The sequence below is a fragment of the Clupea harengus genome, chromosome 16 (genome assembly GCF_900700415.2).
Source record: "Clupea harengus chromosome 16, Ch_v2.0.2, whole genome shotgun sequence".
Classification (NCBI taxonomy): Eukaryota; Metazoa; Chordata; class Actinopteri; order Clupeiformes; family Clupeidae; genus Clupea; species Clupea harengus.
Window position 1 is genome coordinate 9,353,349 of NC_045167.1, and position 71,316 is coordinate 9,424,664.

Consider the following 71,316-nt stretch of genomic DNA (forward strand, 5'->3'; position numbering starts at 1 on the left):
CACACTGAGTATGAGAAAATGAGTACTGCCCCTTTAAGAGACTACCTTCAGCTGTCATCTCCGTTTATTTTTCAGTCTTCGGTTGCTGATCTGCCGTTGACTCTTGCCTTCTCTCCCCTCTTTTCACGCAATTGTTTTGTTGCATTTGATGCACGTCGCGATGTTTTAATCTTTTTGTGCGAAATACAGTGACACTTTTGACCGTTTACCTTTCGGTATTTTCTCTGTTAAAAGGTTGATTGGCTAGTTCTGTTTGTGCTTGCTCTGTGAAATGCTGCCTGCTCTTCACTGTCATAAGACTGTTGCTATGAAAACACCAATGAGCGTGAGCGACACAGGAAAAAGTTTACATTGGGAGCTGGGGCAGTTTTACATGTGCCCCACGGAATCTGCCTAGCGACCGTGTTCAATTGGCTCAGGCACCGAAATCTGCGTTGCACTTCCCCATCTTCTTTGCATTTTGAACCTCACATCGACAACCGCGTAATGGCGACACGCAGCCTGACGTCAGTGTCTGTAGCCGACTTACCGTAAACAGCTATTAAATTGCGGAGACTCAATTCACACAAAACTAAATTAATCAACTATTAGATGTTTTACGATGCGCCACTGTGCTTTCTCATCGTCATTAAGCGCACCGGCAAAAAAAATAATACTTACAGCAACTTTACGTGAAATTTAAGACAATTTAAGACCTTAATTACCCGAATTTTAATTTAAGACTTTTTAAGGACCCGCGGGAACCCTGGCCACCGGAACCAGGGGGAATTTATATACGGTTCCTACCTTAATCAGAGCGGTGATTCCCTGTTGTGGCTGTCGGGACAAGAGAAATGGTTTGGCCAAACCACTTGAGTACAATGGCCCTCATTCTCGAACATTTTCTGAAGTTTCTTCTGAAATGTTTCTTACGGGCTTCGGAAAAACAACGTAAGCAAAAGACATCCGCCAAATTCATGCACGCTTGAAAATGTGGTCCTACGCAGCAGAAGTTTTCTGGGCTGTGCTCCCCCGGAAGAGTTTTCTTAAATTGAAAGCGCGTTCTCGTGCTCCTGAATTTGCATACATACACGCCCTGCCAGCTCCTTATAAGGGCACGCAACCGTAGTGACGTGTGCAGTCGGAATCGACCGAATCTACACGAAAGCAACAGCAGTGTTCGTGTACATTACATTTAGTCATTTAGCAGACACTTTTGTCCAAAGCGACGTACAAGGGATAGAACAGTCAAGCTACGAGCAATAGAGACCTAGTGTAACAATAAATACTACTTTACATAAGAAATAGAAAAACGAAATAGGAAATAAAAATGAAGTGCAGGAATGTAACTGCTATAAGTGCAAGTTAAGCACTAGTCGAAGTGCCAGTTAGGAAGGGAGGTGCTCTGAAGAGTTGGGTCTTCAAAAGCTTCTTAAAGGTAGAGAGGGACGCGCCTGCTCTGGTAGTGCTAGGCAGTTCGTTCCACCAACGTGGAACTACTTGAAAATTCTGGATTGCCGTACTTGCACAGACGGCAGTGCCAAACGACGCTCTCTAGACGAGCGCAGCATTCCGATGTAGTCCTTTTATTTATTTTATGACATCACGGTGCCTCGTAGAATCATGACTATAGGCCTACATGTGAAACGTAATTGTTAATGATACTTTAATCCGAGGATCTGTAGAGTTGATGTGAACGCAATCACCAACGATTTCTCACAAATTCATTAACACGGAGAGTTTTCTTAAATGCGATTCCTCAAAAAAACACAAGATGGCCCATGGGGCCATCTTGTGGTTTTTTAAGGAATCGCATTTGAGAAAACTCTGGCCGAGTTACGACTGCTATTTCGAGTTCGGAAAGTCTTCTGAAGTTCAGAGCAAATCCCAGATGAGAAAACGTTCATGAATGCCAAATGTTGTCCTAAATCCAATTCAGAAGAAATTCCTCTTAAATTCTTCTTAACTGCGTTCGAGAATGAGGCCCAATGTCTTTTTTTACAGGCCAGGTGTGTCCTCACTGCAGCGTAGCAACTGTAGCTATACAACCAGCTAACTCTGATGCAAAATGACAACAAGTCGTAGTGAACGTTTACTTGCTGTTTACTGTGGCTTCCAACATCATCTTACATGACGGTGAAAACGCTGGTTACGTATTTAACCGTGGTTCTATGAATAGTGGAAGACATCATGCACTCGCGCATTGGCTTCGAGAACTTATTGATTGTCATCTCGTGACACGTGACGCCCTAAAGGTAGCCTACACCTGCGTCATGATCTTTCTCCAAGGTCATTCTCGCCATTCCGAGTGACCAAGGACTCTGGCGGTCTTCCACTATTCATAGAACCACGGTTACATACGTAACCAGCGTTCTATTTCATAGTTCCAGACCGCCAGAGGCGATTAAACATAGTGGAAGATTTATACCACCAAATCACAAGGAATAAAAAACACTTCAGTCATTTTGATTAATTTCAAAACCTTTATTAATGAACACAGTATCTTGTGGCTGCATCTCAGGGAAATGATCAGGCAAGAGGAGAGTGTGAGCATGAAATTGTGCTACCCCTCCTGCCCGGTCGGTGTGGTCCTCAACAGCTGTTATGGCAGGATCTGCCAGAAGCGCTTGCAGCTTTTGAACAGTTGAAGTAAGTTCATCCATACGATTTGCCAGCTTAGTGGATGAAGCTCTGCGCTTTGACTTCGAATGCTCACTGTCCTCAGAGTGCCCACGTTTTGTACCACGCTGCTTACCTGTCGCTGTTGCCAAGGTTCCATGGCAATGTTCCGAAAGCCCATTATTCCGACAGCCCGCTGTTCCGAAATCATGAGCACAGCAACGTGAACCACTATAGCCCACATGCACATCCCAATGAATCACACAATCATAAACATATAAATGCATTTATTTCACAAGCATGAACTGTAATTCAGAATATTATTATACAGACATGGCATTTGCATCGCGATGATAGAAAAATACTTGTATGATATAGCCAACGCATGCTTTGTCAGTGCTTGACAAGATCTGTGTAATGTCCTGCGACAATCTGCCGGTGATTTCCTTCACATGAGTGGTAGCCTACCCCATATTCAAAAGCACAGTAGGCTAAGTTAACAAATATTGCCAAGGAAAAGTTATATGCGTGATAGTCCCCATGCCAGGGGACTATTTTTCGGAATATTGAGATTTCGGAACATTCGGCCGTCCCCGTTGCCAAAACCCCTGATGTACACTGCTCAAAAAAATTAAAGGAACACTTTTTTATCAGGGTATGGCATGAGTTCAATTGCACTTTTTAGATAATTATCTACTCAGTTAAGTAGCAGAGGGGGTTGTTAATCAGTTTCAGCTGCATTGGTGTTGATGGAATTAACAACAGGTGCACTAGAGGGGCAACAATGAGACAACCCCCAAAACAGGACTTGTTTTGCATGTGGAGGCCATTTCAAGTTTCTCCCTCTTGATCGCTTTGACTGGTTTTCCATTAGTGTTGGCTTTAGCTAGAGTCATTATCTCTTCTGGGAGCATTAGGCGATTTCTTAACCCTACAGAAGTTGCACAGATTGTCCAACTCCTCCAGGATGGCACATCCACGCGTGCCGTTGCAAGGAGATTTGATGTGTCTCCCAGCACAATCTCCAAAACATGGAGGAGATTCCAGGAGACAGGCAGTTACTCTAGGAGAGCTGGACAGGGCTGTAGAAGGTCCTCAACTCATCAGCAGGACCGATATCTGCTGCTTTGTGCAAGGAGGAACAGGTTGAGCACTGCCCAAGCCCTACAGAATGACCTCCAGCAGGCCACTGGTGTGAATGTCTCTGCCCAAACAGTCAGAAACAGACTTCATGAGGGTGGCCTCAGGGCGCGACGTCCTGTAGTGTGCCCTGTGCTCACTGCCCAGCACCGTGGAGCTCGATTGGAATTTGCTATAGAACACTAGAATTGGCATGTCCGCCACTGTGCTTTTCACAGATGAGAGCAGGTTCACCCTGAGCACCTGTGATAGACGTGAAAGGGTCTGGAGAAGCCAAGGAGAACGCTATGCTGCCTGCAACATTGTTCAGCATGTGGTGGGTCAGTGATGGTCTGGGGAGGCATATCCATGGAGGGACGCACAGACCTCTACAGGCTAGAGAACGGCAATCTGACTGCCATTAGGTATCTGGATGAAATCCTTGAACCCATGGTCAGACCCTACGCTGGTGCAGTAGGTCCTGGGTTCCTCCTGATGCACGACAATGCCCGGCCCCATGTGGCAAGGGTATGCAGGCAGTACCTAGAGGATGAAGAAATTGATACAATTGAATGGCCCTCACGATCACCTGACCTAAATAGAACACCTCTGGGACATTATGTTTCGGTCCATCAGACGCCGCCAGGTTGCTCCTCAGACTTTACAGGAGCTCACTGATGCCCTTAGACAGATCTGGGAGGACATCCCACAAGACACCATCTGTTGTCTCATATGTGGTATCCTTTCGTTCCTAAGACATTAAACTTTCAGTATAGATATCCAACATAATTTTTTTTTTCACATTGAGATCTGATGTGTTTTCAAAGTGTTCCTTTAATTTTTTTGAGCAGTGTATTTGGAAAGACACTGGACAAGCGGAGTTGACGTCACTCAAGCGGAATAATGCTGCATTCAGGGCAGGAGTTAGATAGCGCTGCTTCGAGATGCTCCATGCCATGTTGATGTTCCAAAAAGCGCTCAACAATGACACAGAGCCGACACGTCGGGTATGTCTTAAATTGAGTCAGTAACTGCGAAGTTAGGCTTCTATTTTTACAAACGAAGGAACCCTGGAAACCGAGGGTGTTCGTTGGAAATAGAGCAATGATTCCTAGCAAGGGAACCCTGGAAACCAATAGGTATTCGCTGGAATAAAGTTTACTTACCGGACCTAAATCCACGTGCTGAATAATTCAGTTGATTTTGACTACAGCTAGAAGGGGAAGCTGAACGCTATGCCCAAAGTTTAAGCTGCACTAGTCTATCAGACAAACAAAGTTCTTCGCCAGGCGAGAATGAAAAAGAGAAAGATCATGACGCAGGTGTAGGCTATATACCTTTACGGCGTCACGTGTCACGAGATGACAATCAATCAATTCTAGTAGCCAATGCGCGACCGCATGATGTCTTCCACTATGTTTAATCGCCTCTGGCGGTCTGGAACTATGAAATAGAACTGTAACAAAGGAATAATGTTTGACTGTTTTAGCATAAATCTCGTAATGGAATATACCTGTAAATATATGTAAATAAAACGTGGTAACTATGTGTAGTCTTTCCTTTTTAAACAGTATTTTACATTAACTTATTAACATAACAATGAATTTGTACTTACGACATTGCCTCTAGTGCTAACAACCAATAGATTTGACGTGCATACATTCAGTTTGTTTACTTTCCACTCTACAGGAAAATGGCCGTTTCTTACCCTAAACTCCCGGGACAGGCATGGGTATTTTTCTAAAAGTGCAGCAACAGCAGCCCTCATCTCGGACCTTTCTGGGTAGCAATTTGATTCAAAAATGGATTGGACTATCGAAATACAAATGGCTGATCTCATGTCTCTTGGGGGGTCAAAGGGGGTTTTGGTCTGCTTGTAACTGTCATTGGCTTTTTTTAGACGAAGCTCAACATCAAGGGGGAATGTTGGAATTTCAAATGGTCCTGTCAAATCTTTGGTGTTTTTCAGATTTTGGTAAAGGGTTGGAGAACTCTGTGTGACTAGATATGCTTGCCGTTTCAAATGACGAATTGGAGTTGGTGTTGGACAGGTCTGTCATAGGCATCTGAGTGGCGTTTGAGGTCATTTTGTGCCAAACCACTTTTAGGACGGCTTTGTCGGCAGGCAACTCCTCTATGCTGTTTAAATTGCACAGTGAATTGTCAAATTCCGGACCTTCAAATTGCAAAACAAAATCTTCTTTTAGTTCAAGCATCTCTCTGAGAACATCTTTTAGGTGGTCCACAGATTCTGGGAAACAGGGAAGCTTGACCCGCCGAATGTTGTCGGGGGAAATGCACACCCGCAGTAGCATTCTCTGAGGAGATAAAATGCACAACAATTTAAGGTTCAGTAATATAATGTAAAGACTACTATGTTTATATCCCTCAAGACGAAGCTTAAAATCTTCAACTCCAACGTTAAAACCGTGCTGCTCTATGGCTCCGAAACCTGGAGAACCACCACTAACATCACAAAAAAACTAAAAACCTTCATAAACCACTGTCTAAGACGCATCCTTGGAGTCTTCTGGCCAAACACAATTAGCAACATCAACCTGTGGGAATGCTGTTAAGTAGGGGTGGGCGATATGGCCAAAATCTTTTATCACGGTATTTGTAATTTTATATCACGGTTACGGTATATATCAGGGTTTATTATACGTAGCGTGACCAGATTTTAGTTTTTTTTAAATAAGGACACTTCAGCGGTGGCGAAATGTATCCACAGACATTTATTTATTGACCCTTAAGAACACTAAGGTGCAGAAACAATACTGCCTCAATAGGCTATTGGCCTAAGCAATAGTGGCCAGTATAGGCCTACTTTGTACTGAACTTTTCCATTGAATCTTTAAATAGTCAAATTAAAGCAACGTGCATGTAAAAAAGGAAAAATATTTCTGTGGCATTTAGTCCAGTGCTTATATGGCTTTCAGTGGTTCTTTAATGTACTTTCAGAAGATAACTCAAGTGTTAAAACATTCTTTTCAATGTGTGTCCATATGTTAATGCAATAATGATGAGAAAAACATTTTCTTTATATGGCGGCATATTAAAATAAGAAAATTAAGAAGTTGGCCATTACACATAGACGCGTCATTGACCGCTTCAGCCCGTTGCTGCGACGTGCTAACGTCGCCGCCTTATTGGTGAGGTGAAGACTGGCCTGTAAACAGTAAATGACGGAGCTGCAGTTTTTCTGGATACAAAGCACTATAGCGTTTACATTTCTCAACCGATTTCACTGAGTCGTTTTCATATTCAAGGGTTTATGATCTACGTGGAGTACCCAAAATGTTTTGTCTCCATGTAACTTCGAATCTCGATAGTAAGCCTATAATCGCCATATACATACTGTACATACATGTATATGTCTATGATAATCGCTGCTATACGCTCACTGTTCTTGCGCTCCCACAGCTCATTCACTTTGCAATACTGAAAAGATATCTAAACTATCGAAATAGTGCATCTTTCAGAGCTGCCAACATACACGATTTTGGCGTAGCAGATACGATTTCCAGGCCCCAATTACGCTGCTACGCTTGACTTGAATATCCTACGCATTACCCAACAAATCGATATCATTATTCTAGCAGGCAGCCACGTGCATGGGTTGACATCCAACCAACCCTGAAGCTCACATATAAGTCGTATTACGATTCGTCCCTCGCGTCGGCAAAGAGCCAATAGGATCGGCCATACTAGGATCGGCCATCGGCTGTTTTTTTAGTTCGAACTGTATATATTTGAAAATAAAAGGGTTTAAGGTTCCTGTTGATGAAGAATTCTATACATGTAGACGAGTTACGTGCGGCGAGGTTCGTGGCTGGTCAGGCACTGACTTACAAATATATGAACCCTATAGAGTAGCTTAAATCACCATTCAATTGGCAGCTTGCACATTGACTACTGGTTGTTTATCATATTTCATATCAGCATTCTTTACACCCACATAGGTAAGGTACATACAGTTGGCAGCTGCTAGCTTGTGATGAACTCGTGTTAATATCTGTGAATATGAACTCTTTCATATGAAGTTGCACAAGCATCCTGAGTTTTCCCATTATTATTTTACAAGTTAAATTGAGGATACTATAACATCAGCTAGATAACTAGCTATCATTTTATGTAAATTAGACTCTTCCATTAAAATCGTTAATGGTTATGTAAAGTGTCCTTAGCTAGCTAGTTAGCTAGCATAGTAACTAGATAACCTTAGCAACCAGGAAACACAACTTTAGCTGCAAAGTTTAATTTCTCAAAATCAGCTCACCAATAAAAAGCAGTCTTGGGTTCAAAGTGATCACAAGCACTTGTATGATGTTAAATGGCTTCACATAGACATTAAATAATCCTCAGACAAATAAGGTGAAATCAACGGAGCAAGGGTTTACTACTCTGATATCAATGTAATGTTAGCAAATGAGGGGTGAGCAAATATTTAGTCTCCGGTGTCTATTCTTGAGGTTCCAAAAAGCAATTTGGCTTTGAATATGAGATCGAGAGTCGATCTTCTGTCCCGTCGTTTGAAACAAACATTTTAGCTCCGGCATTGGTCTCCCATTATTTATCACTTCACGTTTCGAGTGAAAGTCGCTCTCTCACGCCCCCTTCATTGAGGCAGAGGTACTGTTTGCCTCCCCTCTGCTTTTTCACTGCGGTTTTATATCAGATCAGCAAGACTAAATAGGTTCTACAAATACGTGAAATACGTTACCTATTCTATGGATAGAAAGGACATATAATAAAAGTGTCTACAAATATTACAGTGGTGACAAACAATGACAAAGCAAAAGTCATGCGCCCTACCCAGTTTGTGAGGGATTGCACAATCTGAGATGACGCAGCTCGTCGCTGCCTCACTTTGCGTGTCTCCAAATTCAGAGATTTTGATTACAAAAATGCTTAAAATGATTGGAATCATACAGTAATCACAAATATACCACAGATCAGTAGAGGAATATTTTTTTTATGTTGAACTCTGCTCTAATGTTCAGTGCTTAGTGACCACCATCTGACACTACAGTGTCAGTACTGTATTTGGTAATTCAGTATTATTTTATGTGTTTGGGTAATAAAACACTTTTTTGTGTATGTCTGTGTATAATTTTGTGCAACAGTACAGGGAAAAGAGGAAATTATACACTCAAAATACTGCAGTTATTTTGCAGAAAAACATGTCCTAATACGACCTAAAATGCATCTCAATGCAAATACAATGTTGGCAGCTCTGATCTTTAACTACTAATATTTGACCATCATTGAGAAAAATGCAACAGAATCTGCAAATAAATGGCTACACTAGACACTTTTCAGTCCATATTTTTCAGTATATTGAACCTTTCCCAACAGTTGAGGATTACTCAACAAGTAGGCATGAAAGTCCTTGTAGGTTATGTGCTTAAAAATTGTACTGGGCATCGTATTATACGGCTCTTCAGAAGGTTAAAAAAAAGTTACATTGATTTGAATGGGCCACCCCGACGTTCGCAGGTCTGTAATTTCTTTATTTTTACTACTGCGAAAAAGTAATGACCGCTGTCATTGGCAATGGGTTTTGTGCTTCATCATATCATTCTGCAAGTAGTCCGGTCATTTAACGTAACTTGAATTCAGCAAGTAATGGGTTGCTACGCAACACCTGAAACTTTAGAGTTCTATTTGCCTGAAGAACAATTTTTTCTAAGCGGAAATCACAAAACGGCAACAAAATCGTTTAAGAGGTATTTTGGAGGAATGTCTTCTATTTTTTTGGCGAGTAACCTTGTAATAAACGGGATGATGTATAGTTCGGAGGTCATTATCTAAAAATAAATCGATTGGATTTCAAAATAAGAGTATACCGCGGTTGAAACGGTATAGCCAAATCTCTCCCGGTAGACACATTTCTACCGTTGCACGGTATATACCGTCATACCGCCCAGCCCTAGTTCGAGCTCTTTGGTAACAGCACTGTCCTTGCTGCTTTTACGCACTTCGGGACATACAGCAGCGAGCCAACTGTCGTACAGCTTTGACAATTTTTCACCTTTTGGGTCCCACAGCAGCAGGTCATCTCGCTTGATGCCATCTATACCCGCTGCAGATTTTTTGTCCGTTGCTTTGAGGTGAGTCAGCACTTCACTGGGGGCAAAGAGGGTTGAGAAGTATTCATAATCCGCTCTGCTGGCGGCCTCAAATCCACCCAAGCCTTTGAAGGCTCCTTCCACCCCTGTCCATCTCTTTTCAAACACTACGTGTAGTTCCGGTAGTGGGATGGGGCAGTCGGTCGTTTTTTCGTCCAGGACGTAGCTCGCCAGCTTTGCCGGATCCGTCTGCATCATTTCCCTTAATTTATGGACTTCGGCCCTCTTCCTGGCGCAGGTGCTTAGGTTTTTCCTTGGCTCGCCAGCCTTCTCACTTCTCTTGCTGGTCGTTTCGCTCTTTCTGTCTCCGCCACCACCTGTGCTGTGGCTTTCTCAATAGCCTCCGCGGCCCCATTGTCTTTGCGGCTCGCCAGTGTTAGTGCCCTCATGATGAATGGTTCTTGGCTACACATTTCTACCATTCTACCGGCCTGCCATCTTAGTTTTCTGTTTAGACCAGAGACAGCTGGCTGCCCAGGTATTTGTTTTTGTAGGTCCAGTTTTGGCCGGAGCGATCTGACCTTCTGTGATTATTTGGTTTTTATTTAGTTTATGGCTGGTCCTACTTCTTCTCTTTTCGCACCTTTTCCGGTCATTTCGTTTCGCCCTGACTTGATGGTGAGATTTTCCTGGAAGCTGGCTTGCTATTTCCACATTCATATAATATGTGGAGTACGGACTGTCCTTCAGCACAGCTTCCATCTCGACCAACTTTTTGATCTCTTTTTCAGACCATATTGATTTGCGGCCTTTCGTGCTTCGGCTATCTTCGCCTTTCGGTGGGGGTCTTCCCACTTCCATTTTTCCGAGATCTTGTACCCCTTGGGAGTCAGGTCGCGGTGCGGGGTATTGCACTGCACCTGGCTTTAAGTTTAGGACCCACTGCGCCAACCAGAGCGCAGTTTCGTGTATGTTTTACAATTGGTTTCCACCACCGAAATCTTTTCAAAAAGATTCTTTGTGTTCTTTTTACACTGATTTCCACTTTATCAGAAATGGCCTGTCAACGGTAGGGGGCGACCGAGTTTCCATACCCCGCTCCCAAGTAGGGGCTCCGTGGAGCCCCGGCACTTGAGGTTATCTACAAACTCACCGGGTGCGGGGAGGAGGATCCTTCATGCGCAAGGTGCCTCCCCTGGGTGAGTCGTTTGGAACGGACTGCTTTGCAGGGTATGCCATTCCCTGTCTCCTTTTGAGTCTTTTGATTCCGGGGCTTTTCCACTCATGATTCGGGGCTTTTCCACTTTAATATTCCGAGATTGACCTCTGGCATGTAGTGACACGGAGCCGTGTTTGAACATACTCTTCCATTAGGCCTACGATACACTCATTTATTGCGTGTTTTTTATTTAATTATACATTATTGAATGTGTTTAGAAGCGCACCTGCCCAGGTGCTGGCCCACGGTGTGGGGCATGTTTTAAAGTGGCTGCTATGCAGTCCTCCACGCAGCTGCCTTTAATTAGAGCAGGGGTTCTCAAACTTTTGCAAGCTGGGCCCCCCCAAAGCTGGTTAGGGGTAGTTGGGGCCCCCCCATCCGCCCGCGGGCCGCCGCCACCGCCCTCAATTACACCACCATATATAGATAGATAGATAGCGTATTGTTATTGATAGGCCTGACATGTCAAGGTTAGGCTATTGTTATTGTTATTGTTGTTTGGGTCAGTCCAGCCCCTTGCATTTCGCCACTGAGGGAGCTTTCACTAACCAGTGACAGGTCTGCGTTTTTTTATTTTTTTCTCTCCGTCTGTGACATCGCGCCCCCCCGGAGAATGTTCGCGCCCCCCCCCCCCCCACTTTGAGAACCACTGAATTAGAGGGTAGGCCTTATGACATGCTCCTGTAAGATTGTCAACAGTGGAAAAGGATTAATTAGGCTGAGTGAAAACACTGATGGGTTTATGTAAATATCACTTACTGCATACTTAAGCAATATAGTACGAGTGCGAGTGGGGTAGGTGAGGGATATTCCCACGGGTGGTGTTCGGCCGTAGCCACGAGGCCGGAGGCCAACTCACGGAACGTCTCGTCCAATTAGAAAAAGCTAAATAATTTGATAGAACCCAATTGTTTTATAATTACTTATTAATGCCTCATTAATGGGCAGACTGTGAAACGCCCGTTTGCCCTTTCTGCCCTTAAAGCTAATTTGACTCACAGTCCATTGCTGCCGACTCTTCTCAGCATCCGCCTCACTCCATCTCCGATGCTCACCCCAGCCTGCAGACTCAAGTACTAAATCTGTGAAAATCAAAAGATCTGTCATGAGAATGCCATATCAGGAAAGAAGTCAGGTAAGAAAATGTGGAATGAATTGTTCTTACAATCTTTTTTTTGTATGGGGCATCTGCCTGGAGTCTGTGGCATAGCCCGTCCAACTCCTCCAGGGCCTCCAGTGGCCGCTCCAAAAGGTCTTCTACCTCCTCTGCCACGGGCCTGTTGCCCTGGCCCTCCAGGTGGTTTACCACCTTGTTGAGGATGCTGTTGAAGCCCTCCTGCATCACTTCCAGCTTCAACATCATCCTCCGCTCAAAGCCCTCCTGCAGCTTTTCAATCCTAGACACCATCCTCCTCTCAAAAGAGTCTAACATATTACTGACCTCTGTGTGAAATAATTGAAATGTGGTATAAAAATGAATTAAAACAATCAATGTCTTATTGAAACAGACAGTAACTTAAGTGAGAGTGGGGCTATCGGCACAAGGCCAAACAATATCCTTGTTATTTGAAATTGGCAATGCCCTCATGCACTGCTGTTGTTGTGATGCATTTACAAAATACAATATGTTGTTGTAGGTCTACTTTTACTGTATCTGTAGTTAATATTACAAATATTTCAAGCGATTTTCGTTTTTTCCGTCCCCTCACTTGGCATTCTTTTTCACAACCTGGCCCCCATATCAAACTAATTAAATAGTCCTGCTGCACATTTACCTTCTCGTTGTAGCGTTGTGCTACCACCAGCAATGGGTTCTGATTCTACAGCTGTAAAGAAAGAAAAAAAAATTACATGACCAACCTGAATTTAAAATAACCGGACAACTGAGAATTGATTTCAAAACATTGATGTAATGCGATTATTACTTTGATGTTCCTGGATGTCCAGGGGCTGCCGGGGACTTTGAGTAACTGTAAAAACACAGACAGAAAGGAGGGAGCTGGGTGGAGCTAAATATGTTTAAGTCATATTCTACCCAGTCTCATTCGTGGCTGAGTGATACCCTCCGAACGCAGCGCTCCAATCTCAGAGCGGCTGAGAGAAAGTGGCACAAATCTGCCAGACTACCAGACAAGCTACCAGACACTGCTGGCCTTCTCATCCAGCATCACTGCTGCTAAGAAGACTTTTTTCAATGACAAGATCAACGGTGCAACTGACGCTCGGAAACTATTCTCCACCTTCAAAACTCTGCTCTACCCTCCTCCTCCTCCCCCAGCTACTAACCTCACTGCTGATAACTTTGCTTCCTTTTTCACAGAGAAAGTGGCAGCCATCGGGAAACAGTTCGACCAACTGTCTCCCCCCCCTAAGGGCGCAACCGTCAATGGCTCATCATTTCCTTCTTTCATCCCTCTCAGCGAGAGTGAGGTCTCCAAAATCCTAACAGGCAGCCGTCCAACTACATGCCCGCTGGACCCCATCCCATCCAACATCCTTCAAGCCATATCGCCTGCCGTCTTACCGGCAATAACACAGGTGATTAATGCTTCATTTAATTCTGGAACATTTCCTTCTCTTTTCAAAGTGGCTCGGGTAACGCCGCTGCTCAAGAAGCCGTCTCTCGATCCCACTCAGGTAGAAAACTATTGACCGGTCTCACTTCTCACGCTCCTTTCTAAAACCATTGAGAGGGCAGCTTCCAAACAGGTTACCGAGTTCCTGTCAAAGAACAATCTCCTCGATCCAAACCAGTCTGGATTCAAAAGCGGTCACTCCACCGAAACAGCCCTGTTGTCTGTAACGGAGGCCTTAAAAACAGCTAGAGCAGCAGCTCAATCCTCGGCTCTCGTCCTGCTTGACTTATCAGCTGCGTTTGATACAGTCAACCACCGCATCCTTCTGTCCATACTGTCAAGTATGGGCATTTCTGGCAATGCGCACTCCTGGTTTGAATCCTACCTCACTGGGCGCTCGTTCAACGTGTCTTGGCAAGGTCAGCTGTCTGTACCTCACCTCCTCACCACTGGGGTGCCCCAAGGCTCGGTAATAGGACCACTTCTCTTTGCCATTTACACCACCTCGTTGGGCCCTATCATCCGCTCGCATGGGTTTTCCTATCACTGTTATGCCGATGATACTCAACTGTTTCTGTCTTTCCCTCCTGAGGACACCACGGTCTCTGCGCGGATCGCGGACTGTCTGGCTGATATATATCCACATGGATGAAAAATCACCACCTTCAGCTGAACCTGGCCAAAACGGAGCTGATGGTCTTCCCAGCCAAACAGGTCATCCACCATAACATCAATATCAATATTGACTCTTTATCTCTTGTTCCATCCAAAACAGCAAGAAACCTGGGGGTCATTATTGATGACCAACTGACCTTCACGGCCCACATCGCCTCTGTCTCCAGGTCGTGCCGCTTTGCGCTTATACAACATCCGCAAAATCAGGCCGTACCTAACCCAGTATGCCACCCAGCTGCTGGTGCAAACCTTGGTGAGTTCCCGCCTGGACTACTGCAACGCGGCGCGTCTGGTGTTCAACCAACCGAAAAGGGCACACGTCACCCCGCTACTCATTGAGCTCCACTGGCTGCCAGTAGCTGCTCGCATTAAGTTCAAGTCACTTATGCTTGCCTACAGAGTGCTTGCTGGTTCTGCTCCCACCTACCTAAATGCTCTTGTAAGGGCAAATGTTACACCCAGGACGCTGCGCTCGTCTAGTGAGCGTCGTTTGGCACTGCCGTCTGTGCAAGCACGGCAATCCAGACTATTCTCATTTGTAGTTCCACGTTGGTGGAACGAACTGCCTAGTACTACCAGAGCAGGGGCGTCCCTCTCTACCTTCAAGAAGCTTTTGAAGACCCAACTCTTCAGAGAGCACCTCCCTTCCTAACTGGCACCTGACCAGCGCTTAACTTGCACTTCAGCAGTTACATTCCTGCACTTCTTTTTCCTTTTTTCTAGGTCGTTTCTAATTCTCATGTAAAGTAGTATTTATTGTTACACCATGCTTTTTATTGCTCTTAGCTTGACTGTTCTCTCCCTTGTACGTCGCTTTGGACAAAAGCGTCTGCTAAATGACTAAATGTAAATGCAAATGTAAATATGTAGAAATATTCTCCAGTGTTATACTCACATTGGGGAGCCCTGAGTAGGCCCGAAGGCCTTGACCTTTTCAGAGGCGGAGATGTCGCTCTTTCATCTGTGTCATCAGTGAGAAACAATTAGATGCAGTTTACACTATTTTACCTTTTTCTTTTCCATACTTATTTTGTAGGTAGTTTACATTCTAGTTTTTTAGTTACCTTGAGATGTATCTTGCAAATCGGCTGCAAGGCAAGCAAAGAAAAAATAAATAAATAAAATTGACGTGTGTAATTGTAAGACAGCAAAAACATTTTTAACCACTATATGGCAAGAGTTGAGCTAATATAATTAGTATGGCTATTGATTGTTGAAGAGGCCACATTTGTATATATGAATTACTTACATTCGGGTGTTTGTGGCCTCAGGTCTTTGTTTGCTATAGAAGCAAGTGTGAATGTTATTTAAATTGTGGACAAAGCATACAGCAAATCGGAAAAAAAATAAAAATAGAAGCTCTGAAGGCAGAAGTGTTTTTTTTGTTCTTTTGAGTACATACATTTATTTTTTATTTATTTATTTTTTGTTCCCAGCTCTTTAACCTCTGTTGGTTCAATAATGTAGTTTACATTCATTGTCTAGGCAACTACTGCAACAAAAATAGTTGTGCAATATTTCTGATTATAAGTCAGAAATATCTGATTATACCTCTGTATCTTTCCGGGAGCTTAATCCGCCGGGATTCTTGTTCAGAGTCGTCAAGATGAGAGGTCTCTTGTGCTCTTTGAACCTTTTGTCTTGCCAGAGTATAAGTGTCTACAGAAAAACAAACACAGTAAACTTGTTTAAGTCACACTGCCTCAAAAAGTGAAATTCAGTTATTGGTTGCACATACACTACATCACACAAGGAAGAGTGGGATCGGTGAAGAATATCCCCATGGCTGTGAATTGTCTGGAGCCTTGAGTAATTGATTTTTAAGACATACATACCCTTTTCAGAGAGTACACTGAGTATTTTGTCCAGAGTTCTTTATCTGGCAGGGCACATCGCTTTGCGAGGGTGGCATGGTTGCGCTGGGGCCAGTAGCAATATACAATCTGTAACATTTGATGTTGATGTGACATGATATATATATATATACCGTATATATTATTATTTTTTTTAGAGAGAGAATACAATTACTGATCTATTTCTTTGAGGAGACATTTCATTCTTTTTTAGAAAACAATTGTGTTTACAGACTTCATATTTTGAGTTGACTAAGATTAAGATGATTATAACTGCATGAATTGCTAAAATGAAGAAAAAAAAATCTTACCCCATCACTGCACTCCAGCCAGTTTGATGGTGCTGCCTCCACTTCATTCTCTTCAATGAAGTTCAGCACAACATATTTTTTTGTAGCCTGAATTAAAAATAATAACAAGTATGATAAAGATATTAAAGTAACAGTATGTAGCAATTGTAATGTTCAAGTTCAAGTTTATTATCATATACTCATAAACAGCATTTATCAGTAATGAAATTCTTTGTGCTCAATGGGCCTCATTCTCGAACATTTTCTGACGTTTCTTCTGAAATGTTTCTTACGGGCTTCGGAAAAACAACGTAAGAAAAAGACATCCGACAAATTCATGAACGCTTGAAAATGTGTTCCTACACAGCAGAAGTGTTCTGAGCTGTGCTCCACCGGAAGAGTTTTCTGAAATTGAAAGCGCGTTCTCGTGCTCCTGAATTTGCATACATACACGCCCCGCCAGTGAGGTGTGCAGTCGGAATCGACCGAATCTAGACGAAAGCAACTCGTAAACGAGTCATGTCATGAGGTGGACCGCTGCAGGATGTAGATGTGTCCATTCTATTCCACTCTAGCTATATCAACGTGATTGAGTTCAGTGCTTATTTATTTATTCACTTACATTTGCAGTGTTCGTGTACATTCACATTTACATTTAGTCATTTAGCAGACGCTTTTGTCCAAAGTGACGTACAAGGGAGAGAACAGTCAAGCTATGAGCAATAGAGACCTAGTGTAACAATAAATACTACTTTACATAAGAAATAGAAAAACGAAATAGAAAATAAGTGCAGGAATGTAACTGCTGTAAGTGCAAGTTAAGCACTAGTCGAAGTGCCAGTTAGGAAGGGAGGTGCTCTCTGAAGAGTTGGGTCTTCAAAAGCTTCTTAAAGGTAGAGAGGGACGCCCCTGCTCTGGTAGTGCTAGGCAGTTCGTTCCACCAACGTGGAACTACAAATGAAAATTCTGGATTGCCGTACTTGCACAGATGGCAGTGCCAAACGACGCTCACTAGACGAGCGCAGCATTCTGGTGTAGTCCTTTTATTTATTTTATGACATCACAGTGCCTCGTAGAATCATGACTATACATGTGAAACGTAATTGTTAATGATACAAATATTCTCGTTATTATTATTATTATAATGAATCTAATCCGAGGATGACTGTAGAGTTGATGTGAACGCAATCACCAACGATTCATTAACACTTCTAACACAGAGAGTTTTCTTAAATGCGATTCCTCAAAAGGTGCCATATTATGAAAATTCCACTTTTTTAGTGCTTCTACACGTTCATTTGGGTATCTGGCGTGTCTACCAACCCAAAAACGCTGGGAAAAAACCATTGGCGATCTTTGTTATGTTTCCTGGATCTTTGTTATGGTCAGAAACGTCATGATTGAGTCTGCGAATGAGATTCCCGTTTTATTGGCCTGTCACAACACATTGGGAGGTTCCCTACTCGGCCATACAGCATCTCTCCATGCTCAACAAAAAATCTCAGGAGATCATGTGCATATTCGATATGTGACACAGCCAAAACTCGGGACACTAATATGCACATGGCTGTGCTGAAGGCCATAAAGTGCTCAAAAAGATCTTCTCCGAGTACACCTTGCAACACGATTTTCCCGGTGTAGAGGAGAAACTGGCGGTACTCGGTAGCCTTCCAGTGGTCAAGGTCATCCAGTCCCCTAGGCTTGCGGGCAAAACAGGTGGGAATGGCAGTTCTGAGGGGCCCCAGACGACTGTTTACCAGTGCCATTTGTGCTCTAGAGAGTCTGACCTCAGTCTCCCCTTGTCCACAGGAGCAGCAGCTTTTTTATGACACCTAGGCAGCATTGGTGCATATAGTCAGCCGGGAAAGAATGGACCATATCAATTGGCAGGCTGCAGAAGGGAGATATGCGCTCTGCATGGTGGTGTTCGGGCTGCCAACACTCCCTGAAGGACTGGTTGGTCCTCAAGGTGAGACTGTCCATCTCTGGGTAGAGCATTCTTCCATCCCAGGTCCCCTTCTGGTTACATTTGTCGCAAAGGGATTTGTTTGATGATTTGTAAAGGGGCAAGCCGTCAATGTTTAGGGAGATGTTAACCGATCAAAGATCTTTGGTTGTGTCCGGGGCATAGTTAGTAAGATGGAGTTTGAGCTGGTCGGCAACATCATAATGTACGTTCTCAACACCTATCATTTCTATATGAAATGTTTTTTTTTTCTTTCCAGGAGTGTTCTGGCAGTAGAAGGGAGCTCGTTGTGGCCCTGCCGTCTCAGGACTTTTAGAGGAGCGTCCAGTGAAAAGTAGGAATCACACTTTATACACAATACTTCTGTGGTAAAGAGCATAGAAAAAATGGCATAATGCCCTTCAACATGGAAGGTATGTCATATATTAACCATATACTTCTTCTGTCACTGTATATGAAAGGGGCCATAATTACGTGTGTTAACACACTTTCTCTATATACTACATGAAAAATGAACATGTATGAAATGTAAAGACTTTTTCCATATGGGTCTGTACTGTATGCAAGTCTGAGCGGGAAAAGCATAAATCCAGGCTGACCCGGAGGAAGCCGTAGAGGCAGACGGACATCCAGTTGGTGAGCAGCTTCTCCACGATTGATTCTGTGCGGCGCAGCAGCAGTTTGGGCTGAGCGTTACTGGGCTGCTCCATCAGACACCAGCAGCTGCTCCATCACCTGCGCAGGTAGGGCAGGTCATCATGCAGGGCCAGGGTCAACAGAGAGACGCCACCACACACCTGGGTGGGGACAGAGACGCATGCAAAGAGATAAAAGGGAAGAAACAAGAGTAAGGAGAGACAAAGAGATGGAGAAAGAGAGAGAGAGAGAAAATGAGAAGTGAGGTAGGGGAGATGGAGAAGAGAGAGAGAGAGGTAAAGGGTACAGTGACAGAGGAAGTGAAACAGCCGGGTGGGGAGAGAGAAATGATGAGACAACAAGAGAGAGGGAGTGAGATGACCTTTAACCTTTAACCTACCCAGTGCTGAAGAATTACTTCACACCAGAAGAAGTTGAACACCACCAAAGCTAGCCTAGGGAGAAAATGTTAAAGAAAGTATTAGTATATTTTATCATGAATGTTTTAGCTAAAAGGCTTGTTCAAAATGTTGTGTGTAAAGTGTGTAGGTTGATTTTGGAAAAACACTGAGTGAGCAGAGAATGTGAAAGCAGATGCCTCACGTGATGTTTTTCTGAAATAAGGAGAAAGCGGGTTGTAAAATGACTCGTTGCTAAGCAGAAGTAGAATTCAGCTGAGCTGCAGGTAACCCTAAAGTGCATCCCAGCGTCCTGACTGTCATACTGTGTAAACATTGTGTTTGAATAAAAGGACTTGTTTTTAGCATGGCACGTCAGACAGACTTAAGGTGTCTGTCTCCATCGGGGCCCTGTTCGAAAACAGTCCAGTTCACTTACATGCTGATTTGTGTTTTTAATCTGCTAACTAACTGTTGAGGGTCTTTTCCCTGACATTTCTTGGTCCTTTCGAAGCCGGAACCCAACAAGACCGACCGCCTGGGAGCAGACTTCAGGAAGCCGAAGACAAGTGCACGTCCTGCCGAGAGAGCCATCGGCAGAAAGTCCCATTTAGTGAATTCTACGTGGGCCGGCAGAAAGGGGTCTGCCTCCAGGAGGCTGGTCTGACGGGATCTGAAGCAAGGTTGGACACACAGCATAGTATGAAGTAAGTAGCATAAGTTACTGAACGAACGGAAAAAAAAAAAAAAAAAGAGATTCGAGGTCTCTTAAAAGCGCTAGTTCTAGGCCTATGTGAATGGATGTACATCTGTGTGAATGAGTGCGTGACTGGACTAAGTAATCAAGCAAAATTAAAACTTTGGAAAATATCTGAGAGTACAAACTTCCCAGGGAGACCCGGATTGATTTATCAGTCTAGAAGCTCGGTCTCCGGATATTTTTCATAGACTCGAGAAGTATTTTGCTTAATAAAAAAAAACTCACCATAATTAATGAATATGAGTGTGACTGGAGCAAGTGATTAACAGTCTAAAAACAGATAGAGACTCTGTGGTACAAACACCCAGGGAAAGCCGGACAGATTTCATTTGTCTAGAAGCTTGCTTTCCGGTGTCTCTATTTGACCCGTCTGAGATATTCTGTTTTAATTTAAAAAAGCGGCAACTAAACCACAAGGTGGTATTGGCGATAAGAAATTCATGGAGAAAAAACATACTGATTCCCATACAAAACACGTAGATCGCTGGATAGAAAAATATAGTTTCAGTGGGAAACTAGTTGTAGAAGATTGCGAGAAATTATGTAAAGACATAAATAATCACCATAGGAGAAAGAAAACGTTAAAGACGCATCATAAAGACGAACTCGCATGTGCTGGCGTCTGGTTGGCAGAGGCGAGAGAGAGACTCGATGTTATTAGACGACGAAGAGGGCATGTCGTAATTTCTGCCCTATCAAAAGAAGACTATACTGTAGTAATCAGTAGGTCTAGATTCGAACAGCCACCCGCACCACCGCAACAAGCTGCCGTTCAAATACCACTACCGTCACAAACTCCGCCATCCCCACCACCATCATCTCCAGTAACTCAAAAACTACGAGTTAGCACAAACCCGTTCGGTGCAGTTGGAGGTGTAGGTGGTGGACTTTATCAGATGTATAAATTGGATAGCAGAGAAGTGGAATGGATTTATCGTTCAAAAATGAAAACAGATTGGGCGCGTGTTAAAATTGGATACGAAGTAAACGATGCAGGAGGAATACCTCTCGCAGCCGGCCACGTAGAGCTGGGTGGTCGGGTTGCTGCGTTACAAGTAAGAATTCGTGACACATTCAGAGCTCAGCCAAATTATACTAAATTAGGAGAGATAAAGCAAAAAGATGGTGAAACTGTCTATGAGTTCAGAAAAAGGTTTGAACATGCCTTCAGAAACCACAGCGGGTTAAGGGACACTACTGCAGCAGAACGTTTGATATTTGATCCACATTTAAAACAAGCACTGTTAAGACGGAGAAAGAGGACACTGGGCTAGAGAATGTCCCAATAGCGAAAATTCATGACTAGCCACAGAATCCAGCAGTAATAAGAAAGTAAAAATGAGAAGGTACGTGGAAAGTAAGGATAAGAAAGTCAATAGAAAGTAAAAATGAGAAGGTACGAGGAAAGTGAGAATAAGAAAGTCAATGGAAAGTTAAGAAGAAGATTAAAAGAAAGTGAGGATAAGTGTTATTCTTGTGGAGAAAGAGGGGTAAACTGCAGGCTTGATAAACTATAGAGCTGTTACTGTGGCCACGTGGCAGCTCTATACATGTTATCTGCTTTGTTAATTTGCACACACTTTTTAGTCTTAAGTGCGTGAAGGGGGAGTTATTAGAAATATAAGAGGTTGATTATAAGACGTAACATCGCTAACAGGAACCTTGACTTTTTAAACAAACCTGTGTGGTTGACTGTTAAGACGGACAGAGAAGCACACGGGTGGGGGGCTGTTAGCTCAGGGGGAACAGAGGACTCTGGCCTTTGTGCAATCTCACACGCACACACGCACGTTCTCACACTCACACGCACACACGCACGTTCGTATTTTGAAGGAGAAGAGGTGAGAAAAATAGTCAGACTACACATATTAGTGTAATATTATTTAAATTCAGAAATGCTTTTGGTAGATATGGAACCAACTACGCCGTTAAAGGAGATGGTTGAATTGTAGTCGTCAGAAGCAAATTATTTGATACTGCATAATTAAAAAAATTGACTGAGCGGACAAGCAATTTGATTCAAGCCCGTGGCTTAAACACAGGTCATGGGACCCCAAGTTATTAATGAAGATGGAGGGTATAATTGTTGGTGGTATTGGCTAAATGCTGAGAGTTGAATAGTTGCAGCGAGATTGTAAGAATGTTATTCTAAACGAAAATTTAAAGACAGTTGTATAGTTGTTTAGGGTTACTTGGTTCTATACTGGAAGCTCCTAAACCTGTGACTAAGAAACAAATTGTGCGAAACCTTTCGTTTTTATGGTTGATACCAGACATGGATTCATGACATCTGTTTTACACGTCATTCACGCGTCAGCAGGAATTGTGCTGGTTCATGAACTCGTCGTTAAAGTATCCCATGCAGTCTTAATGCTTTTATTACCTAGCATATAAAGTAGCCAAGCTGGCAGCTGGCCTGTATCTAACACAGGGAACAGAGGATGATGTTTTAGTTGACATGCAACAACAAGCACCCAAAAATTAAAAGGAAATTTGGATAAAACAAAAAAAAGACGCTGAAAAGATGAGGTATGTGTAAGTCCATATGGAAAATCCATCCTGCCGCGAGCTCTATACAAATGGGCAGCAATTTTTTGAGTCATGGGAATATCCATGCCTCAACAGGAGGGATATAAAGACTAGTACATAAACACTGTACAACATATAACCTATTTAAAAAAAAAAATAGTAATAAAAAAAAAAAATGTATTAAATTTTATTTTATTAAAAAATTTGTCAGCAATGTGAAATATGCATTCGGCATAACTCACAGGGAAACCTCAGACCAAAGAGGGGCGAGTTCCCCAAGCCTGATTATCCTTTCCAGGTAATACACATGGATTATATCCAATTTAGCAAAGCCAAAGGGCTGGAATATTGTTTGGTTATAATTGATGTGTTTTCCAAATGGATAGAGGTATTTCCCAGCTCAACCCCAGATTTCCTCACAGTAGCAAAAGCACTGTGCAAAAGAATAAGACCAACTTTTGGGGTGCCACAAATTATACTATAAACTAGGGAATGTAAAGAACCCAATACTGTTCGAGTTTCTTCTGTGTCTCCACAGGTACAAGGCCAGGTGAAGGTGAAGGTGACTGGGTGTTCATCAAAATCATCAAATGAAAGAGCTGGTCTGACGACAGTGTTCTTGCCACCCCAACAGCCGTCAAGATCGCTGAACGCTCCACCTGGATTCACCTGTCACACTGCAACATTCAGAACATTCAGAACATTACCAGGATCCACCACTAGCGTTGAGTAGCGTTTTGTGGCTCCCTGAGGGGGCTAAGTGTATAAATCTTGGTCGTCTAAACGTCACCTGACCTCCCGGGAGCGCCCTGGGGGTTAGAGATTCTGCTCAACATAGTAGAGGTGTATCTGTTTTTTGTTTTTCTTGTTTATTTGTTTTTCTTGTTTGACTGTATACATCATATCACTCCATTATAACAATGTCTAAGCTGCTGCTATTAGTGGTTACTTCAGGAGTAATACTGGGTCTCTGGTCCTCCACAAGTGTAATTGAGAGAATCCATAAGAGGTGGATTTCATATGGGGAACATGAGGTCCTGGGGAATATTACTCACCTGTATTCTACTAATTCATGGTATAGATATGCATCCATGCAAGCGAATAGACGTAATTGGACTAATTGCTATGTATGTACCTTAATGCCAACATCCTCCTTTCACCCTAGACTTAAAGCAAGGCCACTCTCATTCCAAGCTACGATCTGTGTTGGAGAGAAGTGTGCCCCAGACAGCTGGGGCTACAGTAAGCCATCTTATGATACAAACGATGCCCAGGTGCGGGATCCGTGTAACAATACCCACCCACTAGCAGAACTAAAAAACATGCCACAACCGAGCTGTCACCTTAAGTGGCAGTTCATTCCATATTCCTAATGTGTTTTTCTATTAATGGAACAACTAGATTAGGCTCTCTGAGACGGAAACAGTGTAGCGAAACTGTCATCCCTGCTACTATAGTGACCTCAAACATCGCTCCCTCAGTCAACGATGTACCTTGTCCATGGGGACACCCTTCCTTATGTTGGGAACTGTTGAGGGTCTTTTCCCTGACAGAAATCTAGTTTGGTTAACTAAAGCTACTTAGAAAAAGTACTTCATCCTTCATATTGTGTAAAAAAAAAAAAGGATCAAATTGACATTAAACAACAGATCAGGTCAGGTTGAACGATTTGTTCATTTCTGATCGGAAAGAGGCATTCCATGAGTGGGGATATTCTGGCACAACCCCACTCTTCACCGCTTGTAATCACAGGGTCAGGGGGGAGGAAATAGAGGGATAGAGACAAATGCAAAGAGATATAAAAGGGAAGGAAAAGAATAAGTAAAGAGAGAGAAAGGAGAAGTGAGGTAGGGGTGATGGGAGGAGAAAGAGAGAGATAACAGGAGGGTGAGGGGACAGAGAGAATGAAAAATGGGAAGAAGAAAGAGAGGAAAGAAGTGGGTACAGTGACAGAGGAAGGGAGATACGTAGGAGGGAACAAGAGAGAGGGAGTCAGATGGGGGCATGAGAATAACCTCCCTTTTGACCCTACAGTGACAGTCACATATGCCCCTATAGCCGAGGTCACTCATAGGAGGTCCGTGTCCGGACCCGGACGCCATCCTATCCGGACCCAGAACTGTAAATTGAACGGATAAATTACTGAGAAATGTTACATTTTGAAGGGGCATTTCTATTTAAACCGGCACTGGTTTAGCGGCCCAGGAAACTCACAGAAAAATTGCATTTGTTGTAAATAATCTTACGTGATGCTACACATCCAATGAAATCTGTGCATTCCGATAAGCATTACGACTCGAGTCGGTGAGTGAGATATACCATCAGTGGAGAGACGAGACGAGACAGAAGTCGGAGCAATAATTGAGAGAGAAAAGTAATTTCACATGGCGTGCTCTAAAAAGAGAAAAGTAGACAGAAAACAGAGCTTTTAATCAAGAATGGACAGCCTATTATATGGTCATTCTTCCCACGGGCAGTTCATAACCAGTATGTCTCATATGTTCCGAGACAATCTAAGAGCCCAATATGATCAATCCACCAGAATCCTAACACATTCATTCACTGACCAACAACGTGCTAACGAATGTTCCCTTAGAGTTGCTTGGATTTTGGGTCAACATAAAAAAAAAAATTTTTAAAAAAACATTTACTGACGGAGGGGTTGTGAAGGAGTGCATGAGTGCGGTAGCTGAAAGCTTACTTGAGGGAAAACAAAAAGACTTTTTTGAAAAAATCTAACAAATACCTATGTCAGCATCATCAGCCACAAAGAAAACTGAAATATTAACCCAGGATGTGCTGGCACAGCTGGATGAAGCAATTCATAAAGCACCATGTGTAGGCTTAGCTGTAGATGAGTCCACTGATGTGTGTGACAATGCTCAGCTGTTAGTTTATGTAAGGTTCTTCAACAGAAGAAGAAAGAGTTCTGGGAAGGCTTGTTAGGTGTTACACCCCTTCAGACCAGTACAAGAGGAGAGGACATTTACCTGGCCACAAAGGAGATGTTAACAAAGAGGGGAATAGAGCCGAAACAAGTGTTTTCAATAACCACAGATGGAGCCCCTGAATTGTACTTTCTTTATTTGATTTGACAGACGTTGATACATACTGGGCTACTTTAATATATATGGCACTGAATCATAACGCAAGTTAGACATTATGATGTTCTGGACCTCTGCTTGAGGAAATTTACTGTAACTGGACCTCGTTGAATTTGAATTGAATACCGCTGCCCTATAGTGAAAGTCACATATGCCCCTATAGTGACTGTTACGAGCCAGCTCAAGGCACGAAACAAGAAGGGGAGGCCACGCATAATTTAGGATAATAATAATAATAATATATTTATTAATGGTTTACAAGTTTATATAGTTATCTAATAATTATAGCAAACGTGTGGTGAAGATCAGTGTTGTGAAGAGAAACAAAAGATGTAATGTAAAGTCAGGTAAATGGTAATATAAACAAACAACGACGATAATCCACAACCAACGACACTCCAAAACCAAGACACTCCAAAACCAACGACAATCCAAAACCAATCTCTATTCAAACACCAACGACCAATCCAACGCTCTCCCGACTTCAGTCTGATCAGGGCTTTTGTAGTCCAGCCAATCAACCATACACCTGGTTCCAATTCCACCTGGAGACAGAACAGGCATGCAAAATATCATGGGGCGGGACCTAGACCCGCCAGGGTCGTAACATGACACATACTACTCTATAGTGACAGTCACAAACAGCCCTATAGTGACACATACGGCCCTATAGTGACACATACGGCCCTATAGTGACACATACACCCTATAGTGACAGTCACATACGACCCCATAGTGACAGTCACATACGGCCCTGTCACACTAACTACACACCAGCGACACTCATGTGGGAGGAAAAAACAAACTGTCAGTCACTTCAGCACTCACACACACTCACTCATCCTGTTACACACACTCTTTCTCTCTCTTTTCTCCTCCTGCGCTCAGACATAAACTCACTTGTCCTTGACGTGGAAGTTCTTCTGCTCCTCCAGGGTGTGGACGAAGGAGACGAGGAAGAGTGGGTCTCGAATCAGGTGGGACAGCGCTCTGCAGCTCTGGTCCTGCTGCTCCTTCACTGACAGCTGCAGGAAACAGAACCGGATGAGACCAACAGAACCGAAGAGAAAGGATTATTGTGAGATTACAGTTTTTCTCAATTGCTTGAAAGCATGCCTCATTTTCTCAAAACTCTAAACACAAATCCCAAAACCACTCACACAAAATGCAAAACCCTTTATATCTCCTGCAAAATGCTACTTTGTCATTTGAAAACAAAATACCCTTTTGAGGTGACATAACATTGTTTTGAAAGCAAACACAGACCATTATATGAGTAGACATTTCTAAGCATCGATTGAACACTGATGTGCTCAATGGAAAACACCAGTATGAAGGCCTTATCAGGAGCATTATGCCTTTTCATGTTCAGTGTTACTGTACGCTTTCTCCTGTTGTAAAATATTGTAACTGTATAATGTTTTAACTCAAATATAAAACAACACACAAATATACAGTAACAACAAAAATGTTTCTTTATTTTTTCTAATTTTTGCACAGAACAAACAATAGAAAATAGACCAGTACAGTCAACAAAAAAAGAAAGAAAAATGTAAAATAAAAAATGACAAAAAAATTAGGCTTCATCCTGTCTTTGGTTCCTGTCTGGCCACAGGACCTCATCGACATCACAGGCTATATTCTTCCTGGCCAAGCAGTGGGGGAAGTATCGCCTGATATGGCGAATCCAGCCCTGGAATGCCTCTGGGGCTATATCGCCACATGCCTCCTCCATGGCCTGTATCAATGGGATCTGCGCTTGAGGATTGTGCGCATAAACTTTCCACCTCCATGCAGAAAAAAACTCCTCTATTGCATTCAGAAAGGGAGAGTATGGTGGGAGGGGAAGTGCCAAGAACCGTGGGTGGTTGATGAACCAGGTGCGCACCAGAGCAGCCCGGTAGAAACATACGTTGTCCCAGATAACAACGACATTGACAATGGCACGGTGGCCGATAATATTTCTGCCCCGACGCCTTGTTTTACACATCTATATAGATGAATTTATGCACCTCTTCAGTTGCCTCTAGGTCAAGAACTCTCTGAAACAAACATGACAATATTGTATCAGAAATAGACCTACACATTGTTGTGAAACACTTGAAAATAACATTGGATTGGATTACAATACAGTACAGTAATGTGTCAGTGCTGATAGGACTTACCTGCACATAGTCATGGCGTAGTTGTTTAACTCTGTCTGAGTTTCTTCCGAAGGGCACCCGTCAGACCTGCTTCATTCTAAGCTTGTTCCGCCTTAAAACACGGTCCACTGTAGCTAGGCTCACTGTGTCAATGTTTTGAAACATGGCCTGGTCATCAATTATGGCACTTTTTATTTGTTTTATCGTTAACGCATTATTTGCCAGAACCATGTTTACTATTGCAGTCTCGTGTTCTGCTGTAAACAAACGCTCCCACCCACCACGCCGGGGTAATCTTTCAGTTCTGCAAAATATACAAATACAGTACAATGTAAAATACTATACAGTAAATACAAGAACACTATGCTCCTGATAAGGCATTCAAACTAGTGTTTTTCTGTCATAGTAGTGTTTCTTACCTATTCTCTGTCTGTCTAAACACAAGGAGGTTTTGGCATTGATGAAGTGTGCAAAGTAGAGAGGATGGTGTGTAGTGTTTTGAAGAAAGTGTGGTTAACAATTGAAATCTGTGTTTAAAGCAGATAATTGTGTGTTGTGTTTTGAAGAAAGTGTTGCTAACAATTCAAATCTGGGTCTAAAGCAGATAATTGTGCTTATAGTTTAGCAGAATTGGTTTAGGGAGTTGGCACATGGATTACAGGTTGTGGTCATTGTGTTATAAGTTCCAGTTTTTGTAAACAATCGAGAAAAACTGTAATAGAGATGCAAGAGGAACATAGACTAGTTTGAGACTAATAGACCCGCAAGAGGAATGTAGGTTCAAATGAAATGAACAGAACCGGGAGAGTAACTGATAGAAAGTTATGAATTTCACTTTTTTTAATTAAACTTGTATTTGCTTTTCCATGAATCTAGTTATGCTCAACTAAGTAACATGAGTTCAAATGACATGTGACTAGAATGCAGGTTGGGATGAGATTTACAGAACCATGACCAGTGTTGGCGGGTAGGATGAGAGAAGGAGAACCTTAACAGTAATGGGTCGTTTTGCAAGGATATGGTGGTGATTTTTGGACCCTTATTTCCAAATCTGATTTTGTGATGTTTTTGAACAATGGCTTATTTTAAAGGTGCATCGTTCCAACTGCTAGCCTGACGATGTCATACTCATAATTCTAGTCAGAATATGAGTCTGATACCGCTCCGTTGGACTGTGATTATGGGGCGTGTTTCAACCGAAGCAGGAAAAAAATGCCTCTTCGCTCAATTGGATATATCTAGAACCAATCAGAGCAACGTAGTATGACCATAACGTAGACCATGGGGCCAGCTGATACATTAAACTTTTACCGGATCCCGTAGGAAGGTAGGAAGGACGGCAAAAACATATTTTCGATGGACAAATGCCTTGATCACGTTTATCTGTTCCTCTTCCAAAATGAATGTGCTGTCAATGTCTTCTAAAACAGACTCGAATTTCCACATTTCAGCTCTCCAACGGCAGCCATGTTTGTTGAAAACGAATTCACCCCAAAAGCTCTTTGGTGACGTGGTTGATTACGTTAGGGTTGATCATCTGTCCATCATCGTATAAAGCCTGCCCTGACAATTTGATTGGTCTATCTATCTCCTCACAGATTTTTGTGAGGAGATAGTTTCTCCCCAACGGAGCAACACCAGACCGAACTTCCCGACCAAAAAAGTTGTGGGCGTGGCTAAGTTCGTCTGGCATCCAGGCTATCCAACTGCAGTAGGCTAGTGTCTCTGTGTGTGTGTGTGTATGAGTGTGCATCTGTGTCACTGTTACTTCATGCACATCATCAAGAGTCTCTCACCTGAGTCATATCTTTCCTCATAGACATTGAGGTCCACCCTAAACACTAAGCCAAAAACAAAAAGTGTTTCCATCAAGATATTGTCATCGATAAAGTATATTATACAGTATATCATTTGTAAACAAATACATTCAGTGATGTAGTTTACCTCTTCCTCCTCCTCTCACTCTTACCCCTCTCCTTCTCTGGTTGTCGATCTCTTCAAAGTTCTCCATTGTTTACCAAACAAAACAGAGCCTCAAGGCACTTTTATGCTGCCGTCCTCATTGCAAATTGCTCAACAGACCTGAATGTTTAGAGATTTGACTATTTGTGTGTTGTAGGTTGATGCTTTGAGATTTTACTTGAGAAGTGTGTGCAACAACTGAACATTGTTGATGGAGATAATTTCCAAACACTGTTAATGACTTAAGAATATAATAATCAAGTGCCTTGTATTATGAATTACCTTATATGAATCAAGTACTTATGTAAGCAGGAACATGGCTTTTCTGTGTTTCTGCGTGTGTGTAACTTAGATTATTAGGTGCCACTTAGTCTGCATATGTACAAGAGCATGTTTAGACCAGAAGTGATAAGAAGGGTCGAACTGTGCCTCTTCCGACCTTCCATCCTTGCCTCGGACGTCAGAAATCCACCACATGGTTTTCCCTGCTGAACGCTAAACTTCTGTCTATATAAACCTTGTGCGATGTGTTTAATATTGCTTCACTTTCAGCCTTGTGCTGGGAGTGAGCCCGATTGCAATTGTTGTTGTTGTTTGTCTAATAAATATACTTATGTGCAGCTCCGGAGTCCTGAGGTAACTAGGGTGAATTTTCACCTAACAATTGTGTGTAGTGTTTTGACAACAAGGTGATGTGTAATTGACATCAGAGTGTAAAGAAGGAAAGTCAGAGTCTAATGCAGATAAGGGAGTGTGAAGTAGTGCCAAATTGGGTCGGGCGATTGGTACATGAAGTGAAGGTTGTGCAAATTGTGCCGAATTTTGGCTTTTTGTGTGTTAACAACTGAGAACTGTAATACTCAACTGACTTGTCAACCAAACTTTCACAAAGTCATATGGCTAAACAGTGTTGACAGTGACACATACCTGCTCTGACATTGAAATTATGTACTGAGAGCTATCAATAAATACATTTAACATTGATTTACAGGTGATGCTTCTAAAGGAGGAAATGGATAGAGAACCACAATGCCCCAGTTATGACAAGCAAGTTTAATATAGCACAGTAGCTCATAATAATATCCCTGACTATGGCCTCTGCTGCCGGGCAGACAAAAACACCAGTTATCGTCTGTTGCCACTAGAGAGCTAACCAAACACGTAGAGTAGGGTGACCAGACGTCCCCGGTTTCCGGCTTGTCCATAAGGGCGATTGGGGCGACGCACTGCATACGGAAAAGGAGTTTCTGTCGGATTCTACCACTAGACCATCTGATCTGCCGCTGAATGTCATTGTCCAATCAGGTAACAGTCAGGCTTCAAATGGCCCCGCCCCTTCTGGGCGATTTGGGGCGAAATGGAAATCACCCCAGACTGCTCTCATTGACTCCCATGTTAAATCCATTTTTTCACAAAACAGGGCTCTCAATGCATTCTCTATGGCTTCCGGGAGGGCTCGCCCCTCCATGCTTTCGTCATAAGTAATGGACGTAAAAGCGTATAAGGACGTCATACAGCTTCGACCAAGGCATATTCTGTCGAGATGGCTAGTGCTCAGTGCAACAACGCAATTCTTTCTTTGAAAGAACCTCCTTTCGGTCGGCGTACTAATGACGAAAAATGTAATACAATTAGGACCTCCTAGAACAAATATATCAATTAAACAGGTAGCTACAAAGAAGGGGAAATCCTACACCCGAGGATTTTCAAAGAATTGGTACCAAAGAAAACCGTGGCTAGCAGGCTGTGAAGTGGCTCACACAGCCATTTGCTATCCCTGCCTACTTTTCCACCCCGAAGGCACCATGACAGACAGCACTGCATGTCAAGTTTCAGTACAAGTAATGTAGTCTGTCTGTCTGCCTATTTTACTCTTTCTCTCCCTCTGTCTGTATGTCTTTGTTCACTCCATGCATGCTACTTGCACAATATCAAACACAGAGTTATTTTCTATGCCATAACTTATTTTGCTTTTGTAAACATTAAGTCAATAAATATTGTTGGTTTTGACTTATATGTTGCCCCTTTCTTTATGTTGTTACAGGACATATCATGTGTCCTGTTAAGCTATTTTACATCATACAACATTTGGGTAATGTGAATAATGAACAAGTGGGACAATTTATTGTGGAGCCACCTCACTTTTTCTTTTGAAGGCTCCTGGATGCAACTTTCTTCCATAGCTTTCCACCTGTAACTTATGTAGCTAGAGGGGAAATCTTTGTGTTGTGTGCTGCCATCTACTGGACAAAAAGGTATTACCCTGTATGAGAAAAAGGTGACAACGATGCGGAGGGTCCGGGGCATGCCCCCCGGGGGAATATATTTTATATATAAGAACATTTTGCACATTTTAAAGTTCAATGCATCAATCTGGTGCACTTTGACAACAAAATTATGAGGCTAGATCTATGAATAACTTTGTGCTGTTGTAAACAATGTTGTGCTCTGGTAACAGTGGCGGTTCTAGACAATTTTTACTAGGGGGGGCAAGGAGGGGCACATAAAAACTATAAGATTTTTGTAACCAATAGTAGCTAGGTAGTAATATATAATAATATATAGTAATAATATAATAATTATAATAATAATACTATAATAGTATTTTTTTCTGTTTATAGTTTCTTCAAATTTAGACTTTTTAAATGTAGTATTTTCTAATTCTAGTGGTTGTCATCATATAAAATTGCCCCACCAGAAATTTCGGGCTAAAATCGCCACTGCTATTCATACTAAAATCTAAGCATGTGCTTTTTTATGTGATGTCTCCTTTAGGATTTGTTTTTGGCGTTGATACAATCGTGAATAATTACTGTGTCTTATCAAACCTAAACTATCCTGCGCAAGATAGGGAGCTGTAGCTGATTGCATATCTAAATGAGACAGAAGGACAGCGATATTTGGAAAAGGCATTGAGGCATTATTAACTTCAACTTTATTTTGTCCCTTAAAGTCTGCAAAGTGTCTGCCCCAACTTTCTTTTCCCGACATTTATCTTTCAAGAGTACAAATGCCTATCAATATGCAGTTGCAGGATGGGTGAACGACACCAAAATATGGCATCTGGAGACAAAAAAATATGTATGTGATCACAGGTCATGTAAGTAATTATTCACGATTGTATCAATGTGCTGCATTTCACTTAAGAGGTCAGTCATTCCCTAAACCTTTTGGAATAGAACGAAATTGTATATTTGGGTTTCTTTGGCGACAGTTCCCGGGCATTTGAACTTTATGTGGGTTGTGACCGACGCACAGCTAGACTACTGTCTCCCTGTTGGACACAAATATATATAATATTAGACGCACGTCACAATCACATGGTATCCATGAATAGTAGTTGCTGAGCTCTCATTCACCGACGAGCACCACACCTGGCAGACTACAGTGTTTGGGTGCCCCGCTTTAATTTACCCGTGTAGAACGTTGCGTCACAATATTTCCGCTTTTGGCGCTCGGGTGTAAAATCATAATAAATTCATAATTTTTGTATTAGGTCGGCACGGGGTGGCCAGGGATATGTTTACGGGGGCACGGGCCACCCCAGGCCTCCGTGTAGAACCGCCACTGTCTGGTAACAGTTTCATCATAAACATTCCTGTGTTGAATGTTGCACGGGCACAGGCCAACCCAACCGGGTCATACACATAGCCTACCTCATGAAAAGTAAAAGTCATCATGAAAAGTAAAAAACAAATAATGATAAAATAAATATTAATACGTATTTACTGATCTTTGCTTTAAATTACATTTTTTTGTATGATTCCGATCATGTTTATAATCAAAATCGCTGAATTTGACCATGTCTTGTTCAAACAGAGGCGACTCGCGAGGTGAGGCAGCGACGAGCTGCACCTCATCTCAGATTGTGCAATCCCTCACACAGTTGAGCGCATGACTTTTGCTTTCTCATTGTTTGTCATCACTGAAATATTTGTAGACACTTTTATTATATGTTGTTTGTATCCATATAATAGGTAATGTAATGTATTTCACATATGTGAAGAAGCTATTTAGTCTTGCTGATCTGCCATAAAACCACAGTGAAAAAGCACATAGGGGAGGCAAACCTAACCTCTGCCTCAATGAAGGGGGCGTGCGATAGCCTGGAAAATGGACTTCCAATCCAGTGAAGTGATAGATAAATACATAATGGGAGACCAATGCCAGAGCTAAGAGGTTTGCTTCAAACGACAGGACAGAAGATAACTTTAGCAGCTAAACTCCGGACCAAACTCGGCTGACGGCCATGTCTTTTAAGTAAATGTAAATTTTTCGGCGTTTTCACGCTTAGATTTGTCAAAAGTTACCGAGAAAAAGACACTGTACTATCCGATAACACCGTTATTGTAACCAGCAAAAAATAGTTGATGTGATTTGCGAGGCGTCTGTCAGCCAACTGTCTGACATTAGCACGTTAGCCTACGTTAGATAGTATAACGTTCTTGCAGCGTACCAACGTCACACGTTACCGTAAATGCCATATTAAAAAGGCTGCTCGAAACCAACGCTTTCACCCGAAAAAGATGTCTTGTAATACACCTGTCTATTACGGCATCGAGGCAGAAGACCCGAAATAGAAAGCCTGTCATTATGACATGGAGTTGGCCAAACGAACAAGCTTGAAAAAAATATTCATGACAGTTTGCGTTCGCAGATTACTTGGAGGACCCCCCCCCCCCCCCCCTTAAAAATATTTGTATTGCAGATCTACACGAATCACACGAATGACCTATTTTGGATCAAAAACGGCGAATTTCGCCGAAAGGGGTCGCCTTAATCATTATCAAAAAAATGCCCCCCCCCTGAGAATGTTTTCAGGAGCCGCCACTGATTTAGATATATACAATTTAGAGACTATTACAATAAAGAAGTGAAGATTGAAAACACACAACAAACGAATTCTGTAATACATGTCATGTTGAGTGCATATAAGCCTAATAGTAATTGTACCAAAGTAATATCAAGATTTTATGAGAATATTATGGAATGTAAAGGCAAGTCAACATTATATGTAAAATCAAAGTGGGAAGACGAGTTAAATGTGGAAATCACAGTAGAAGATATGTGTGCAATTCAACATACCCCCACAAGGTCACACCAATGGAGGGTATTCAACTGGAAAAATCTGATTTTATTTTTTATTACGCCTAAGATTCAAAGTAAAAAACCGACATCACATCAGCCCTTTTGGAGACAATGTGGTTCTCTAAACGCTCATCACATGCACATCTTTTGGAGCTGTGAGGGGGTTAAGTGTTTTTGGGAAAGTGTACATTCAGTTCTTATTGCTGTGCTAGGTTACGAAATACCTTTTTCTTGTACCACCTTGTACTTGGGTCACATTACACCTGTAATACTAACAGAGGATCGGTGCTCGACAAAGATACTCTTAACAGCATCTAGAAAAACTATAACTCGAAACGGGTATAAACCTTAATCTCCTACCCAGAATCAGTGGATGGACACCATTAAGGAACTTTGGACAACGAGTTTTGGAGAGGTTGACTCATATTCTAGGCCTGAGGCAAAACTTGTTTGAGAAGAGGTGACAGAAGTGGACACTTTATCAAGAGAAATTAGAAGGACTCTGACTCATACCCTGTATATGTTAAGTACCAGTTTACAAGGCAAATACTAAACATTTGTAATTTTTATTTACCAATGTGCTATCCCACAAGTTTTATGTTTGTTTTTTCTTCTGTTTTTCTTTCTTATTCTCTGCGTTTCATTGTATGCTCTGAAAATACAATACAAATCTAAGTGTTAAAAAAAAAAAGAAACACAAATTGTACACAAATTATTTGGGGGTCTTAGTCTTCAATGTCAGGCTCGGGCTCGGACTCTGGGGACACTTTTGAATTCTCTCTCGTCAGAAAGGCCTTCACGGTGCTGGTGGTGGGCGGAGAGACGTTCTTGAGCAGGAAGCCGAGCAGCATGAAGCCACCCAGTGCTATGGCCGTCATGCAGCTGATGAGGTAGGCAGCAGGGAACGCCAGGGGAGGATTGTCCACATAGATCTGAGAGAGGGACGGAGCAGAGAGAGGCATGATGGGATGAGTGCACATTACTTGTGGTTTGAAACCACGTTCTACACAATGTTATATATTTATTGCTATCTATTTCCGATTGATTTCATCTGGCTATTCGTGCATGTCCACCCTTTTTGGAAAATGCCACCTTGCTGCACAAAGGCTTTCTATTCAATGTCAGTAAATGCACACTTCACAGCAAAACAAACAAACACCCAAAAAAGGAACATATCAAATAGGGTCTAACCTGCACTTCCTCTACCAGGTCACAGAGCACGACTCCTGGGATGACGGAGATGCGGAAGTGAAAGAGTTCTGACCCCTTGAGAAAAAGAAGAGGGAGGTCAGACAGAAACCAGACATGATCATTCTAATATGATTCTGAAATATTCAGGATCCGGCCGGCATTTATTAAAATGTTACCATATTACATTTATTATTTTCATGTTTAATGGTAGACTGCAGCACTGTGAAACTTCGGAGAGTAACTTCCAAACCATGACCAGTAGACATGGCCTTACATAGCAACTGATCTGCAGGCCCTCAGGGTTGTAGAGTGGTTGATTGAGACTGCGCTTCAAGTACTTTCTCATCTTCTCCATAGTAGGAGTGATGAGGGTTCCTGTCAGAAAGCAGGGTTAACATCACATGATTTCTGTCACATAGTCATCAATATAATGATTTGAACAGTGAGTTTGAATTACTTTTGGAATACAGCAAGACAAGAAAATGAATAACTAATAATGATAATAAGAATAACAATACAAATAAACAAAATCTTCCCACTGCAAGCTTCACTGGCTGCTCTCTGCACTTGAACAGTGTGAGACAACTGTATAGGTAATAGTAGAGCGCTAAGTGGAGTGAAGTCACCGCACTGCCCTGGACAACAGCTGTCTGCACAACCTAGAGGTGCTGTAGAAGATGGAATTCCAATCCATTCCAATCATTACACCATAAAGTGTAGTACATCTAGTAGTACATCTACACTGTATGATGTAATGATTGGAATGGATTGGAATTCCATCTTCTCCCCATGCCGTCAACATGGTGCACTGTTACAGATGGACAGACAGGGACATTCCGTCAGGATGCTGCATTCATCCTAGATGCTGTTCGGAGACCTTTAAAAGGTTTAACTGTTCATGCTGAGCTCAGTTTAATGCCTAAAGCTGAGCTTTTTGTCACTGCTAAACAAATAACATCAAAATAGAACATTTATGAACTTCAACACTTCAACAACTATAGGAAAGAGTATTTTTCTATCAAGTTAACCTGTGACGGCCCAGCTGGTGCGGTTGTTGACCTCGGTCACTGTGACAAAATACAGAGAGCGCAGCGGTTGGTCTTGGTGGTTAGCACGCCTGAGGAACAGCGTGATGTTGAAGTTGATCAGAGGATACATCATTCTCAGAACCTAGGGAAGAGACAGGGAGAGTTTAAAGGTTAAAGCTTTCAACATGGGGCCCACTGACTCAAGTCAGCCCGCTTTTTTTGGTGAGCGTTTTTTACCATCACCTACAGTGGGGTGGGGTTCACAATGGGGCTTCCTGCTACTGGACTCTAACCCTTGGTGTGTTTTCCAAGACAGAGACTAGCGTGGGGTGGATTTTTCAGTCCCGTTTCTGTAAAAACATGTCAAATGTTTCCACCCGCATAAATCCTGCAAGTGGACATTTACGTGGGATGAATTTTTCCGTCCCGCTCCTGTGAAAATGTGCCATGTGTAAAAAACAGCCTTGCGCCTGTTATGTAAATCATGGGTTATTTCTTGCCGTTTGCTCGTGCAAACATGAATAACATTCTGTAGTTTAAGAAAAACAAATCTACTTTCATTGCATTTTATATGTACAGTGCACTCTGCAATTATTGGCACCCCTAGTGAATATGAGCAAAACAGGCTATAAAAAAATATGTCTTTGCTGTTTATCCTCTTGGTCTTTCACTCAAAATATTCACAAAAATCTTACCTTTTCATTAAAGTAAAATTATTGAAAGAAAAAAAACCTGTTGAGACTAAATAAATATTTTTCCCCAAAACATGTGTGCCACAATTATTGGCACCCCTAGAAAAATCTTATAATCAAAATCTAACTGAAGTATATTTCCAGTCATGTTTTACATTTTTAAGTTCACCTGTTTGATAAGGAACTCTTAAGAGGTCAACCACGACTTCCTGTTCCACAGGCGTACAAATATGAGGTGACACAGGCCAAATTCCATTAGTCATTCATCACTATGGGAAAGACCCAAGAACAACACTGACGATGTGCGACAAAAAGTTGTTGAGCTGCACAAATCAAGAAATGGACACAAGAAAATCTCTAAACAGTTGAAAATACCCATTTCCACTATCATGCAAATAATTAAGAAGTTTAAAGCGACAGGAGATGTTTAGAATCAGTCTGGAAGAGGACGTGTCTGTACATTGACCCCACGCACCGTGAGGAGGATGGTTCGAATGGCAAAAGAATCTCCAAGGATCACAGCTGGAGAATTGTAGAGGTTAGTTCAGTCTTGGGGTCAGAAAGTCTCCAAAACTACCAACAGACGCCACCTACATCACCACAAGTTGTTTTGGAGGGTTGCCAGAAAAAAGCCTCTGCTGTCAATCAACAACAAACTAAAGCGCCTACAGTTTGCCAAATGTAAGTCAGACTTTCAATGGGGCCGAGTTATATGGTCAGATGAGACCAAAATAAAGCTTTTTGGCAACAAACATCAAAGGTGGGTTTGGCGTAGACAGAAAGATAGCCATACAGAAAAGCACCTCATACCTAATGTGAAGTATGGTGGCGGATCTTTGACAGGGTTCTTGCACCATTTCAAAAGTAAAATGTAATGCTTTTTAAGACCTTTTTAAGACCTCAACAAATATAATTTAAGACCCAAAAATGTCACAATTTCTTTGGAATACTCAATTTATTGCCTCCTACAATGGAAATCACTGAACTTGTATCGTCTTTAGTAGGGATGGGTATCGTTTGGGTTTTTTCCGATACCGGTGCTAAACCGATACTTTTAAAATGATACCGGTGCATAAACGGTGCCTGAACCGATACTTTTTTTAAAGCACAAAGCGACGATTGACGACATTAAAGAAAGGCTTTTTTTTATTGCCAAGGCAATTTTTTTTCTTCAAATTGAACAATATATTAACTGTTTAAAGTATATTATGAATATAAATACATACAAAACACTTGGCTTCCAACTACAGCTTCAAACTTTTTAACTTCAAACTATGAACATTATATTAACTGTAAACAACAGTTTATAGTATACTTAAATAAATATAAATAAATACAAAAAACAGCTTCAAACTTCTTTTGCAAAAATAGTATTATTGGAGTCAAAAATGTATTATTTTGTTTGCATTTATTTCATGAAATTTCACCATTTTATGATTTGTTTATACCTATCTTTTCTATATTGTTTATAGTTAATCTTGTTACTTGAACACACTGAGTACGAGAAAATGTGTACTACCCCTTTAAGAGACTACCTTTAGCTGTCATCTCCGTTTATTTTTCAGTCTTCGGTTGCTGATCTGCCGTTGACTCTTGCCTTCTCTCCCCTCTTTTCACGCAATTGTTTTGTTGCATTTGCTGCACGTCGCAATGTTTTAATCTTTTTGTGCGAAATACAGTCACACTTTTGACCGTTAACCTTTCGGTATTTTCTCTGTTAAAAGGTTGATTGGCTAGTTCTGTTTGTGCTTGCTCTGTGAAATGCTGCATGCTCTTCACTGTCATAAGACTGTTGCTATGAAAACACCAATGAGCGTGAGCGACACAGGAAAAAGTTTACATTGGGAGCTGGGGCAGTTTTACATGTGCCCCACGGAATCTGCCTAGCGACCGTGTTCAATTTGCTCAGGCACCGAAATGAAGCACCGAAATCTGCGTTGCACTTCCCCATCTTCTTTGCATTTTGAACCTCACATCGACAACCGCGTAATGGCGACACGCAGCCTGACGTCAGCGTCTGTAGCCGACGTACCGTAAACAGCTATTAAATTGCGGAGACTCAATTCACACAATACTAAATGAATCAACTATTAGATGTTTTACGATGCGCCACTGTGCTTTCTCTTCGTCATTAAGAGCCCCGGCAAAATTAATACCTACAGCAACTTTACGTGAAATTTAAGACAATTTAAGACCTTAATTACCCGAATTTTAATTTAAGACATTTTAAGACTTTTTAAGGACCCGCGGGAACCCTGTTTGATGTTGTGGGGCTGTTTTTCTTCCAAAGGCCCTGGACATCTTGTTAGGATACATGGTATCATGGACTCCATCAAATACCAGCAGATATTAAATGAAAACCTAACAGCCCCCTCCAGTAAGCTTAAAATGGGCCGTGGTTGGACCTTCCAGCAGGACAATGATCCGAAGCACACCTCAAAATCAACACAAAAATGGTTCACCGACTGCAGAATAAAGGTTTTGCCATGGCCATCACAGTCCCCCGACCTAAACCCCAAAGAAAATCTGTGGGATGAGCTGAAGCCGAGTCTACAAACGTTGACCTCAGAATCTGAAGGATCTGGAGCGATACTGCATGTAGGAATGGTCTCAGATCCCATGCCATGTGTTCACCAACCTCATCACGCATTATAGGAGAAAACTCAGAGCTGTTATCTTGGCAAAGGGAGGCTGCACAAAACATTAAATTAAGGGGTGCCAATAATTGTGGCACACATGTTTTGGGGAAAAATATTTATTTAATGTCAACAGTTTTTTTTTTCTTTCAATAATTTTACTTTAATGAAAAGGTAAGATTTTTGTGAATATTTTGAGTGAAAGACCAAGAGGATAAACAGCAAAGACATATTTTTTCATAGCCTGTTTTGCTCATATTCACTAGGGGTGCCAATAATTGTGGAGGACACTGTATATTTCACGGGAGTCCTGTGAGTTATTTCTTTCTTTAGCTCTCACACACGCAGTCAGTTTCTTCCCATCCGCACTCCGCCGTCAAAATTAGTCCCGCGATACTCCTGCGGGAGTGCAGGCCTCTACCCCAAGACAAGAAAGCCAAACTCCTTAGTGAGTCTATTAGGGGTGTAAACTCATCAGGGATGAAAAAGGTGACAACGATCCGAACCCCCTAGGGGGGTCCGGGGCATGCTCCCCGGGGAATATATTTTATATATAAGAACATTTTGCACATTTTAAAGTTAAATGCATCAATCTGGTGCACTTTGACAGCAAAATTAAGAGGCTATATCTATGAAGAACTTTGTGCTGTTGTAAACAATGTTGTGCTCTGGTAAGAGTTTAATTATAAACATTCCTGTGTTTGAATGTTGCACGGGCACAGGCCAACCCAACCACACACCCCAATACCCTCCCGACCACCCTCTCCAGTCCACCTCACCAAAGCACATTACGTCACAGATCTCCAACAGGTATTAAGTAGTGCTGTCAGTTTAACGCGTTATTAACGGCGTTAACGCAAACCCATTTTAACGCCGTTCATTTTTTTATCGCGAGATTAACGCGATTTTTTTTTTTAGATTAACGTTCTTTTTGGCCTCGCAAACTGTGTATTAGGCTAATGTTACGGTTTGAGTGAATGGTGAGCACGATACGGCGAAATGGATAATAAAAAGCTTCTGAATGGAAAGTTTACTTTTAAAAGTACTGTTGTGCAAAAGAAGCCAGCTTCACTGTTGTCTGAAAATGTCAACAGGCAGCTGGCTGAAAGCAAAGAAGTAGTAGGCTTACCTTTTATTGGTAACCTAACTGTTACGGTTCATTGTTTCTGAAATAAGAGGCCTGACTGCTATGTTCCCAGCAAACTTGAAAAAAAGAAAATATTAAGCCATGGTTTAACTGCACTATAGGCTGAGTCCTTGTTTACCTGAAATGTGCAATTTATAATTTTATTTTGTACCGCCCTGTTTGGCAATGTTGGTTTTCAATAAAATAAAACATTTGCTTAAAGCAAGCCAATCCACTTTTCCATGTTGATAAGGGCATTCAAATAAAAATAAAATGATGGAAAAAATAAATAAACGAAGGGACATTTAGAATAGATACAAATTTGCGATTAATCGCGATTCATTTTGAGTTAACTATGACATAAATGCGATTAATCGCGATTAAATATTTTAATCGTTTGACAGCACTAGTATTAAGCAAAAAAAAGGGCCAACTATTGGAACAGAAAATCAACAGAGGCTACATCGGGCATGGCCTAGCTTCTCCATGTTCTAAAAAAACTGTGACAGTGGGAACACATATTCTTTTCCCATTACATTACTCTTTGTCAGGACAAGGCCCATTTGCACCTGACTCCTGCCTCTAGTTGAGCCACAGTAATGGCATCCTCCTCCTAAAATTCTCTCATTCTGAAAACAAACTGAAGTGGGAGAGTGGTAAGTTTGTTAGCTAGGCTTTCATACTTAGGACTAGGGTTGAAACGATTACTTGAATAATTCGATTACAAAAGGCTTTGTTTAATTCACGTCACCAAAGCGGAGGGAAACTATTGCACCGCATGCAACATTGTGGTCGAACATAACAGACCCCCTAGGATTTTGCGATGTTTTTTTTTTCTCATCATATGTGAAGGCTGAGACATTCATAACATTTGATTCAGTCTTACTGATGGTCATTTTGTAATACCAACAGGTGCACTTCGTTGTGGATAAGTAAAGGCTATTTTGCTACAATATTGTAGTCCTGGTAATCTTTTGTTTGGCATGTTGGTAAGGTTATTTAGAGGACCATTTCTCAGTGGTTTTGTTCATTAATTAATGTTTGTAAGGGTTACAAATTACTCAATTATAGTTACAAAGTTACAAACTTTTTATCGCAACGTTCACTTCCTGCCACAATTTCATTGCAACAAACACCTAAAAAACAGCAACTTTCATAGCAATTTTTGGGGAAAGCTCCCGCGAAATCAGGAATTTTAGGCCGCAAAATCCTGGGGGGACTGCTCTATTAAAAAGTCTCTCCTCCAATATCATTACTTCTTGCAGACTGTTATTATTGATACACGCGCAATCAAAGATTTAAGGTGACACGGTGGCAGAGAATCAAGAGACGGGCGGTAAAAAGCAGTTTGGGATAATTTCAAATTAAGAAAAGAGGACAACATGGTACAGTGTATATACTGCAAAACGGACCTGGAGTACTCTTAACGTGTTAACAACACCTCATCAATGCTTCAACATCTCACCAGAAAACATTTGCACGTTAACAGTTCACCATGCGGAGCCTCTACAATGTAATGTAAAAGTTGACGCTAGCTGATTTACGATTGCTAACTAATTTGAACACTAGCGCTAGTTAGAACGTACGGTATTTGTGATTATTTGTAGCCTATGTTATGAGTTGATAGTGATGACTAGGCGTGATGTTAAGTAGCAAGTGAGCAAATGCAAAGAGGGAGTTAAATCTTTAACTGGCATGTGGCATCAGGAAGTACATGCCACTGGCAGGAGGCGGGACATGCCAGTGAGCCGCCAATCAGCAGCATCGACCGCTGACAGCCAATTGCACGAATACCGAGCGAGAAGTGTTTAGAGGATTAAATCAAAGTTTGTCCAAGGGCCATATATGGTCATACCAGGTATGGCCATATAAATGCTAATAACCTTTGGCTTCAGCCATCTTGTCGTGGCTGTAGACAAAAGCCACCTAATGTTTCTGGCTGCAAGACACACAAGAGTCAGGAACTAGGTCTGATGGCCCATGAACATAGACAAAAGGCCAGGAGCCGCCTTGATGGCTCTAGCCTGGTGCTGTGTAAACTAACTTGTGGAGGTTGAATTGGTATTTTGTCTGGTAGGTAAAATTATGATATGATATGGTCTGATATGATATTCACCCAAATCTAACAAGAACGCCAAACTCCTTAGTGTGTCTATTCAGAGTATACTGTTAGGGGTTAAAACCTGTGGCTTTAAGTGTGTCTGCTTACCCTCTTCCTGCAGTCAGAGTTGATGGCTAGGGGAGAGACCCTGAGAGCATTTGTGCAGCCGCACTCCGCCACAGATGCCTTTCCAGCACACTGTTTATATCGGCCGGTGGTCTGCACACACAGACACCAACACACACACAAATGCACACAATAATTCAGACACAGCTAAACACATGAACGAGTACAACTGCTTGTTTCATTCCTCTACCCCCCCACCCGCAACTACAGTGTCTAAAACAGAGATTGGCTGGGGACTGGGCTTGTCTTGCCATGTAGGTGCGGCATCCCTTCACCTTGGACACGGGATAATGCTCCCGTGGGCGGGGCTGGCTGGGGTCTGCATTGTAGATGTTGTCTGAAGTAGGGATCAACACACCCAACTGGGACGGAGGCCTATAGTTGACCTGGGACGCCCAGACACGAAATACACTTAACTTTAACTAGTCCAGTCTAGTTAAATAGAGTTTAGACTAAAGAAATCTGCAGTTAAAGAGAATTTAGCCAATAAATTGAGCAGTATTTCGCCCACAATTTTTTTATTTAGCTGCGGCTCACTTAAACTCAGATGTACTTGTAATTACAATGTGAGACTAGACATAAATTACAGACAGGTGGAGAGGTCAAATCATGTAAAATGCACAGATGTAACTGAACAATGCAAGGTCTACTAGAACGGTACTGATACTGTACTGCCATTGAGAAGCTGTGATCTTTAATTACAGAAATCTATTTGACCTCTCTGTCTTACTCACAGGCAGGTCGAAGAGCCTCTCGTTTTCCATGTTGTCCTCCGGGTCTCCGTGTATCCACTCGTAGTCACTGATGGGCTGACTTGGTAGGTAGACAATACTGAGCCCCTCTGGGCAGGAGTTTTGCAGGGTGAAGGAGAAGCTGGTCGAGCTGCACAGCATAGAAGCTTCCGGAATGAACACGATCACCGTGGTCATGGCCTGAGCACAAGGGAAATCAGAGAACAGTGACATACAGCCATTTCAGATATGTCCTTGAGAGAGAGTGTCTGCAATCAGTTCGTCATTAGAAAGTGGTAAACAAAAAGGTGCTATTTGACTATTTTAAGTCCTATTCTGATCCAAAACTTTTTGTCCGCTAATTGCTTTGTACAATCCTCTAGCTGTCCATTTTGTGTTTGCACTCAAAATACTCTGATGTTCGTACAATCATGGCCCTGTAAATGGGAAATAAACATAACAAACACAATGACAATTCCAGCCAATCAACATGTTGCTTCAGGAGCACAGATGGGAGGGGTATAATTCCATAGGCTATATCAACAATCTTTCGCCAGAATCACAGACTACTCCTTTAATTACACTACATAGGCTATCAACTCTGATCACTGGGCTACCTTCTTGCAGATGTGGCTGTAGACAGTGAGGGTGAGCATGTGGTTGTTGGCCTTGTCCCAGTAGTGTCGGGCGGTCACCCTCATGGCATTCGGGTTTGTGAGGACCACTTTCATGAACTTCTTATTACGGGTAAGAGAAAGAGCTGGGAAGAGCAACAATGAAAATCCTGTCTTACTAAGGCATCGTCAACACACTTAGGGGGATGTTCATAGTAGAATGCTTTTTTGTCTCTATAATGACTTTAAAATGGGAGCTTAAAAAAAAAAAAAAACGCCAGGTGGAAATAGGTCACATATCTGTGCGTTGCTATGAAACATTATATTTAACTAAGAGAGCTAGGCAACAACCCATTGTTGAAAAAAATCGTGATTTTTAATATGGAGTACCAGGTGCCTCTGTCCTTTTCTACTGTGCCTCAAATAAACACATGTGTTGTGCATGTGGCATGTTGCGACAATCTAGCTACGTCCTTGTTGCATTGTTCCATAGAGAAACTTAAATGCCTGAAGCCTTCAGAAGGTCAAAAAAATGGTTACCTTGTGAACAACCCCTTACACAGTTCAGTACCACTATTACTTACAGTAGTCAGACATGAACGCTTTGAAGGTGAAAGTGCGCGTCTCGCGCACGTTGATGCGCACCAGTGCGTTGGGGCGCAGGTTGTCCAACGACTGAAGTTTGTGGCGGCAGTGCCCTTCCCGCAGGGTCCAGCTGCCCATCACGGTGTTGAAGAGCAGCCAGGAGCCCGTCGGGAGCTCCCAGGATCCTCTATTCATCAGAGTGGGCTCGGTGGCCTGACCCCACACTGACCCGTTTTGTGTCACCTGTATAATAAAGAAGCTGGTCGAGCCGGGGGACACCACAGTCATGCCAACGTGGCGTTTAAAAAAACGATGGGCTGGTGGGGCTTGACTCCCTGATGGCACACACAAGCAGAAATACCACTCAAACGCACACACATAGTTGTCATGTACATTCTAACGCATATCTGCTTGTTTAGTATGTGGGTGTGTGTGTGTCAGTCTGTGTGTGTGTGCGTGTGTGTGTGTGTGTGTGTGTGTGTGTGTCTGTGAGTGAGTGTGAGTGTTTGCTTGTAGGTGTTGAAGTATGGTGAAGTATGGTGAAGTATCTGACAGTAAAGTGGCAATCACACTGACATCAATGAAACAGTAGTGGCAAAACGGAACACAACACCTTGCCAGCATTCGCCTCTGCCTCCACCACCTCTTGTATGTCTGATTGCTACCCAATGTTGGTGTGTGTAAGATTAAATACACTAAAAGGACAGGTGTGTGTGTGTGTGTGTGTGTGTGCGTGCATGTGTCTCACCTGTTACTGGTACTCTGGGGACCAGTAAGACAGTGGCTTCATCTTTGCCTGCATAATAATGAAGGTTATTTCCCTGCAGAGGCTCGGCGGTCTTTGAGGGAGCACGGACTGGCTCCAGGATGTCTCCTGTGGCGCAGGCAGTAAAACCTTGCAGATTGTTTCTCTGGAAAACTCTGGTGATGACCACTTTACCCCCCTCACTGCAAAACAACACACACACACACACACACACACACACACACACACACACACACACACACACACACACACACACACAGGTAAAAGTGTCTGGAAAAAGATACAGAATCATAGCCTTAGACTACTCACCTCAAACAAATACATTTTGCTCTGATCAACCATGAACCATTTTCACTTGTGTGTTTGAATTCAGCAACTGAAACAATCCGTGCATCATTTTCATCACTCTCATCACAGCTAAACCCAAGAACTGAGCCTCACCCCAAACCAACCCCCACCTACCTCAGGCTGAAGATTTTGCCCACGTGGTGAGGGTAGAACAGAAAAGTGCCGGCCACGTCTTGTGCTGGCACAAACTCATGAAGCAGGACATACTCAGACGTGTAGTACTGCAAGGCTATTGACCTCTTGAAGGCAATATCATGCTCCTATGATCGCACACACCAACACACGCAAGCAGACAAATGAATAAGCAGGTGCACACAAGGTATGCCACAAAAAATGTATACAAGAGTGATGTTGTTATGTAAGGCAGTGCAGGCTGAATTTCTCACCTGTGAGGACTGGCCTTTTCGACTGTGTTTGTGTGTGTGTGTGTGTGTGTGTGTGTGTGTGTGTGTGTGTGTGTGTGTGTGTGTGTGGTGTGTGGGTGTGTGAAAGAGAGAGAGAAATGACAACCTGGATAAGTTTGTTGACTGAGATGATCCTGTATCTCAGGCTGCTGGGTTTAGTTGAATCCAGTTCGACAGCCATGAGGATCCCCATGTGATCGAACAGCAGAAAGGTTTTGGAGTTTAGGGTCTCATTTAACCTGGCAAACCTCTCCAGACCTGCAGGGGGCAGCAAAGTCATGCAAATCAAACGAACTCACCTGAAGCGCATCTGTGGCTATTGATGCCAATACTTGAAAGAATATAGGTATGTGATGCTTTGAGCCAGAAACAATAATACTAATAAACCACTCATAATGATGATGATTGATAGATAGATAAATGGCAGAAGTTACAGCCACTAGCACAGTTCCATAACTTCAGCTTCAACACACAAGTACAAAAAAACTGTGACAAGACTATTTAAATCATTGTTTTGTGCATGAGAAATACAGAAATGCTGAAATGTTACTGCGAATTGCAAAAGTATATGAGCCAAAGACCGCAGTAGCAGAGAATGACATTTGTGCCATAACTCCAGAAACATGTCGCACTATACTGAAAAGAACTGGAGAAAATAAGTGTGGACAACAGCTTTTCTGCTGCTTGAACCACATTGCTCCTTTTGTTAAATGTGCGTGTGTGTGACTAACCTGTTTTCATGAGGTAAATACTCCCCTGATCAGTCAGTAGCACCAGCATACCGTTGTAGTTGCAGCGCAGCACATCAGTCACCACCTCGCCTTGCAGGGAGAAGATTTGCCTAAAGGTAAAGCCCCGGTCTGAGGATGACCACACCTAAGCACACACACATAAAATAACATACATTTCAGAAGAGATCATCTGAAATATGGGGGGTGGGTGGGCGCTATTTGGGACTGTAAGGCAACTTACAGTGTCATGATTCCATTTATTTTTCATGTCCTTCAAACATGTACAATTTTACAATAGTAATACAAGTATGTGGATGCAAGATTCTATGTGTATGAACATTAAATACTGTTAGCATTTAGAACCATAGAGAATGTGTATATCTGTTTCCCTATGTGTGTGCGCAAGTCTGTGTGTTTGTGTGTGTGTGCGTGTGTGTGTGGCCACACGCACATTCTTTGTACCTCAGCGCCATAGAGGATGACATGGTTGTCCCCCAGGAAGATGCCGTTTGGTCGAAAGAGCATACGCCATGGGGAGGACTTGATCTTGTTGCTTAGACCGTCCTTCTGGATGGTAAATACAGACAACAAGGCCCCCTCTTCCTAACACACACAACAAACACACCCACATACCACATGCCATTAAGCAACAGGAATCCCAAAAGTCATGAAGACACACGGAGGGAACTGTGTATGGTAACATCCCGGGGATGATGTGATAAGGAAATGTGAAGCTTGTTGTTCTTGAATAAATATACTTATATTACTGAGGTAACTTCAGTTCATATTCTGACGAACATAGAACATTTCCGATCTCAAGAACGAACTGTGAGAGTCTGACAGTAAAAACATGACTAACCCTAGTGTGCAGATCATGCAGGAGTTGTAATGTGACTTTAGACAGCGTTGATGACCAATTATATCAGTGCACATGGTTCAAAATTCTCCTCAATCTCTCATTCCCTTTGCTGACTTTAACATGCAAACAAAGAGCATATTCCTTTACACACCACATTATGACCACAGAAATCCTGTATGTTGGTCCAGTTTATGCTGTTGGGTTAGGTAATAATATGTGTGTCTGTGTAGGCGTGCCAATACCTCTGAATGTGACAGCAGCAGCCCTGTGTGTTGACATCGGTCATACACGAAGGACAGATACTGATGGGTGACGTCAGTCCTCTTCAGTTCCACGGCAGATTCCTTGCAGACTAACCACTGCTTGAAGGGATAGCCACTATATACACACCTTGTTTGCTGAAGACAGAGGAAGAACAAGGTTTAGGTAAACCTCAAATCAGAAAAAGTTGGGACGCTATGTTAAATTAAAATTTAAACTGAAAACAGTGATTTGTAAATTCTCTTTGACCTGTATAACATTAAAAACAATACAACAGCACTTTATTTGATGTTTCACCTCATGAATTTTATTATTTTTCCTAAATAAACACTTGCAATTCTTGCCATTCCTTTTCACAACACTTAAGATGTTTAGGGACTGAAAACACAAAGTGATGAAGCCTTTCAGGTGTAAGTTTTTCCCATTCTTCCTGCAAACAAGTCTTACGGGGCAAACACATGACAGCGCAGCGTTGGAAGCGTAATTCTAAATCCCATTCATTTCAATGGTAGGCAATCCATTGTGACGTAGACCACCGTTTTGGGCGTAGCGAGCGAAAAAAGTAATCCTATGCAAATGTGTTTTTCCCCGGCAGCGGCCAATCAGATTGTTTGGTGTCGTCTCTGACGGTTTGAAAATTACCGTGCCCTGAAATTCCTCCAGATTTCTTGAATCTTTTAATTATGTTATGCACCGTGGAGGGTAAAATATCCAAATCCCTTCCTATCTTTCTTTGAGAAACATTGTTTTTAAACATTTCAATAATTTGCTCACACATTTGTTGGCAAACTGGCGATCCTCTGCCAACTTTGCTCCTAAAGGACTAGGCCTTTCCTGGATGCTGCTTTTGTACCAAATCATGATAACAATGACCTGTTGACATCACTAGTTTCAAAACACAACATTATTTAATTATTCTACCATTCTACTCATTACTACCCCTAAATTGCCCCCGTCCCAACTTATTTTGGAATGTGTTGCAGGCCTGAATGGCAGGAATGGGTGTATATTTACGAATCAAATGAAGTTGACCAGACAAAACATGAAATATCTTGTATTCATACTGTCTGCAATCAAATACAAGTCAAGGTACATTTATAAATCACTGCTTTATAAATTTGCATTTTCCATACCGTCCCAACTTTTTCTGATTCGAGGTTGTAGGATTTAAAACTCCTTAAATCATACAAGATGACATTAATGTATCGGTTGACAACAGATCTATCAATATAATTAGACTACAGGGGACAAATAGCAGGTGAGTAGAGCACAGTAATTCACTCTGTGTTAAATTTAACTTCTTTTAAATTTAAAGCATGTCACAATAAAATTTTCATGTTTAGATTTTCTCAATGTAAAGTATACTGCTAGCAAGAGTATAGCAAGTCTATTTTTTTGCACTCCTGCATCCTAAACACACATTTACAGGACAAAGCCACACAGAGGTGCAGACACCTACCAGCTCTTTCCCATCTCCTTTGTTTGAGATCAGGCTAAGGTAATCATCTAAAAGCACAGCACACAGTTAGTCATCTGTAATCTGAATGTCTCAATATGTCGCAGATTACTTTATCGCCGCCAACATGTATTGCATTACTTCAACGGCTATGGTCACAACTGACATTAGTGAGAAAAGTCTGTAGTTTTGGCGACATTTTAATCACTGATGTAAGAACAGAACAATTTTGGCCCTTGTTAGCAATATTAGCTAATATGGGACATGCACTAGAGCAGGGGCTCTCATTCCAGCTCCTGAAGCACACCCTTGCCCTGCATATCCTGAATCTATCCCTAATCTAAGATGGGGGGAGGTCAACTGAATCAGGCTATGTACCCTGAACTAAATCATATATAATAAAAATTGTTATATAAATGTTCACATTCTGTTAGCTTGTATAAATAGTATATTAAAATGTGATACCAGAAAAGTACATGTGGTTGGTGACACACTGAGAGGAGTACCAAAGGGTCATTGAAGAGTAGTCCATCTGTAAAGATACCAGCAGAGATGGGCATATTAGTGAGAGGGGCATATACATGCACACACACATCCACCCAGAACCAGTCTAGAGCTGGGATTAACAATACTCCCTGAGATTAACAAGATTATGGAATAACCAAAAAAAATTAACAGACTCATACAACACATTCACTAAAACAATCTCAGACAAAGCTATATTCTCAACGTATTCTTTCATAAGAGGCTCAGACAGAGAAATGTACAAGATCCATCACCTCGGCCAGAATTGGGAGCACCAGTAGTGTGAACTGTAAACATTAGACAGAAAAGAGACATAGGTTAACAATACATTAACTGATTAATGGATCAGTGGCCCTCAAATCAACTTCAATCAAATCTCTAATGAGAAACATTTAATAAACTTGATTATCTGACAGAATTAAAAATGGCCAAATGCCTTAACTGTCCAAAGACCTGCTTATGACCATAAGTGTGAGATGACTGATGTATGCAAACACTGTTTGTATATGAACGCTTGGTGCTGTACATTCAGAGTCCCTGTGACTGGAGACAGCAGGTCCTGGCTGATGTAGAGCCCCTGATTGGTCAGGAGGAACAAGTGACAGTTGGTCAACTTCAGGTCCACAAGGTTTATGCCCGGACAGCCCATTACTTAACAAACAAAAAGGAAACACATAAACAAGTAAATGAGAAGGCAATTTGATTTTCAATCAAACTTTCACTGACAAAGATGAATCAAATTAAAATGGTAATGACATACAGCAACAAACTACTGTGACATAACTTTTATATATATATATATTTTCTATGTATTCAACACAGTCTAAGATCACTAAAAACTGATCAGGTGTACAGGACACACATTAGGACTCACGGGCATTGGTTACGTTAAACCATCGGTCATTGGATGTGAAACTTGACTTGGTCACACTTAGAATAATTCCTGAAATGCACAACGCACACACATTAAACAAACATAGACATATTAACAACCACTTTTAATTTAATGCCCTGGCGTCCCCACCAACCTGTGTTGCCTCCTGGCTTAAAAATGGGTGCCATTACAGCCACGTCACTGGCACATGGACTCTGGGTGACCCGCATTTTGATGATGCGATGTTCATGTAGTAGGATGGCCTGAGGTGAAATCTCTTTGCCGATGGTCCACTGAAGTATGGGCTCTATCACAGAAACACCATCACGTTACAACGAAGAACTTACCAGGTTAAACTCAGAACACCTGACACGACAACATTCATAGCACATCCAACACATAAGTATATTAGTGCCTCTATTTAATCTTGTATAACTGATATTAAAAATTCAAAATATCAGGTATGTTCCTGCAAAGCTAGTGTGAAAAAACAGCGTGTCATGCTGTCTCATGGTTAACTCAGGGAAGTTTCTTCTTGTGGCTCAAGGCCATCTCCCTTACCTCTGGTCACGTCTAGCATGGTTCCCTTCAGCGTCTCAAGCAGCTGGGCTTTTGCATGTAACGCTTCAAAGCCTTGGAACATGCTAATCTCAACATACCACTGGTCCACGGGTGCAATCCCTGTCCAGGGACAGGGGAAGGTTAGGGGATAGAAAAGTTGGGAGATTAAACAATATCAGACACGAAGAGATGAATGTAGGAATAATGATTAAAAACACAAGATATCAAAGGTCCACTAGGGCCATCTGCACCTGTGTTGATGGTTATGTTGTGTCTAGGGACAGTAACCCTCCATGTAGATGTATTCTGAAAACAAATAATACCACCAAGTGAGGGAGGATAGGAGTTAAAGAGCACCAAAGATAGAAATAGAAATTCAAAAAAGGAAACAAAGAGGTACCAGTGATGATAGGGGAGACTGGACAAGATACACATAATTGGTGATTTAAGCACATTTTCCTAAAGAGAATTACACAGTAACTTGCAAGGTGCGTAAACAACCGTGTAAAACAAATGAGTATCATACATAGCACAGCCCAGAGAAAGCAATTCAACCACATTCGTGTGGTTCAGGCTTACTATATTTAAGGTGAATGTGAAAGCAGCTGAGTTGGTGCGATTGTGGATCTCCATCTTGGGTAGCAACCCAGCCGAAGTATACAGTCTAAGCTGGTTCTGATACTGTTGAGTTGAGCTTGCTTCACTCACCAGCTTGCAATCCATTACCTGTGGAGGTCATATTTATCATGTTCAACTAGTTGGTTGAAAAGTAATTAGCACCTTTTGTGAGACGTGTATTGTTATAAGTGGACACAGTGGCGATTTTAGCCGGAAATTTCTAGTGGGGCAATTTTGTATGACGTCATGTCAGTATCACAAAAGCAAAGTAGCAGAAATCATTAACTCTTATGATGTGAATATCAACTTAGCCTATGCATGCAACATCAAGTGAATATCATAACTGAAAAACAAATAACAGCAACAAATCATGGTGCTAAATGAACAAAACTTTGTAAAAAAGTCAATGGGCCTCATTCTCGAACATTTTCTGAAGTTTCTTCTGAAATGTTTCTTACGGGCTTCGGAAAAACAACGTAAGAAAAAGACATCCGACAAATTCACTTGAAAATGTGTTCCTACTGTTACGACCCTGGCGGGTCTACGCCCCGCCCCCATGAGATTTGCATGCCTCTTCTGTCTATCTCTAAAGCAGGTGATTGGGAGCAGGTGTAGCAGGTGATTGGAACCAGGTGTAGCAGTAATTGGAGGGGCTACAAAAGCCCTGAGCAGACTGCATTCGTGGAGCGTTGGATTGGAGTTTTAGATTGGTCGTTGGTGTTTGGATAGGAATTGGATTTGTGGATACTCGTTGGATTTGGATTGTCGTCGTCTGCTTTATATTACCATTTAACTGACTTTACATTACATCTTTTGTTTCTCTCCACAACACTGACATTCACCACATGTTTTCCTATAATTAATAGATAACTATATACTTGTAACCCTTAATAAATAACTTATTATTATTATATCAAATATTCTGCGTGGCCTCTAGGGGTGGGGGAAAAAATCGATTTTTCGATTTCTCTCGATTCTCTCTAGAACGATTCTGTCTCGATTCAGAAAAGTTCATAATCGATTTTTTAATAAAATAAAAAAATATTTTTTTTTTTTTTTACACATTCATTTTGTGTTGAAATGCAAGCTGCATCGATTATTGCATTGTTCATAGAAAGTCATGATTGTGACAAGGACACACTTTTTCTCTAATAAAAAAATTAATCTGTTGATTTTCTTTAATTATCAAACACAAAGTAGGAAGCGATTTGAGACTCTGAGTAGCAAACTCAAATGTTTTAAAAATCGAGATGCATCGATAATCGTTTTATCGGTTTAGAATTGATAATCGATAATCGGTTTAGAATCGAGAATCGGTTTAGAATCGAGAATCGGTTTAGAATCGAATCGTTGACCTCTGAATCGGAATCGAATCGAATCGTGAGGTGCCAAGAGATTCCCACCCCTAGTGGCCTCCCCTTTATGTTTCGTGCCTGTGAGCTGGGTTCGTTACATGTGGGGGCTCGGCCGAGATTGTTTTCGGAATCAGGTAAGGTAACTTTTCAACCACTCATTGGGAAATAGTGGTGGTAAAGTTGCATTGAATTGTATAGATCGGGATATTGGCCTTTAATGCTGACGGGCACAAAACTGCCGGTAGAGCAGGAAGGGTATTGCAAATTGGGGAGACCCACGCGGAAAATTGTAAGTGTTAAACTTTTGTTGTTTTCGTTGGGTTGCCGTGGAGGAGGGAAGTCACTTTTGAAAGTGACGGCAGCTGGGGGCTCTCGTTGGGAGAGAAACGGGCTGTGCATACTGGTTAGATTGAGTGCAGGTGTAGTGGTAACTGGGTGGGAAAAGGTAGGTTAGACCTACCGAGCAACGTGAACCCCTGCTCAGGTGAAGAGCGCTTACCGCTGTTTGTTGTTTTTCCGGCTTACTAAAGTTTATTGTTTTCTGTGGATGTGTCGGACGCGCTGGGGCTGTCTAGCAGCTCAACTGCAGGTGGACACACTGAAGACTAGATCTGGAAATAGCGAGGACTGTGTTTGGGAGTTAGATCGGGGCAGCTCTAGTCTGTTGGGTTTTGGTGACTGGGTGGTTCATCACCTGCGCTTAATTGCTGGGTTGCACTGTCGCGTCGGGGCCTGTGTAATATAGCGGTGGAAATGGAGCAAATGGCAGAGTTTTTCGAGTCTCCAACAGAGGGGTATCTTGACGGGCTAACGAAAGCTCAACTTCGCATAGTGGCAGAGCATTACCATTTTAGCGAGTCATTGCCCAAGGATCTTAATAAACAGGGGTTAAAGGATAGTGTAAAACAGCATTTGCTGGAGAGGTCGGTAATAGCTGGGAAGTCTGATCCTGTGAATCCGACTGCGGCGTCTACCCCAACGCGCGCAGATGCAGGTGCCCCTTCGCATGGAAGCGCTTTTAGTTTTGAACAGCAAATGGAGTTTCTAAAAATGCGAGAGGCGGCGAGGGATAAAGATCGGGAGGTTGAAGTTGAAAAAATGAGACAAGATCGGGAGTTGGAGTTCGAAAAACTGAAATTAGAGAGAGAGCGTCTGAGGTTAATGGCAGAGGGTAAGATTGTGGGGACTGGAGCTGGAGACTCCTCGGGGTCATCGGGTAGGGCTGGCGCAGAGAATCTATCAAATATGATCAAGTTCTTGCCCAAGTTGACCGAGATCCCGACATTTTCTTTTCTATTTTTGAAGGAATTGCTGATCGGCGGGGTTGGAACGACTCAGAGCGCACCCTGTTAATACAAACGGTTCTGTCGGGGAGAGCGCAAGATGCGTTTCTGGCCCTGTCTGTGTCGGACCGGAAAAATTACCAGCGGGTTAAAGAAGCAGTATTAAGAGCGTATGAACAGGTTCCGGAGTTTTATAGACAGCGGTTTAGGAACTGGCAAAAAGATGACCAACAGACCTATTCCGAGGTGGCGAGAGATCTGGTGGGGTTTTTTGATCGCTGGTGTTCTTCCGTTAGTGTCAAAACATATGAGCAGTTGTGTGAGTTGATGGTGCTGGAACAGTTTAAAAATATGGTCCCGGAACGGCTGGCTATCTTTTTAAATGAACATAAGGTTAAGACTGCCAGGGAGGCTGCAGTGCTCGCAGATGAGTATAACCTAACACACAAACCTAGTTATAATCGCGAGGAACGTCGGACCACTCAGGTTAGCAGTTATCGAAATGGTCCATCTGGGACTAGACTTAAGCCGTCATATCTCAGTGAGCCGGACACTGGAAAATGTAAATATTGTTTAAAGAGCGGTCATTGGAAGAGAGAGTGCCCACTGCTCCAGGGTGGGGATAAGAAATGGCCAATCTCTCCCAGATGGGACTCGGCAAAAGGGGCGGGGTGTGCAGCGTAAATGGAACCGCACAGGAGAGGTGCAGGTAGAGGCCACTGTCCCTGTAGAAGGTTCAGGCTGTGAGGTGCCTGATCCCTCTGGACAAGGGCAGTGCGTCTCTGAATCCGCTGATGGGCAGGTCGGGGAGGGTTATGCCCCATTCATAACTGATGGCTTCATATCGTTTGTCGGCTGCTCTGAGAAGAAGCCTGTAAGAATTTTGCGAGACACGGGTGCTACAGAGACGTTTGTATCTGAATGTGTTTTACCGTTTTCTCTTCAATCCAGCACGGGAAAATGTGTACTTATTCGGGGCATGGGGATGCAAACCATGTCTGTACCCCTGCATAAGATTGTGCTGAGTTCTGATCTGGTCCAGGGGGAAGTGATTGTCGGGGTTCGCCCAGCGTTGCCTGTGCCAGGAGTGCATGTGATATTGGGTAACATCCTGGCTGGGGCACGTGTATGGCCAAGCGGGCCAGCACCACCAGTACGGTCAATAGAGCCCATAGAGGCTAATAAACAAGGCGACTGGGTTACAGAGGTTCCTAAGGATTGCACTGCTGGGGTGACGGGGGCGAAGAGTCGTGCACAATCAGGGAGGGGTTCAAATAGGATATCAGGACTGAAGTGTGAAAAGAAATCAGGTCTAATAGGATGGTGTGTGTTTTTCCACTTCTTTGGTATATTTCTGTCCGGTGATAAAGTCTTCCGTGCCATAGGGAATGTATTATTTACTACACGATTATCATTGGTCATCGTACTGAAATGCACCTTCAGATTCTTCTTTCAAGAACATACGGGCAGAACAACCAGTTTCTTCCTGGGGGCTGTATTTGGTGTAGTGATAGGTTGGCCCATTGTTGGTGTGGACTTCAAGATCTTTGGCTTCATGTTGTTATACAGTGGTTTTACACCTCATGTGAAGGGAAGGTCCATTGTGCATGGACTAATGCGTGGTCGCACACTGGGGATGGGTTGTGCGGGGATGGGGCTTGCCTGCTGAACTAATTTCTCTCTTCTCCTGTCTCTTCCCCTGTCCCTCTTAGACTGCTTTTCCAGGGCCTGGAATTGCTGAGGTGAATAGGGGGTGTGACTGGTGAGCGGGATGGATGTTGAGCGGGTGATTTAAATAGGGGATTGGGATTGTTTAGGTAATTGGGGTTTTTGGATAGTGCAGAATCCCACTTAGGTGGGCTTCTGTCTTAAGGGGGGGGATGTTACGACCCTGGCGGGTCTAGGCCCCGCCCCCATGAGATTTGCATGCCTCTTCTGTCTATCTCTAAAGCAGGTGATTGGGAGCAGGTGTAGCAGGTGATTGGAACCAGGTGTAGCAGTAATTGGAGGGGCTACAAAAGCCCTGAGCAGACTGCATTCGTGGAGCGTTGGATTGGAGTTTTGGATTGGTCGTTGGTGTTTGGATAGGAATTGGATTTGTGGATACTCGTTGGATTTGGATTGTCGTCGTCTGCTTTATATTACCATTTAACTGACTTTACATTACATCTTTTGTTTCTCTCCACAACACTGACATTCACCACACGTTTTCCTATAATTAATAGATAACTATATACTTGTAACCCTTAATAAATAACTTATTATTATTATATCAAATATTCTGCGTGGCCTCCCCTTTATGTTTCGTGCCCGTGAGCTGGGTTTGTTACACTACGCAGGCAGAAGTGTTCTGAGCTGTGCTTCACCGGAAGAGTTTTCTTAAATTGAAAGCGCGTTCACGTGCTCCTGAATTTGCATACATACACGCCCCGCCAGCTCCTTATAAGGGCACGCAACCGTAGTGACATGTGCAGTCGGAATCGACCGTAAACGAGTCATGTCAAAGCGGAAAGCAAGCACCACCGTCGAGTAAACGCAGATCTAACTTCAACGGTGCAGAGGTGGACCGTTGCAGGATGTAGATGTGTCCATTCTATTCCACTATAGCTATATCAACGTGATTGAGTTTAGTGCTTATTTATTTATTCACTTACATTTGCACTGTTCGTGTACATTCACATTTACATTTAGTCATTTAGCAGACGCTTTTGTCCAAAGCGACGTACAAGGGAGAGCACAGTCAAGCTACGAGCAATAGAGACCTAGTGTAACAATAAATAAATAATGTCTTGTTCAGTTATGCTTACACAGTAATCTATAGTTCACATCGTGTTCACATTGTGCAGTCGCGATCCCGTCACTTGCTTTCCATGTGAAATCAATGGTATGCTTCACTTCATTGCGCTTTTGTTCCGTGTATTGACAACAGCCCGTCACTCACGCACTGTGCTCGTAAATCATTTTTCAAGTTCGCACATACCTATTTTTAGGCGCAAATGCGAGTGAAATACTCGCACTGTAGAGCCCTGCACACCCCTCCACACCACCTCCTCACACCACCTCCAAACCCCACCACACACCCCACTACACCATCACACCCCACTACACCACCTCCAAACCCCACCACACCACCTTCACACACCCCACCACACCACCTCCACACACCACCACCTCCACACCCCACCACACCACCTCCACACACCCCACTACACCATCACACCCCACTACACCACCTCCAAACCCCACCACACACCCCACTACACCACCTCCAAACCCCACCACACACCATCACACCCCACTACACCATCACACCCCACTACACCACCTCCAAACCCCACCACACCACCTCCACACACCACCACCTCCAAACCCCATCACACCACCTCCACACATCACCACACCACACTACACTACCTCCACACCCCACCACATTAGAACAGGCTACCTCAGTCTGAGTACAAAACCACAAAACATACATGATGTACTTTGGATGGATTTGGATAGGTTTTTGGGTATATTTTGGAGAGGCTATAGACCATCATATGTGTTCTCACAAGAAATTACAATATATCACACTGAAATGAATTCAGAATGGTTTGCTGTAGTACAGAAGGCAAGAAAAAAGTATGAATGCTTGATATACAGTGACAGGTTCTTGCTTTTGTATTTGGTGAGGTTTGAGAGGTTATGAGACACTTAGATACATCTAAAGACACCATATGGAAACTGATGTGTAACACTTGTAAACTTTTGTCTATCTGCTTCACATTTTTTACACACACTGTCAAGATGTTGTTGCATCAGGAAATGTAAATGTTAGTTTCCTATGACATTCAAAACCCAGTTCTACACTGAAACATAAAAAAAACACTAGGCGTTTTATGTTTTTTTCTGACAAATGTTTTAGTTTTGCTGCTCTGTAATGTAAACTAAAATGACATAATAAAACACTTTAACTGATTGCATTTGAAATTGTCAAAAATACCCTTCTGAACTAACAGGTAATGTAAACTTTGGGATGTTTCAAATTACGCTCACATGTTATAGTATTAAGATTGCCGCGCTGCCCCACAGAGCAGAGGGACAGCGGAGAGCAGCATTTCACAGGGCAAGCCCACACAGAAACACACACGAATCAAATTACTCCAAAACCGCACTATAATGTTAATTCACACACACATTCACAATTGAATCGCTACTTCGTATATTAAATAAAGTAAGATATATTTTGCCATCAAATTACTCCAAAACCGCACTATAATGCTTGTGAGTCTTGTTAATTCACACGCACACATTCACAATTAAATTGCTACCTTGCATATTAAATAAAGTAAGATATATTTTGCCGCAAAGATGTATTGAGCTTTCTGCACCACAGCGCCATCTGGATCTAATGGGGCAGTGCCCCCACGTGCCCCTAATGTAGAAACGCAACTGTGTGGACAGTTCCTTTCATGACTTACCAAATCTTCTACACCCAAGTATAGTCTAAATCGGTTTGCTCCAGTCACATTGGAACACTGAATAAATTTCTGAACTTCTGCCTCTTCTTCTAAAATGAGTGAAAGAGAAGAACAAAATATGAAGAATAAATTAACAATGAAATGTTCATAGGTCTTCACTGGTAAACATGAAATAATGTTAGCAATTTACTCACCAGAAGTAGCACACACACTCTGAATTCCAGTCCATAAAATGGCAACAACCAAAGATTCCTAGTGAAAATATTAAAACAAGATATTCAGAAACACTGCGTGTCAACGTGGCAATCCCCTATATGTGGTATTGGACATGCATTAGCTTGTAACAGTCTCTTAGCGTAGCTAGCGCTAGCATTAGCCAACAAATCTAGCTATTTTAACTAACGTTAGCTTGCTAGATAGCTGTGAGTTAAATTACTCACCTTAAATAAAAACCTATTCATAAGAAGCACCATTTTCGAATTCCACGACAGCATGCCAGAGTTAAAAAGTCAATGTCGTTCACGTTACACCATATGAAAGACTGCTTTTCTTTCTTCGTGCCTACAGCTACAACGCTCATTCAGTCATTAAGGCAGTTGTTGTGTTTGTGGCGGGGTTTTATTCTGATGATTGTACGTTGCTGAGGTCTGAGGTACGTGCTCGCGCCCCCTGAAGTGGGATGACAGCAACCTTCCGATTGTTGAATCATTCCTCTACCTCCTGAACCACTGTATATAAACAGTAAAATGCTGGCATATACATATAATTACCTTATAACCCAGTTATCCTACTGCAATACACGAGAATCCTGTATACAGTTAAAATAAATTACAGTAGATGCACTGTAAAAATAACAGTAAAATACTGGCGTCTCTGCTGGCAATATTTTCCAGTGACATTTTTTTTACAGTGCCTCTTCTCTTCTGATAGCTCTCATTTTGACATAGCCTCGCTATTAACAGCCATGCTAATAACATGTACAGCACCACCCCGCAAATTCACGCGATTGTTTCCTGTAGGTGTGTGGTGTATTAAATCCAGGCTGTAGTTCCAAGGTGGAAATACTCAGCCGTGGCTGATTGCTTATTTCGCTCACGATAGGGCCTATGTTGAGTATCATATTAAAACAAACATTGTATGGACATGTTAACAAGGTTAAAAACTTGATTTTTACTGGAGGGGGTCTTTAAGCCGGCCGCTGGCTTGTAGACCTCTCCTGATCAACACTGCAATACTGTAATCTTTCATTACAATATTAAACACAACATTTCATATTTCATTTCATGATGTGTTTCCACTCAGAAAAGTGACCCAATTTTTAGGATGGGCTAGTTAAAGGCGATTGTTAACGCTTCTTTTTGCGAAAAGGGGAACTAAACAATTTTTTATACTGCTGTAGGTTACTTCTGTTCTTTAGGAGAACCAAGTGACAGGGCGTTCAGAGAAAGCGAATCGTCTGCAGTAGATTCCTTGTTCATACAAATGTAGCCACATTTTCGCACACAATGAGAGCCTCTTTACTCGCGTTTCTTCTGGCTGCTTGCAGATATGCTCTTTGTGAAGAAACGAACGTTTTTGATGGGATTGTTGTTAATTTCGACGTTGGAATCGATAAACTATTCGTCCTCACGGATAACCCACCTGAACTTCATCAGATGACCCTGAGCCTCACACTGGAAATGCTTAAACAAATTTCAAATTCAGCTGCAAACAACGTGGTGACTTTACTTCCTTTCATCAGTAACGGTAGGCTATACGGAAAATCATTGACCCTACTCATCTCATCAGAACAGAACTCATCTCATCCCTCCACACCACCTCCACACACCACACCACCTCCACATCCCACTACTATGTGTATATCGAAATGCTTTTTGAATTGATTGAGATGATTTGGGATGATCGACTAGTTTGCAATGTACAAATTAATTCCATTGGAGTAGCTACTTAACATCTGACATTTTTGTTTTTATATCTTCATCCAGTCGAAACCTAAGGGAATAGTTTTCGCTACTATTTCAAGCAAAATAAACACATGTTATTTCACTTGATCTGTCAGATCATATTAAATCATATCTGGTTGATACACGGCTTCAGCAGTCTTTATGGGCGAAAACCCTCGTTAAAGTAAATCTCCATAGTGACTCATGTGATCATGCTGGTGGAAATACATTTTGTAGTAGGGCCAAGGTTTTGTGACCGCTACAGTGTACTAAAACATACGCTGACATTATATATACATTGTTAAGTTATTTTAATAACATTGAGAACGTTGTGGATTGTTTTTCATGTAGGTAAGTCTAAGGGAGGCAAATACTTTCTGCCTTCAGTCCCATATGTGTAACGACACGGAAGCAGGCTATTGGTCTACATTGTAATTATGGGGAACGATATCCTTGGAGAATATTAATTCGGTTAAGAATGCCCACGGCAGGTCTTTGACTGGAGTTTGCCTATGTGTTGTCCTTACGTCACAAAGACTGATGGCCGTGTCATACATTTGCCATAGTGCGAGTATAAAAAGGTCTGGAATTTGACATCGATTCATAATTGGATTTGTGATTGAGGTGACCACTACAGTGTATAAAGATGCTTTGCTGTCCTTGTATTCCTCTGAGGAAGGTAAAAGAAAACAACAGTAATAATAGGCTAATAATAGCAATAATGATAATAATTACCTTTGTATCAAATCATTGGTTTTTAATTCTATTAAGTAAATGAATGCTGATATGTCCATCCTTTTTAACCAGAGGAAGAAAGTCCAGGCAGACCAATGCTTGGAGAGGTAAACCGTTGTGTGTGTGTGTTTATGAATTGGTGAAGTGGATGTTAATGGTACTATGTAAAACAAAACTAATAATAATATGAATATGAATAATATTATGAATGACATTGAATTGAGGTTAACCGAAAGTCTTGTTAGTTCTCTCATCTCTCTAATCTCTCACACAGGGGGCCTCGTCACTGGCTGAGGAGATTATTTAGAAGAAACAAGACTGGGGATGCTGGTATACCTGCGATGTAAGAGTACACCAGTGCGAGTGAATCTGATTCTGTGGGATTCTGAGCGTGTGTCTGTATGCATGTTGCTGTGTGTGTGTGTGTGTGTGTGTGTGTGTGTGTGTGTGTGTGTGTGTGTGTGTGTGTGTGTGTGTGTGTGTGTGTGTGTGTGTGTGCTGACTAAAGTTCCCATGTCTTCCTTTATTCTGGACAGCCTGGAGCCAAGCCCTGTGTCAGGGGACGTCCCTCAGGTAACCATGGCAACATAGATGGACTTCCCTTCTATTACACCTGCATCTGCAGGAGCAATCTTCACTTTAGTTACAGACATCTAATTAGCATCTAATTAGCAGTTTATAATCAAAGTTTGGCTCAACTATTTTGTGTGACACATAAGACTGTGACATTTACTGTTAGACAATTAAACTTACATGAACTTATATTTGTTTGTGGAATGTAGACACTTCAAGGTTAAAAGCCAAACTCAGCAAGGAGTGTTTTTCCATTTCACCAGATCTCCAGCACAGTAAAGGAGGTTCCCTGTCTGGACACCCCAGGCCCTCTAGTCACCCTAGCTACCCTTGAGTCCTCCACACTGGTCACCCCGGCCTCCCCAGAAACCCCATCTCCCGGGGCACCCCAAGGAGAGGAGGTCCTCAGCCCGGACACCCCAAAAGGCTGTGACCCCCTGGACCAGTGAGTGCTGATTCAGAACACAACACACATATGTGACTTCACTAATGCTGCCTCACCACTCCATACTGCTGTTCCTCATGTTGTCATAGCTACTGTGTCACACCACAGATACACACAGAAACATCATATAGATTCACTATAAGATCCAGCTGCAGTCTTAGTTCCCATATCACACCTTTTTTTAGCCTCAACTTGAGTGCTGGGTTTAATAACACTCACCTCCAAACTGTGTTTGTACAGGTTAATGGTCCAACTCGTGGAGAGGAACCGGTCCCCATCAAGGGGCCGTAAAAAGAGGGCCAGGTCAGCCCCTGTGGCCCCAGCAAGTAGGGCCAGGACACCCCCTGTGGCCCTCCTCATTGCCTCGGAGGCCCCAGCGAGTAGGGCCAGGACATCCCCTGTGGCCCTCCTCATTTCCCCGGAGGCCCCAAAGAGTAGGGCCAGGACACCCCCTGTGGCCCTCCTCATTGCCCCGGAGGCCCCAGAGAGAAAGCCGCATGTTCTCCCGGCCCAGCAGCTGAAGTGCAGGGGGTAAGTCACCCAGATCACCATTCTCTCACTTTAAACCACCTAGAGGAGTGATGTGTGTGTTCACATTCAGTATGTCTGTCCAACATATATATTGAACATAGATTGAAGTCCAGCAGAGGTTAAATTTGATGTGTATTCACTTAGGCAGTGTTTATGTGCATGTATGATGCTTGCTTGAGTAGTTCTTGGCAGTTTGTGTTTGACTTTCTGGTTTATTTTCCTCTCTCTCAGGCTGCCTAACCTCGGACAGACCTGCTATATCAACTCCACCCTGCAGTGTCTGTTCGCTCTGCAGCCCCTCTGCCTCCAGCTGCTCCTGCAGGAGGAGACATGGAGGCAGGAGCCCTCAGCACTGCTCCTCAGGTAAGTACACACACACACACTCACTGACACGCTCACATACACACACATACATGCTCACATACAAACACACACCCATGCACACAAATGCACATTTGCACATAGACATAAATTATCCCATGAACACAAACATAAACACTCCCCTCACCCCCCTCCCTCTCTCCATAGCTCCTTTGTGGGTCTCTGGTGCCTGAGGGCATCCACGGACAGGGAGCTGAAGGCGGCAGTGCTGATGGAGCTGAAGGACTGCATCGCCCTGCGCAACCAAGAATTCAAGGGGAACTCACAGAACGTGAGAACACACACATGAAATCAGATACTATGAACTTAATCAATTCTCATGTATACAGCTTTTGATGACATTGTAAGCCATATCATTGCAAGGCTCAACGTATGTAAAATATGCGGGTGGATGTGCATTTCTGTTCATGTTGACATGTTTTATGTCCGTATGCATCTGTGTGTTTGTCATATATGTGCTTGTGTGTGTGCAGGACGCCCATGAGTTCCTCTCGGAGTGTCTTCTGGGCCTCAAGGACATTGGGCACACCCTCCAGATGGGGGATGTGTCCTATCAGTGCCCAGTGGACACTCTGCTCTCCTTCCAGCTCCAGCACATAAGATCTTGCAGGAGGTCAGTCAGGCTGATATAAAGGCAGATCTACAGACATTATTCCTGTGTGTGAAGCATTGAGCTGTAGCCCTCATGTGTGTTTTTGTTTGTTGAGCAGCTGTGGAGTTGAGAGCAGGAGGGAGGAGATCTCCACCTACCTCTCCCTCCAAATGGTTGCGCAGGGCACAGTCCAAAACAGCCTGGAGCTCTACTTCAACGTACGTTACTAACAGTCAATCTCAATCTCTATACACACAATGTAGTCAGAGCACACACACACACACACTTCCTCTCTCTCTCACACACACATACACACACAAACTGGTTTGTCACATGTGTTTGTGCCCACAGGAAGCAGAAGTTGAGTACAGGTGCGAGCGGTGTGGGGGTCAGGTGTCGAGCCTGAGGTGTAGTTTCTACACACTACCTCAGTAAGTTTGCTTGCCTCCACTGACCTCCACTTAAGCACCAACACACAAGACATATGAGACACATGAGAAACACACATGAGACACACATGAGAGACATGAGACACACATGAGACACATGAGACACACATGAGAGACATGAGACACACACGAGGCACATGTACAAACACCATTGCCACCAATGTAACAGAGTTACTACTGTACCCCTCCTGTTTACCAGAGTAACCTACAGCAGCCAGTCATTCATTCCACTGGCATTGGTCCTGATGGAGAGATATCTCCTATGGACCAGATTATAATTATTCTCTTTCTCTCTAGGGTTCTCATTTTACACCTGAAGAGGTTTTGCCCCTTCACCCTCACCAAAAGCATGGCACCGCTTCAGCTGGAGGCAGAGCTCCAGATCAAACAAAGGTGGTGATACACTTAAACACACACACATACAAACAAGCATGCGCACACATCCACACACACTCACAAACAGTCAAGCACAAACAAACAAACACAAACACACCCATACATGCATGTAGCCGAGAAATGGAACAGACTCAAGACTACCTATCTATACCCTGTCTATTTTAAATGATTCTATTAATTTGGAAATTTTATTATGAAAATACCTGTTCACATGTAACAGTCTTAGCCTTGAAGGTCCACAAGGCGGCGACAAAATACTGAAGATCTGGTGAAAAATAGGCATTGCGAGTTGTATGGGCCTTACATGTAACAGTGAAATATTTTGTAACTGTGCTTCTCTCTCTCTCTCTCTCTCTCTCTCTCTCTCACACACACACACACACACACACACACACACACACACACACACACACACACACACACACACACACACACACACTAATAATGTGTTTTCAGGACTGAGGACATTGCAGGAAGGTGTGGCGAGTCCCCTCAGGTTCCCAGTGCAGGATCAGGCCGCCGCCCTGCAGCCCCCTCTGTTCTAGAGGGGGCGTCTTCCTCTGAAGGCAAGCCTCCTCTCTGCTCACACACGTCACACCAATGAACTTGCGTGTGTCCCTGTGCCTCAACTCGCAGAACCATTGCTAACAACAACACCAAGGTTATGGGTCTGATTCCTACAGAACACACATGCTGATAAGGGGTGTAAGAAATCACAATATTATGTTTTATGATAGTGTCTCGATTCTCAAAAACACTAGCATCTTTGCATGTAAACTATTCATTTAAAATGGATAGTGAGTGGTGACTGAGTTGATGCTGTAGAAGAAGCTCATCGTTCCATCCTTCCTTCCTTTTACCCAGCATCCTCCATCACTCAGGAGCTAGAGGCAGGGACAGAGAGAGAGAAGGTGGTGAGACACACAAGGAGACACTTAGGCTGAGAACTTAGTTTGGCTCAAGTGGAAGTAATTTATGTGAAAAAGGTTAAATGAGTTATTGAGGGTAGTGAAATGAGTAATGTGTTCATGTGTGTTGTACTATGAGTGTTCCACTATGGTGGTGCTGAACGGTTGTAATGTAAGTATGGTAATGTGTGTTTTGTATAGTGATAGTGTGTAAACAACATGAGCCCCATGATGTATAAATGACACTTTTGTTTCTTCTGTCAGGAGGGAGGCAGCTCCACCTACTCCTTAATGAGTGTGCTGAGCCACATTGGGACCAATGCGGACTGCGGTAAGACACACACACACACACACAGGCAAATAAGACCCATATTTTTGTATGTGTGGACATCACAGAAACACAGACTCTATAAGGAGCACACACAGGTAAATATGGGAGGTGTGTGAGTGTGTTTTGTTTCTGATCTGTGGTTGACTGACACCTCCAGGTCATTACACAAGTGACTGTGCTGAGGAAGGGGGACTCTGGCTCTCTCTTAATGATGAGGAAGTCTCCCCCACCACTCAGGATGCTGTACTCAGAGAGAGAGCCAGCACTGCCTACCTGCTTTTTTACACCAGAAAGGTACACACAGACACACACAAACACAAAGAGACAGACAGCACAGCATACACCCTCTTCTACATCAGAAATGTGCAAAATTCAAACACACACATGCAAACACAAACACACACTGATGCCATCATCCGGACTCACCTTCTGCTCTCCATGTTTCTGTCCCCTCAGTGAAGTGCCCCTTCCTGGTCATCAAGGCTCAGCACCAGACGCAGGCAGGACTCTCCTGCTCAGCAGGAGACACTCAACCAGAGACGTCACATGTGAAGTAAGTTGATATAATTACCTGTCTAAATGTTTCTACACATAATTGCAGAGGTATCGATTGCTTTTCAGAGGGGAGGAAAAAACCGCCACCCAGTTGTTAGGTTAAGACCCAGTTTGTCGTAAAAATCCTTGATGGTCAGATTCAGAGCCCCAGTCTCCTGTCCAAACTCCACACCACAGACACAGATGGCATGCAGACAGACCCATAGCAGTGCTCAAGATTAGCCATCATCCTGTCAAGTCTGTCTTACCTTGAAACAAGGACTATAACCTTACTGTGTGTAAGTGCTCTAATGGTGATCTCCCCTCCCTCTCAGACACTAGATAAGGGTTATGTGAAAGGCTGTTGGGCCTGCACCCCACACACCCACATCAAGCTGGTCTCCTTGGTGGGGTCTCCCCAGGGCCGGAGCGCTAAAAAAGCTCAGTACCATCAAGTTCTGCTGCTGAACCCCCCCCCCGTCCCCCCCAAACACACACATACTTGCCTGAATAAACCAGTCTGCCCGAATAAACCAGTCTGCTGTGGATATGTTCACACACACACCCCCACTGTTGTTACTGTATATTTGTGCGTTTTATATTTAAGTAAAAACATTATACAGTTATATTTTACAACAGGAGTAAGCGTACAGTAACACTGAACATGAAAAGGCATAATCCTCCTGAAAAGGCCTTCAGACTGGTGTTTTCCCATTCATAGTAGTGTTTTCCATTCAGCACAGAGTTCAATTGGTTCTTAGAAATGTCTACTCATATGATGGTCTGTGTGTGTCATTTGAATACAAAATACCATTTTGAGGAGACATAACATTGTTTTGAAGCCCACCCTGCCGAGTGAGTTGAGTTAGGCTGCTGCTGTTATTTTTGTAAGATTATCTCTGGCTAGCGAGCTAGCTAGCTTAAGTGCATTCCAAGGTGTCACTTAGTCATAGATAAGATAACACACTGTCGCTAGTTTACACTTGAAATTGAAATAAAAACAGTCTACAGTTAATGTTGTGTAAAACTTTTCTTTAAAGGACCCATCGTATGCCCATTTTACCACAAGTTGATATGGTTCCTTGGGGTCTTAATGAAATGTCTGTAACATAGTTTGGTCAAAATACCACAAGGATCATTATAAACTGTACCCTTTTACCCTGCTTGAAACAGCCCTTCTCTCAAACAAGCTGTTTTGAGCTCCAATGCTAATGAGCCAGCTAACCCCTCTCCCCCTCCCTCCCCCCTCCTCCGCGGTTTTGGGCTACTCTTTGAAACGTTTGAAACGAAAAATATGGCCACTGGAAACGAGATAGAGATGTAGATTGTTCAGACCCTGAACAAGCAAGTTCCGTTCTGCTAGCAACAATAACCCCAGGAAGTAAAACGAAACGAGGAAGTAAAATTAGTTTGTTGTATCAAATGAAAGGTTTTTACAACAAACAACCCTGTTAATCGACTGGGTAATATAAAAACCTTTTTTTAGTTTTATTGTTGCATTTGTCCTAATGATCGGGAAAATAGTTAAAAGCATGTTTGAAAGTTATAGTAGCCTATTTGTCATAAAGTCCTGATCTGTCTACTCGCTAGATCAGACTTTATAATAGTATTTTGTTATCTGTGCATTATATTAACTTGCTTTAAAACAAGGTAAGATATAGTGAGTTAATTTTAAGCGTACAGGATACTTTGATAATGACTAAGCTGTAAATTGACAATTAATATTAATTTCATAGTAACATCAAAATGGGTTAAAAAGGATTCACTGATGTTACAAAAGTATGATTTTCTTGTTTAAATATAGGGAACACTAACTAAACAGGCAATATTGCAAATATTGTAGTAAGAAACAGTAAAACACACAACAATCTGCTGATAAAAGGATTATGTCTTCATTAAAGTTGGTTGAACATGTTCAGAACACTGTAAAGAAAGGGTAAAACATGTTTAGCAGTAATTATTCTGGCCATTCACTGTGAAAAAACACTTGACACACAGATCACACTGGTGAAAAAGGATTATCTCCAATGCCAGGGTATTGCCATGTGACACGTATCAAACTTTGCTGATGAAACTAAAGATTGTGTCTCAATGAAAGGGGGGTGGAATATGTTCAGGACATTCCAAACATTAAATAAAATGTGTGAAGTAGTTGTGATTTACGTCCCTGAATGCTCCACAATACTTTAAACATAGGCCTACACACAGGCGAAAATGTATTATCTTCAATGGCAGGGCCATATGACACGTTTCACACTTTGCTGATGAAACTAAAGATTGTGTCTCAATGAAAGGGGGTGGAATATGTTCAGGACACTCCAAACATTAAATAAAATGTGTGAAGTAGTTGAGATTTACGTCCCTGAATGCTCCACAATACTTTAAACATAGGCCTACACACAGGCGAAAATGTATTATCTTCAATGGCAGGGCCATATGACACGTTTCACACTTTGCTGATGAAACTAAAGATTGTGTCTCAATAAAAGGGGGGTGGAATATGTTCAGGACACTCCAAACATTAAATAAAATGTGTGAAGTAGTTGAGATTTACGTCCCTGAGTGCTCCACAATACTACATTAGCACAGCACTGCACCTGAACTTGCTACTTGAACTTTGCTACAGCCAGTGATTTTTCTGACCACGCATGCCTCCTTTTTGCAGGAGAGTAAACCTGGGTTTGTCTGGTGTCAACATCCTCTGCCACCACCCCCGCCACCACCTTTTAAAGCTCAGCACAGACGGACAGCCAACATCCACTCCTCCAACACAAAGATGGATAGTGTTCCACTGGGGTTGATAGCCAATTTAAAAGACCATAGTTACACAGAGGGGCCATTCACACCTGTGGACAAAACAGTACTGCAATACTCTCATTTCCACAGTCACCAACAGTTGCTCATAGTGCTGTATTTATGACTGCTACATTATGAGCTGACACTGTTATCTTAAGGCATTATTGAATTTGAATGCTTATTCAAAAAAGAAAAAAACACCTGCTAGTGACTGGCCTATCATACCTCAGCAAATATCCATTTTGTGCGCGGTTGTGTGTGTGTGAGTGCGCAAGCGCTTGTGTGTGTGTGTGTGTGTGTGTGGTTTTATTTTTTAGTTTTTTTTAGAGTAGCTACTTTTTAAGTAGTAGCTCAGAACATCAGACGTGTATATAATGGTG

At 42.5% G+C, this 71,316-nt stretch overlaps 4 protein-coding genes and 2 long non-coding RNA genes across 6 annotated transcripts; 2 read left to right on the plus strand and 4 right to left on the minus strand.

Annotated features, from left to right (window-relative positions):
* Nucleotides 1-12,947: 12,947 nt before the first annotated feature.
* LOC116224168 lies at nt 12,948-15,590 on the minus strand. The gene is made up of 4 exons (XR_004165473.2): nt 15,508-15,590; nt 15,323-15,346; nt 15,154-15,219; nt 12,948-12,977 (listed from the first exon to the last, which is right to left on the minus strand). It is a non-coding gene; the product is annotated as an uncharacterized LOC116224168 (long non-coding RNA).
* A 225-nt stretch (nt 15,591-15,815) lies between these two features.
* Nucleotides 15,816-20,978, minus strand: LOC116224201. Its single transcript, XR_006152883.1, has 3 exons — nt 18,967-20,978; nt 16,094-16,509; nt 15,816-15,917 (listed from the first exon to the last, which is right to left on the minus strand). It is a non-coding gene; the product is annotated as an uncharacterized LOC116224201 (long non-coding RNA).
* A 14,709-nt stretch (nt 20,979-35,687) lies between these two features.
* LOC105897456 (cation channel sperm-associated protein subunit beta-like) lies at nt 35,688-50,679 on the minus strand. The gene is made up of 16 exons (XM_031583384.2): nt 50,647-50,679; nt 49,169-49,324; nt 48,530-48,670; nt 48,068-48,212; nt 47,443-47,594; nt 47,047-47,192; nt 46,567-46,766; nt 45,818-46,153; nt 45,237-45,379; nt 44,623-44,820; nt 44,164-44,274; nt 43,871-43,981; nt 37,208-37,349; nt 36,454-36,554; nt 36,180-36,254; nt 35,688-35,920 (listed from the first exon to the last, which is right to left on the minus strand). Exons 3-16 carry the CDS (start codon nt 48,590-48,592, stop codon nt 35,714-35,716), a joined length of 2,130 nt encoding a protein of 709 aa, XP_031439244.2. The 5' UTR covers nt 48,593-48,670; nt 49,169-49,324; nt 50,647-50,679; the 3' UTR covers nt 35,688-35,713.
* A 399-nt stretch (nt 50,680-51,078) lies between these two features.
* On the minus strand, nt 51,079-53,297 carry LOC122133605 (cation channel sperm-associated protein subunit beta-like). The gene is made up of 8 exons (XM_042710129.1): nt 53,183-53,297; nt 52,855-52,909; nt 52,604-52,723; nt 52,197-52,349; nt 52,043-52,111; nt 51,695-51,819; nt 51,423-51,455; nt 51,079-51,175 (listed from the first exon to the last, which is right to left on the minus strand). The coding sequence occupies exons 1-8, from the start codon at nt 53,234-53,236 to the stop codon at nt 51,095-51,097; spliced, it is 690 nt and encodes a 229-aa protein (XP_042566063.1). The 5' UTR covers nt 53,237-53,297; the 3' UTR covers nt 51,079-51,094.
* Nucleotides 53,298-62,882: 9,585 nt separating this feature from the next.
* LOC116224202 lies at nt 62,883-65,752 on the plus strand. Its single transcript, XM_031583385.2, has 10 exons — nt 62,883-62,944; nt 63,073-63,107; nt 63,275-63,343; nt 63,537-63,573; nt 63,837-64,018; nt 64,259-64,549; nt 64,781-64,912; nt 65,078-65,201; nt 65,404-65,543; nt 65,641-65,752. Exons 1-10 carry the CDS (start codon nt 62,912-62,914, stop codon nt 65,750-65,752), a joined length of 1,155 nt encoding a protein of 384 aa, XP_031439245.2. The 5' UTR covers nt 62,883-62,911.
* A 131-nt stretch (nt 65,753-65,883) lies between these two features.
* LOC116224006 (ubiquitin carboxyl-terminal hydrolase 8-like) lies at nt 65,884-68,147 on the plus strand. The gene is made up of 7 exons (XM_042710050.1): nt 65,884-65,953; nt 66,269-66,364; nt 66,824-66,933; nt 67,232-67,281; nt 67,540-67,606; nt 67,764-67,900; nt 68,063-68,147. The coding sequence occupies exons 2-7, from the start codon at nt 66,321-66,323 to the stop codon at nt 68,063-68,065; spliced, it is 411 nt and encodes a 136-aa protein (XP_042565984.1). The 5' UTR covers nt 65,884-65,953; nt 66,269-66,320; the 3' UTR covers nt 68,066-68,147.
* The last annotated feature ends 3,169 nt before the right edge of the window (nt 68,148-71,316 follow it).

What these genes read in the sequence shown, in the direction of transcription:
- LOC105897456 (XM_031583384.2), bottom strand. Translation starts at nt 48,592, where the DNA reads ATGCTCTTTCGACCAAACGGCATCTTCCTGGGGGACAACCATGTCATC. An exon ending in ACAGCCACATCTGCAAGAAG is followed by an intron (nt 44,821 to 45,236) that starts GTAGCCCAGTGA and finishes CCTTGTGCTCAG; the next exon opens with GCCATGACCACGGTGATCGT. An exon ending in GCCTGCAGATCAGTTGCTAT is followed by an intron (nt 36,255 to 36,453) that starts GTAAGGCCATGT and finishes CTTTTTCTCAAG; the next exon opens with GGGTCAGAACTCTTTCACTT.
- LOC122133605 (XM_042710129.1), bottom strand. Translation starts at nt 53,236, where the DNA reads ATGGAGATCCACAATCGCACCAACTCAGCTGCTTTCACATTCACCTTA. An exon ending in CATGCTAGACGTGACCAGAG is followed by an intron (nt 52,350 to 52,603) that starts GTAAGGGAGATG and finishes TTTCTGTGATAG; the next exon opens with AGCCCATACTTCAGTGGACC. An exon ending in GTTTAACGTAACCAATGCCC is followed by an intron (nt 51,820 to 52,042) that starts GTGAGTCCTAAT and finishes TTGTTTGTTAAG; the next exon opens with TAATGGGCTGTCCGGGCATA.
- LOC116224202 (XM_031583385.2), top strand. Translation starts at nt 62,912, where the DNA reads ATGCTTTGCTGTCCTTGTATTCCTCTGAGGAAG. An exon ending in GGCTGTGACCCCCTGGACCA is followed by an intron (nt 64,019 to 64,258) that starts GTGAGTGCTGAT and finishes GTGTTTGTACAG; the next exon opens with GTTAATGGTCCAACTCGTGG. An exon ending in CACATAAGATCTTGCAGGAG is followed by an intron (nt 65,544 to 65,640) that starts GTCAGTCAGGCT and finishes TTTGTTGAGCAG; the next exon opens with CTGTGGAGTTGAGAGCAGGA.
- LOC116224006 (XM_042710050.1), top strand. Translation starts at nt 66,321, where the DNA reads ATGGCACCGCTTCAGCTGGAGGCAGAGCTCCAGATCAAACAAAG. An exon ending in GGGGGCGTCTTCCTCTGAAG is followed by an intron (nt 66,934 to 67,231) that starts GCAAGCCTCCTC and finishes CCTTTTACCCAG; the next exon opens with CATCCTCCATCACTCAGGAG. An exon ending in GGACAGAGAGAGAGAAGGTG is followed by an intron (nt 67,282 to 67,539) that starts GTGAGACACACA and finishes TTCTTCTGTCAG; the next exon opens with GAGGGAGGCAGCTCCACCTA.